The sequence below is a fragment of the Papilio machaon genome, chromosome W (assembly GCF_912999745.1).
Source record: "Papilio machaon chromosome W, ilPapMach1.1, whole genome shotgun sequence".
Lineage (NCBI taxonomy): Eukaryota > Metazoa > Arthropoda > Insecta > Lepidoptera > Papilionidae > Papilio > Papilio machaon.
The window spans coordinates 5,702,323-5,774,411 of NC_060015.1; the positions used below are offsets into that span (position 1 = coordinate 5,702,323).

The window sequence follows — 72,089 nt, forward strand, 5'->3', positions numbered from 1 at the left end:
GCCTCTAATTCCCGATTTTGTCCGCCAATTAACGATGTGATTAAGTCCATGATCTCATCCTTAAAGATATTTAACTGATTGGGAGAGGAAACTTCCCTGGTACGTTTGTTACGTTGTGTGATATTCATACTGGGTGTAAGGGTTCCTTCACCACTATTTACCGGGCGATTCAGTGATGAATCAGAATCAAATTGTGATAATTGAGCTAGATTTTTGTCTGCCCTCTGCGATTGGTAAGCAGTTGTTCTTTGTTGTGACATCTTAGTGTAGGCTTATTGAGTCAATGACTGGACGAAATCGTAGTTAATTGTGTATATATGTTTATTTACTCACTCCTAAGGTAAGCGGGGCAGACGCGACGACAGGCACAGGCGCAGCTAGTTATCTCTTGTGTGCGTATAGCACAGTCTCACTCAGCCTAGTGGGCGGGGCTAAGTACAGTGCGTGCAGCAGTAATGACGACAAGCGCAAGCGACGCTAATTGTCTTTATTCCTCACGTAGTTAGGTCTCATTCTGCCAAGGTGGGTGGGATCACTTAAGTAGCAGCTTGTTGGTTCTTATGTTCTCCTGGTATATTGATTTTATATGATCGATTTAAATTTGAATAAATAATTTTGAAAATTCAACACAGACACTGACAACACGACCGATTAGCACGGAATCCGGGGGGGAAGAGTAAGTAGTTTTTAAGATATGGTAACTTAGTCTGCTTACCCTGTAAACATATTTCACATAAACTTTTAGATGGATACCTACAAGAGTGACCCATTCTCCTATGCCACAGATCTGTAATACCAATACTGTTACTCACATTGACATTTGCACATTCAGATATAGCTGTCAATTTAATTACATACAAATTGCCAAATGTGTGACCTGATATAATTACCACACCATTTCTTATTATTTTTACAACTGACTTTTCAAAAGTTATCTGAAAACCTTTTTCCTCTAATTTTTTTAACAGACAATAAATTAAACAAAATATTTTCACAAATCAATACATCCTTAATAGTGACACTGTTCCCTACATCAGATAAACATTTCAAATTACCTCTCTCTTTGGCAGTCACAAAGTGACCCGCTTTAGCTACATTAATGTCTACATAAAGCGTCTATAATCACTTTTTACTATATGAGAACTTGCCCCGCTGTCTATAACAAACACTATATCATCACAGGACTGACCAGCACTCAAAGCAGTATTTTCACTTGTAATTAAGGTACAACCTGCAGAACTATTTTCCTCAGCAACAGCACCTGTTTCATTCTGTGATCTTGCCTTATACTTAAAGCAATCTGCCTTTTTATGACCAACTGATTTACAGAAGTAACACCTAAAAGGCTTTCTTGAATGTTGCTTGTTATTCTTCACATAAGCTGACCTTGCCGCTAATGCTCCTGGGAACTGAGACGAGTCTGAAACCACATCTCTCTTGACATGACGCTCCTCCTCAGCCAGTAAAGTGTTCTTTACATACTCCAGTGTAACCGCAGATTTATCTTTGTTACAAAGAATATCCATCGCAGAAACCACACTGTCATATTCAGAAGGCATTGCTACTAAAAGCTGACTAACCATTTCATCCTCTTCAATCTTCCCTCCGGCACCCATGACATCTGATGCCAATGACTCGAAGATATTTATAAAATCCTTAAGAGGTTTATCATTACGAAACTCCAATTTGCGCCAAGCTTTCTGAGCTGAATCCAATGACTTCATGCCCTTCTTCTCATAGGTAGCACTTAAGGTGTCAATTATTTCCCTGGCTGTCTTTTTATCTTTAATCATAGTCAATATACTATCAGCCAAACTTTGCACGATGAGATTCCTGGCTTTTACATCTCGTTTTTTAAATTGTGCCAACATTTCCGGATCTGTAGGCTGCACTTCGTCCAACACCGATAAAACTTCGTGTTGCTCCAGTACCAACCGGACTCTAAACAACCAGTTACTATAACTTACTGTGCCATCGAAAGGCTTTATCCCCATGAGAATTGATCTGCCTGCCAAATTCTCCATGGCTAAGCACGTTTCGATATTCAATCGCACAATACAAAATGTCTGCCAAGTTCACTCTTACTCACTGCGTCACAACTCGAAGTCGCTTCACGGTTATGGCTTCGGTCTTTTCTGGGCCCATAACCTATTAGAGCAGATAGTGGCAGCGAATAAAATAAGAGGAACTTATTATAATAACTGTTTTATTGTGCACCATTACTCGTTACAAAATCACACACTACAGTCCGCCATTATTCAGAGAAGGAAGAGGAATATAGATTAAAAATATATCAAAGATTGTCAATATTGTACATCAACATTTAATTAATGTTTCTAAAGAAAAAAATGGTTATTGTGAGAAAACTATAAAAGATAGATATATGCTATCGCGGACTTTTATTTAGCACATTTAAAGAGCTACAATTCGCCATACATCATTTTTATGTAGGTCTTATAGTTTAGCCTACGTAAGCGCTGAAAGCAAAAATGTCCCTAATTTTCGCAACAAATTTTGAAGTTATATTCAAAATCTACTAGTCTTCTAGTTATTTAAAAAAAAAAAATGGGACCCATCTGCAAGCACTACCTTTCGATTAAAATAATTTTTATCAAAATCGGACCACCAGGGGCGGAGATTCGCAGTAACACACATAAAAAAAAATAAAAAATTCAGTCGAATTGATAACCTCCTTCATTTTGAAGTCGGCTAAAAAATAGAAAACGGGGTAAAAATTATCCTATGTCCGTTTCCTGGTTCTAAGCTACCTGGCCACCAATTTTCAGTCAAATCGATTCAGCCATTCTTGAGTTATAAATAGTGTAACTAACACGACTTTCTTTTATATATATATATATGTATATATTAGGTCCTTACATACGAAATTGGCGTTTTGTATGGGAGGAACAAAAAGTCGAATATTTTTTAATATAATATATTTAATTAATCAAAGTATGAACCATTATTTTCTATGCACTTTTGCCATCTCATAGGTAGTTCATTGATCCCTTTACTAAAAAAACTAGTCGGACGGGAATCAATAAAATCTTTGAAGGCGATTTGGACTGCCCCATCGGAGTTGAATTTTTTCCCTTGCAAGAAGTTATCCAAATTTCGAAAAAAATGGTAATCTGTTGGAGCAAGGTCCGGGGAGTACGGAGGATGTCTTAGACTTTCCAATTGAAGCTCTTCTAATTTAGTAGCCGTCTGTTGCGCAGTGTGTGGTCTAGCGTTGTCGTGAAGCAGCAGTGGCGTGGAGCGATTGACCAGCCTAGGTTGTTTAGCCGCTAGCTTTTCCATCATGGTTTGCAATTGCTGACAATAGACATCAGCCGTAATAGTCTGGCCAGATTTGAGATAACTATAATGAACAATACCGGCACTAGTCCACCAAACGCTTACAAGTAACTTTTTTGGGGTTAATTTTCGCTTGGGGCAGGATTTGGCTGGCTGGCCAGGATCCAACCATTGCGCTGAGCACTTCCGATTATCGTAAAGAACCCATTTTTCATCACAGGTAATGATTCGGTTTAAAATACCTTCATTATTGTGCCGGTTTAGTAATGTAACGCAACAGTCGACGCGCGTTTGCCGGTTTGCTTCAGTCAATTCGTGAGGTACCCACCTTTCAAGCTTTTTAATCTTCCCAATTTGCTTCAAGTGAATTAAAACAGTTTTATCACTAACATCGCAGCCTGCAGCTAACTCGGACGTGGTTTGCGATGGATCCGCTTCCACAATAGCCTTCAACTCTTCATTATCAACTTGAGTCTCGGGGAGTCCACGGGGCTTGTTCTGCAGATCGAAATTTCCAGAAGGAAAACGTTGGAACCAAAAACGAACTGTGTTTTCTTTTGCAACACGACCGCCATACACATCATTCACCCTTCGAGTCGTTTCCGCAGCACTAGTGCCACGGCGGAACTCGTACTCGTAAATAATGCGATATTTTAAGTTTTCCATTTTGTAAAATGAGTGACGCAAACAGAAAAAAACAGAAGAAAAAAAACAAATGAATGACGGTCATCGAACCACAAATATTCTGAAAATTTGACGTCAAAATTTTATTTTCTAAAGGTCGCTCCGAATTTTTATAAATTTCCAAGTTAAATACTTTATATCTTTTTAAAAGAGAAATTTATAAAAATTCGGAGCGACCTTTAGAAAATAAAATTTTGACGTCAAATTTTCAGAATCTTTATATTATTTTACACTTAAAAAGATGACATGACGAGAAAAAAAAATTAGAACAAAAAAATCTGATTTTCGGCAATTTTGGAATTTTTCAAAAATTCTGAGCGACCTTTTAAGAATTTTTTTTTAACCTGTCCTTTGGTGGAGGTTCTTAAAACATAGTAAACTCACATATTTTCACACGAGAATCGAAAAAAACAAAAATTTTATTTTTTTGGGCCACCCTAATATATATAGATTAGACATGATGTTTTATTTTTAAATGTTTTTTTAATTTAGGATAAAAAATAAATAGACCAATGTTTTTTATAGAAATATTTATTTTCCTTAAACTTTTATTTAAATTACATCTAAATTATATTAATAAAAACAAGTTTTATTTAGAAATCAAAGCAAAGAATTAATAAAATTTAACAACAAACAAAACATAGACATTTCTCTGTTTTTTCTAAGAGATAACATATGACCATACAAATGTATAATAGTTTTCAGATATCTTGGCAGCTCTTAACATCGCGCAAGTCGCAGTAATGGAGCGCAATGAGTTTCGAAGCGCGCACATAACCTTGAGCTGCCAAAATATTTGAAAAGAACTATAAACTGACCAAAACCACAGTAAGGTAGAAGAATTAATAAGGAAATTGCCACAACATTAACACAAACAGTACTTACATAGTACTTCAATAAATTAAAAATAAATGCTGCCAAATTTAGAATGGTCAATAAAGGACTACTTGTTCATTGGTTTCTGAGACCAAAATCCGTGTATAAAACATATTATCTTTTTTATCAAAGGTATTTGAGAGGGATAACGATATGTTTTATTTAGGAATTTCGGTCTTAGAAACCAACTATAAGTGGTTAAAATTAGTATGTGAACTTTATTAAAATAATTGGAAACTTTAACCACAGTATTACGAGATATTAAGTCCGCTATACATCTTCAGTTAAAACTGTTTGTAGCTGGTTTAAAAAGTACATTTGTAATAAACCCATGCAATGAAAAAGAACCATTTGAAATTATAATTTTATCATTAAACCTTTTTTCCTATTTCCACGACGTAAATACCTTGTATTCTTATTTATGGGAATATTTTGCGGAATTGCCTTTTATAATTAATATATTTAAATAATTAAAATTAACTCTCACATAAGTAGAGTGTTATAAATAAAGAAAGAATAGAAAATGTTTCATATTAGCTTATAAAGTCAAACCTGGATAAGCGAGAGTCCGGATTCGAAGGACTACTTCCAAAAGCGAGAAACTATGGATGGAGAGAAACCTCTAAAAACGAAAAACTCTGGATAGAGAGAAACCTCTTAAAGCGAAAAACTCTGCATAGAGAGAAACCTCTTAAAGCGAAAAACTCTGGATAGGGAGAAACCTCTAAAAGCGAAAAACTCTGGATAGAGAGAAACCTCTAAAAGCGAAAAACTCTGGATAGAGAGAAACCTCGAAAAGCGAGAAAAATCACGCAAAATCGCGGTTCATTGGATTCTCACTTATCAGTTTTCGACTATAAGTATTATAACAATTGTAACATAACTTTTATATGTAACAATAACTTGCAAAGTAAAAAATTAAACTTTAATATATTAGATATATGTAAAGAGAAACCTGTCTCTTATATTAATAATATTTAAATCAACTAAAACAGATAATAAAAGTACAATTCCACTGCGGAAATACGTATCACATTTAAACAAGTTTTTCAACAATGGAAACCGACAGCATTGTTTTATTTGGCTCTCCTCGCGTTAAAGTCGACCACAGCCTGTACATCCTCTTTGAGAATTTTAACCATCGCTATATTTTGCTTTCTATCTTCTGTGATAACATCTCTCATTCTAGATATCATCTCTTCAAATATTTCATCAGACATATCTTGTAATCTACAATATCATTACTGGTCAAATAAATTAAACAAAAATGTCGACAAATTAAAATGATTTTTAAATTGCATAATAATTGTATTGTCATCAAAAGTGCAGTTTAACAAATTTTTAGTTTCATATTTTAAAAAAAAAATTAATTATAAAACACATTCATCCAAATAATTAGATACTAGACTTTGTGAAAATGTCATTTGACATTCAAAATGCAATTAGGTCGAAAATATGTCAAAGTAACATACATAATTGCAGCATTATAGCTCTTATGACATTTTTTGTAAGAGATTTAATACTAATTGGGAAGGGATTTAAATTCTCTGACTATACCTTTTGAATTTGTAATTGAGATCCCTCAGCGTCTCCTCGTACACCTCGTGGTGTACCCTCTTCAACTCACTGAACCTCTTCTGTGTCTCCACAAATGTCTTGATGAATCTAAAAAAATAAAATATTTAATGACTATTAGCGAATTTAGTTACACAATTTACTACCCTTCACATTTTGCTACCCCTTTACATTTTTAAATTCAAAATTATTTATTTTCGGACGAAAAAAATCTATATTGTGTCACTTATACCACTTCCAAGAAAATTTTACTAGCCCTGACCTTTTTACCATCCCTTTATTTTTTTACAGACAGACAAACATCAATACATTATTACCTTCTATCAGTGTTATGATGTATTTCTACGAGCGTTGTATCCAATTTCTCCAAAATACATCGAATATTCTCATCGTAGCTATGTCTTTCATCTGGGGTCATTTAAAAAGCAAAAAATAAAAAAACAAAAAAAAATTAGTCATTTTATATATAAATTCAAATGGTTCTTTATTTTTATTTTTTTAATTTTGTCATCATAAACAGTGTAGATATTATTTTCTTGGTTTATACGTGAAAGTTTGATTTGAGCAGTTACAGAAATTAATTTGAAATTTTCGTTTAATAAAAATGTTTAGAACCCCACATTTTGTGCCTCGATTCTTTGACAATGTACAAATGTTTTCAGACATCTTAGAGGCTCTTAAATTCTTGCGAATCGCACATGACCTTGAGCCGCCAAGATATTTGAAATGACTTATACACATATTTGTCTAAAATAATAGAAAACTTACCTCTACTAGTGCTGGGTATACATTGATCAAACCAATTATTCACAAAAGAAGAGGAGATATTCTCTGAGCTGTGTATTGGGGTATTAGATAATACACTTTCTATTATCCTTTTTTTATTAATTTCTGGTAATTCAGAAGATTTTCTTTTAACTAATTTATTCACTAAATCTCTTAAAGATTCTCGCTTTGATGAATTTATATCTGAATTACGTGTAACTGTCTTCATTGTACTAGATTTATTTGATAGTTTTGTTTTGTAAAACAAATTTCTAACTTGTTTAATATTATCCGAATCTATAGAACCGTTGCTTTGTGATTGATTATGATTCGGTGGTTCATCATGAAATAATATTATTGGAGATATTTGTGATTTCCGAGATATATTTCTATTTAAATTATCCGATATTCTAGAATTTATTTTAGATCTAGAAACAGACTTATTTGAGATGTAACTTCTAGGTTTATCTAGTAATTCATCGACACTATGATTCGAACTTGTATCAGAATTACGAAGAGATGGCAGATATTTAATAAAATCATCGGAAGGTATTTTTGTCATCTTTATCGGAGAATTTTTCTTCGTACTAACACTTTCGATATTATTTCGAAAACTTCTATTCGATGTTAGGTTTATTTGATCTTCTAGTCTTTCGTTTTGAAGTTGCAAATAAAGCTCTTTTATAGATTCGTTCTGTTCCTCGATTTCGAGATTTCTCGGTTCGATGGTTTTATTTAAAATAGCCTGATTTGGTGGTAAATCTTTATAGCACAGTTCGAAATCTCCGTGTGCGGTTATAGGACGTATACCAACTGTATTAATTGATATTTCTGAGTTGGAATCCGCTGATATATCTATGACATATCTTGTAGGATCAATCTCATTTCTTCTTTTATTCTTATTTTTATTTTTCTTAATGGATTTTATCAAATCATTTTTTTTACTGACAACAACCTTTTTAGTTGGCGTTTGTTTTTTCTGAGAACGCAATATTCTAGATGATTGTGAATTGTCCTGAGAATTTTGATGAATTTCAGCAAAATGTTCGATCTCTTGAACACCACATTCACTAGTTTGATCCAAATCCATGAGTAAATTTTGTGTTGTATTACAATTTTCGAATTTCTCAGGACTCTCTACGAACATTTCTCTAATCTTTTCCAATCTTTTAGGTGAAGCTGAAACATTAGCTACATTCTTATTAGGAATTGTTTCCACGGTCAATCCCGGCAAAGGACTTACTGTGGTATCAAAAGTTTCATTACATTTTATATAATTTGTAATTTTATTTAAATTTTTCTTTTTATTTTTCAAAGGAGATTTTTTCTTTTTCTCTAATTTAATATTAACTCTTTTGTTATTTGCTTTGTGTTTGGTTTTAACATCTTGTAAAACTTCCATTTCATGTTCTGTCTCAATATTTGGTATCGGTTCTTTAGCTATATTTCTTGGTGATCTTCTAAGTTCGAATGATGTATCCAGTGTTTCAGGAGGTGCTTCTCTCATTCTTTCATCTATAAGTGGCCTTTCTATCTTTATACTAAGTTTTGGTTTAGATTTGGAATTTTTTCTCGAATACGTCTTTTTCTTCTTATCCTGTTTAGATTTCTTTTCCAATGTACTTCTTTTAGGGGACAAATGTTTCACTGCAGATGTTTTAAAGTTGTCCTTACTGTCGCTAGAGAAATTGTAAACATCAAAATTCCCAAATGTGTTAGTTTTATTAACTAGTGTTACTTCTTGATTTGTATCAATATTGCTTTTAAGTGTATCAAATATATCATTCATCTTTTTAGTTTTTGGAGATATAAATATTTGTTTATTTTCTTTGGATTGCTTATTTCTTAGTTTCTTTCTGTATTCATTGTGCATCAAAATGTGCATCTAAACCAGTCAAGTGCATATCCACATTTGTCGTCATCTGCAGCCCTTCACAATCGAGCCACGCACGTCTTGGCGTTGATACCATCTGGTAGGCTTTATTTTACTACCTTTTATAATCAGTTAACCTTTGAATAGTTAGAGCAGACATTATCAAAACTGTTCTGTTAGTATTAAATTGCCTTTATATTTGTTTGTTTAGGTTCTTCTACAACCACGGACCTGCTCGGTTGTCCGAGTGGGCGGAGAGGTGAACTCCGACATGGCGCGTCCCCGGGTGGTGGATAGGGGAACGCCCCGGCCTTCTGCCGGGGTAGGACTTCGGCCCCGCGAACCAAACACTGGTAGGTTAGCTAGGTTAGTTAGGTTAAGTAGGTTAGTTAGATTAGGTTGCGGGCCCCTTGCGGGCCCGCAAAAGAGAGGGCGGCGCTCGCCACAAGGCGAGCGTCTATTAGGCTAGTTAGTTGTGTAAGTTAGATTAGGCTGCGGGCCCACTTGTGGGCTCGCAAAAGAGAGGGAGGTGACCCCGAGCTGAGTACCACAGGAAAAGGTGAGGGCGAACCTATAGGTTAGTTTAGAGTAGGCTAGGTTAAGTTAATTATGGTAGGTTAGGGTGCGGGCCCACTTGTGGGTCCGTACATGAGAGGGCGGCGAACCCGAGCTGAGTAACTGCCCTTTTCAGGGCGGCGAAAGGTGAGGGTAAGCCTTGAGCGTGGTGGGTGGCGCGGCCTACTAGGGTCGTGGCCGTCGGTCGGGACGTGGGAGCACGACCTCGGTAGCACTCTGCTTGCAGAGCTGTTATGCGATGGCGTGTGATCCTGCGTCCCATCGCGTAATCCCGGTGGCCATCACCGGGACCGCGGGCCCCTGTCTTGATCAAGACGGGGGCCAAGAGGCGGGGTCTCTATAAACCCTAGGCGGCATCAGCGGGGGAGGCGGGGATTCCGAACCTGCATTGCACGGTGTCGTCTTCAAGGAGCGCCTAAGGGTGCAGCGCCCCTTTGGGGGCGCAGAGAGGGCCCCTCCCGGGGCGGTCAGTGGGGCGTCGCGGCGGTCGCGGTTTAGTGGGTATGCTCCCATTCGGGAAGAGAATCTCACATAACTCGCGTGTCTTCCCCGAGGCACGGAGTATGCATTAAGCATTCCTCCTTGGAAAAAAAAAAAAAAAAGGTTCTTCTACAACAAGTCCTAGTACAACATATTCAATAAAAGATATTGATTGGCCCCTGTCCATTCCAAGAGCGATGAAAGACAAGACTAGGGAAAATTCTAGGTGAATTTTCTTTGACTTTCGACAATTCTTTGGACAGTGTACGAAGCAGGATTGCATCGAGATTGGTGGAAAAATCCTATAGAACATGAAGCAGTGGCAAAAATTGTATGTTGCCTTCAATATTTCTTTTATTATTCTTTCTTACTTAAACAACAATATAAATTTTGTTTTATTTTCAGATTATAAAACAAGAAACTTGCATTTGTCAAGTCAAGCAAAAATTATGCTTGTCAAGAAAAATTCAAAACAAGTAAAAACAACTCCTAAAAATATTTCTACAAGGTAATATAAATAATTTAACACCACTATGAAAGTTACTTTTAGATGTTTACAGAGATTAATATAAACAAAATCATTTAAATTACAGCGCTACTGAGCTTAAAAAACCAGGGCCTGAACCGAGTGGAGTGCCGGGGCATAGTGAACTGTCAGGACAGATTAAATTGTCTGGACCTAGTAAACTGTCTGGACCGAGTGAACTGAATGAAGAAGTCACAAAGATGTCACAAACGTAAGACATACTTTGTACTGGCTGCTGCACGTGTATTTAAAGAGATGTTTGGATGGAAATTTAATATCAAAATTTAAGTTATGTTAATTTTAATAACCAGTAATAAAGCCAAAAAGACATCAATAATTAACAATTCTATAATAAAGGAAAATAGAAAGAATGCATTTGATTTGATGAGACCAAGGTCAAGCTCAATTACTAATATTTTCCCTCCCCTTCGGAGTTATAGAGGAGGCACTTCGGTTCCACGAACTGCCCCTCTATCTCCGGAGGATTGTGGGACACTACCTGCGAGAGCGGGTAGTGTCCTACATGGGGAGGGGAGGAAGAGAGGAGCGGCGGATGGCCTCCGGTGTTCCTCAGGGGTCCGTCCTAGTACCCCTGCTATGGAACATCGGTTTCGACTGGGCCATCCGCGGGGAGGTGCTGCCCCGGATGGCTGTCATTTGCTACGCGGATGACACGATGATAGCCGTCCGGGACACCACCTGGAGGAAGGTCAAGAGGAGGGCGGAAGCCGGGGCCACCCTGTTGGTCCGGAGGATCGAGGCGCTCGGACTCCGCGTGGCACTCCACAAAACCGAGGCCCTCTGCTTCAAAGGGCCGAGGTGGAGAGTGCCCGCAGGAGCGACCCTCCGGATCAACGGGGACGAGGTCGAGGTTAAGGCCCGGATCAAATTTTTTTATTTTTTTATTTTGGAAAAGTTACACTTACACAGTTACACTTTCAATTATTACATGCCCCGCAAAACTGCTTACGCAGTTTGACTGCAGGTTACTCGCTTTACATAAACATAGCTATAAGTTACTAAATTAGGGTATATTAATACAATTAAATTACGTAAATGGTTACAACGTATTTAAATTTAGCAAGTGAAGGCTCACGTCTTATGTCCTCGGGTAAACTATTGAGTAAGTATGGAACTCGTTTTTTTAACGTTCTATCTCCATAGTAATTTTGTACCATGGGTACTTCAAATTTACCTTTGGACATAGACCTTGTGCCCGTTTTATGTTGCACCAAATTAGTGAAACGACCCTGTTTACTATGGTTATTTACAAGTAGAAGATATTTATGTTTCAGGCTAGCCGGTAAAATTTTACATATTTTATATAGTTTAGAATAATCTTCTTTACATTGATTCTTTGTCTTGTTATTTACGAGTAATTTTAAAAATCTTATTTGCAATGATTCTATTTTATCTATGTATGTTTTAAATGTTAATCCATAGCAATCAAGAGCGTAACTTATTATGGAATCTGTTGAGAAATGGCAAGCTGGTGCAACGACGTCACGACCGACGTCACGACCGGCGGCGCGTACGAGCGGACGGCGGTCGACGGCGACGACACTCGCCATCTTGGACTCCACCGGCAACGGACGACCTTTACGAACGATCGTTTATCAAGACGGCAGTAACCAGCCTTCATACAGTCCACTCTCTTAGGTCCTCAAACATTGGTCCTTTAGGATTCTCGCCGTCTTAATTTTCGAAATTATCGAAATAACGGTCTCCGCAACGTTCACGTCGAGTCTCTGCGCACTTCAAAACGCGGTCTTCAGCTATAGAAGATCTTCGGGAGCCTTCATCGTCGTCAAGATCATCATCCTGCCGAAGAAACTTCGCCCGGCAACCGCGCGCGCCCGAGAACAAAGTAGTCGACGGGGAGCGCCGGACTTCGGACTTACCCGCTGAATCTGCAAGTCATCGTCAAGAAAAGGAGAAGATTGCATCAGCAAGGATTCACTGGTGGACGGTTTGGTCACTCGTGAGTTCGTTCCAATTATTCCTTCTATCTTTTCCTTTCTTTTAATCTTAAATTCCCTAAAATAGTTTTTTTTTTTTTTTTTTTTTTTGAGTAGGTACACACATTTTTCGCATATACTTTGTCTTACTGGCAGCGTATTTCTTACTTTTATACAAGCTTAAACAATAATAAGCAATATTCTATGCCTTTAAAGCTTAACTTCGCTTGCATTTAGCAAAAAATATTGCTCCCGAATAACGGGATATTGTTTGTCGCACTCCAATCACTGCCGCGCCTGCCTACAAGCAGCGCGCCACAGCCGCGCCTGCCAACGAGCTGGTATCAAAAGACTCCATGCCATTGTTACAGACGAATTCCAGTGTTGAAGATGCTGGAAGAACGAGCCCGAGGACGGTCTCATGTCAGGAGAGGCCGTGTTAGGACTGTTGAGGGTAGCCACACAAAAGGTTTTATAAGGAAGCATGCGCTGCTGCTCGAAGCAGTCTCTTTCCATCCGTCATTGCGGAACGTTTGACATTTTTGTTTATTTACGTTCGGTTTGAGTTTATAATACAGCGAGGATTATTATGAAGTAGAGTTAAATTCATTATTTCGCTGTTAGTTTAATTCTTTTAAAATACTTTTGCATCAAATATCTTATAATATATTAATTGTGTGCTCATCGTTATTCAAAATATTTGAGAAGTGAGATTTTGTTTTATAAAATAGATATTATAGCTTTTACTTGTATGACCTGTAATTTATATATTACCAATAGAATTGTAATTGTAATTGTAAGTCGGACTCTCTTCAACCAACAATAATGGTGGTTGGTGGGAGACTCTTTCAGGAACGTCCTATGATGGACAAAGAGTCACTTATAAAATGGTGGTTGGTGGGAGACTCTTAAGAAACGTTCTAATATGGACAAAGAGTCAGATATATATAATGGTGCTTGGTGGGAGACTCTTAAGAAACGTCCTAAGGAGGACAAAGAGTCACATATATAATGGTGGTTGGTGGGAGACTCTTAAGAAACGTATTAATATGGACAAAGAGTCACATATTTAATGGTGATTGGTGGGAGACTCTTTCAGGAACGTCATATGATGGACAAAGAGTCACTTATAAAATGGTGGTTGGTGGGAGACTCTTAAGAAACGTTCTAATATGGACAAAGAGTCAGATATATATAACGGTGCTTGGTGGGAGACTCTTAAGAAACGTCCTAAGGAGGACAAAGAGTCACATATATAATGGTGGTTGGTGGGAGACTCTTTCAGGAACGTCCTATGATGGACAAAGAGTCACTTATAAAATGGTCGTTGGTGGGAGACTTTTAAGAAACTTCCTAATATGGACAAAGAGTCACATATATAATAGTGGTTGGTGGGAGACTCTTAAGGAACGTCCTAAGATGGACAAAGAGTCACTTATAAAATGGTGGTTGGTGGGAGACTCTTAAGAAACGTTCTAATATGGACAAATAGTCAGATATATATAATGGTGGTTGGTGGGAGACTCTTTCAGGAACGTCCTATGATGGACAAAGAGTCACTTATAAAATGGTCGTTGGTGGGAGACTCTTAAGGAACGTCCTAAGATGGACAAAGAGTCACAAATATAATGGTGGTTGGTGGGAGACTTTTTCAGGAACGTCCTATAATGGACAAAGAGTCACTTATAAAATGGTCGTTGGTGGGAGACTTTTAAGAAACTTCCTAATATGGACAAAGCACATATATAATAGTGGTTGGTGGGAGACTCTTAAGGAACGTCCTAAGATGGACAAAGAGACACAAATATAATGGTGGTTGGTGGGAGACTCTTAAGAAACGTCCTAAGATGGACAAAGAGTCAAATATATAATGGTCGTTGGTGGGAGACTCTTAAGAAACGTCCTAATATGGACAAAGAGTCACATATATAATAGTGGTGGGTGGGAGACTCTTAAGGAACGTCCTAAGATGGACAAAGAGTCACAAATATAATGGTGGTTGGTGGGAAACTCTTACAAAATGTAGTAAGATGGACAAAGAGTCAGATATATAATGGTGGTTGGTGGGAGACTCTTACGAAATGTCCTAAGATGGACAAAGAGTCAGATATATAATGGTGGTTGGTTATTATTGGTATGGTATTCTACGAGTATTATATGCAGCATTGTCATTAATGTAATGAAAATTAATTTCATGGCGATATGATAAATAGATTTTTTTTATAATGAACTAGCTGTGCCCGCGAATTCGTCCGCGTGAAATACTATTTGGGGTAGCATTTTTTTGAGCTAATTATTTTATTTAATCAACGTGCTATGCTTTGATGTATGTAGAAGAACATAGAGAGAGGTGTGCCAGGATCGCGCCAAATGTAGGTCCTGGGTCTCTGCCTACCCCTCTGGGTTACGGGTCGTGAATTACGAGTATGTTGTTGTTGTGGTTTTTACTTAAACTTATAAAAAATGCCAAAAAATATTAAACTTACAAAATATTCACATAAACATCTTCCCATACAAACTTTCATCATTACAACCTTGAGGGTAAAAATTTACAAATTTCAAATCAGCAGCCTAAAAAATAAGTTTAAAGCTTCTAACTGTAAAAATGACGATACTTCCATACAAATTTCCACCCCCACTTTCAGCCCCTTACAACCTTTTTTCCGTGTTAAAAAGTAGCCTTTGTCCTTCCTCAGGCTCTAGACTAAATATTGGTAAAGGTAACAGCAAAACATATTAAAGAAAACATTCACCAAAACCGAGCATATTGCCAATCAAAATTTCACCCCCTATCGTTATTTAGCACCCTTGGGGGCAAAATTTTTCAAAAATTTAATTTCATATTTATTTATATCAAATTAGCAGCCTTAAAAATAAGTTTCGAACTTCTAACTACAGTTAGAAGTTTGAAACTTATTTCTACAAGAATGACGATACTTCCATACAAATTTCCACCCTAACTTTGAACCCCTTACAAACCCTTTTTCGCGTTGTAAAGTAGTCTTTATCCTTTCTCGGGCTCTAAACTAAATATTTGTAACGGTAACAGCAAAACATATTGAACAAAACATTCACCAAAACCGAGCATATTGCCAATCAAAATTTCATCCCCTATTGTTATTTAGCACCCTTGGGGGTAAATTTTTTACAATACTAATTACTTTTATTTAGCACATTTAAAGAGCTACAATTCTTCCATACATCATTTTTATGTAGGTCCTATAGTTTAGTATTATTTTAAAAAAAAATGGGACCCATCTGCAAGCACTTCCTTTCGATTAAAATAATTTTTATCAAAATCGGACCACCAGGGGCGGAGTTTCGCGGAACCCACATAAAAAAACAGTCGAATTGATAACCTCCTTCTTTTTGAAGTCGGTAAGTCGACTAAAAACACCGGGAAACTTAAAAATTTAATTTCATATTTATCTATATCAAATTAGCAGCCTTAAAAATAAATTTCAAGCTTCTAACTGTAAAAATGACGATAACTCCATACAAACTTTCACCACTTTCAACCCCTTACAACCCTTTTTTCGCGTTAAAATGTAGCCTATGTCCTTTCTCAGGCTCTAGACTATCTGTGTACCAAATTTCATTTAAATCGGTTCAGTAGTTTTGGCGTGATAGCGAAACAGACAGACAGACAGAGTTACTTTCGCATTTATAATACTCGTATTAATATGTATATTAGTAAGGATTTTATTTTTCTTCGTCTTGCGTTTATTACTATTATCTACTTGTTCATTTGAATTGTTCTTCACACTTGTTTGTATTTGTTGAGGCGACAGTGCCATATTGCGTTTGTACGTTTGCAAATTTTCTTCTTGAAATTTTGTGTTTTGCCTAGTGTGTTATGTAGCCAAGGGCCATCTTTAAAAGATTGCAGTAACGCAATTGCAACCCTTCGGTTTGCGGTTGATCATGCGAAGGAGTTATTATTTAACACCATCTAAAAGAGCCCAACAAACAAAAGTTCGTTTTCAGTCTGAGATTATGCTTGAAGTTTTTCGATAGCCAATATTCATAGTAAGTATAACAAATAGAAGATAAGTAGGCTAAGTAGGATATATAAACTTAGAACTTACCTTTAAATTCACAAGCAAAATAACACTTTCTTTGCATGTTTGATGCTGTTAGTCATCTTTCAACAAAGCTAAACCGTTGAACAATCGGAAATCAAGTAGTCAGAGCGCCAAGGTCAATAATAATAAGCAAAGATCAGTCCAGAGTCAATAGCGGGGTCAATTCGTAAAGGCAAATATCAAATAGTCCAAACAGAGCACAAGTATTCCGAAAAAGCAAAAATTGATCAAACACAACAGCGCACCGTCAAGTTTTGAAAACTTGTGTTGATTTTTATAATGTAACTGTCACTTGTATTACCAGCCTGCCTAAAAATTATTACCATTTATAACTATTCAGTTTTAAATAGTGATGCAACGGAAGTGTCTTAGCGGAACCAGAAACGGAAACAGATGTCAAAAATACATTTTAGCAGAAACGGAAACGGAAACGGATGCGGAAACAGAAGTGTAAATAATATGAAAAAAAAACATATTTACAATTTTTTTTTTTTTTTGGTAAAAACAGTTTGTATTCGTTTTTAATTTATTAAGGCATTGAATATCGGTGTCCTTTAGCCTTCGAAAATTGATGCAATGAATGTTGAAAGTGTGACAAAAGAAGGTCAAACTCAAAATGATGCCAATAATTTATTGGTAATTGATACTGTGAAGAAAAAGCGGATTAGACCAAGAATATACAAGAACCTTGAAAAGTCTTCTACTCCAAAACAAAGAAATAATAAGACAAGAAAAAATAGGAGAAAACAACACAAATGCAGGGGATGCAAGAAGATATTCAAAAATCTTAATGCTTTCAATATTCATTATAGATTTAAACATGTAAGCGGAAATTACGAATGTGCTCATTGTTCTAAAAAGTACAAAACACAAACATTCTTCGGTAGGCATATTAAGTTGCATTGCAACATATGTTATGTACTACAGCAAAATGAACGTCAACTTTTAGAACATATAGCTGTATGTAGAAATAGCGAACTGTCAGGTATCCAGAAATAAGTATTCGGTTGATAAAAAATATTGTATATAGTGGGTAGATTATTAAATTGAGTCGATACGTAACTGTTGTTTGATTGAGACATCCCGTACTTAAAATAATATTTAACATGGCGCAGTCGGTAGGATACGAGAAATTTTAAGTTTAATTAGTGTGTAAACGTTTTCTTATTCTGAAAAAGTGAAAAACAAAAAGTTTTTATGAAGTGCAGTGTTATTATATTAGGTCCTTACATATGAAATTGGCGTTTTTCGTACTGGCCACTTTAATCACGAATTTCTCCTCTTTGGTAAGGAATTCCAAATTCAAATTTGTACAGCTATAGACTCATGTATTTGTGGTTCGATGACCGTCATTCATTTGTTTTTTTCTTCTGTTTTTTTCTGTTTGCGTCACTCATTTTACAAAATGGAAAACTTAAAATATCGCATTATTTACGAGTACGAGTTCCGCCGTGGCACTAGTGCTGCGGAAACGACTCGAAGGGTGAATGATGTGTATGGCGGTCGTGTTGCAAAAGAAAACACCGTTCGTTTTTGGTTCCAATGGTTTCGTTCTGGAAATTCCGATCTGCAGAACAAGCCCCGTGGACGGCCTGAGACTCAAGTTGATAATGAAGAGTTGAAGGCTATTGTGGAAGCGGATCCATCACAAACCACGTCCGAGTTAGCTGCAGGCTGCGATGTTAGTGATAAAACTGTTTTAATTCACTTGAAGAAAATTGGGAAGATTAAAAAGCTTGAAAGGTGGGTACCTCACGAATTGACTGAAGCAAACCGGCAAACGCGCGTCGACTGTTGCGTTACATTACTAAACCGGCACAATAATGAAGGTATTTTAAACCGAATCATTACCTGTGATGAAAAATGGGTTCTTTACGATAATCGGAAGCGCTCAGCGCAATGGTTGGATCCTGGCCAGCCAGCCAAATCCTGCCCCAAGCGAAAATTAACCCCAAAAAAGTTAATTGTAAGCGTTTGGTGGTCTAGTGCCGGTATTGTTTATTACAGTTTTCTCAAATCTGGCCAGACTATTACGGCTGATGTCTATTGTCAGCAATTGCAAACCATGATGGAAAAGCTAGCGGCTAAACAACCTAGACTGGTCAATTGCTCCACGCCACTGCTGCTTCACGACAACGCTAGACCACACACTGCGCAACAGACGGCTACTAAATTAGAAGAGCTTCAATTGTAAAGTCTAAGACATCCTCCGTACTCCCCGGACCTTGCTCCAACAGATTACCATTTTTTTCGAAATTTGGATAACTTCTTGCAAGGTAAAAAATTCAACTCCGATGGGGCAGTCCAAATCGCCTTCAAAGATTTTATTGATTCCCGTCCGACTGGTTTTTTTAGTAAAGGGATCAATGAACTACCTATGCAATGGCAAAAGTACATAGAAAATAATGGTTCATACTTTGATTAATTAAATTTATTGTATTAAAAAATATTCGCCTTTTTTTCCTCCCATACAAAACTCCAATTTCATATGTAAGGACCTAATATAAAAATGAATAACGCATTACAGCCGCCACCGCCATTTTGCTTCGACAATGATTTAGCAAACGTTACGACGGGTAATATCAGCCGAGAATGGAGCAGATGGAAAAATAGATTTTTAATATACATGAAGGCGATAAAGTTGGACAAGGAAACAGCGGATGTGCAAATAAATGTGCTGCTTCATGTCATCGGCGAAAAATGTCAAGAGATATTTGAACAATTTAACGAACAATTTAGTACGGCGGAGCGGTTACTGGCAAGGTTCGACAGTTACTTCAGCGGAAAAAAGAATTTAACTATTGAGAGACAAAAATTTTTTGGACGGAGTCAAGTTGATTGTGAATCAATAGAAAAATATATAAATGAGTTGAGTAAACTATCATTGTCCTGTGAGTTTCAAGGCTTGCGTGAAGATCTAGTAAAAGACAGACTAATATATGGTATCAAAGACGACGGCCTACGGGAACGGCTGTTGAGGGAGCAGGATCTCACTCTTAAGAAAACCGTGGAGATCTGAAAGTTAACAGAAATGTCGCGGGCCCAGGCTAGCTTTATAAAGCGGGACAATTCATTACGCGAGCAAGTGAACGCCGAAGAAAACGTTCATATAGTGCAGCGGGCCAGCCCTACGAGCGGCTATGTGTGTACGTGTGCGTGCGGCGGCAGCAGATCGGCGCGGCCGGCACACGGCGAGCGCGCCCCCGCGCCCGGCCGGCAGCGCGGCGGCGGCGGCGAGCGCGCGGTGACGTCATCGCGGCGGCCGGCGCGACCGGCGGCGCGACCGGCGGCGCGACCGGCGCAGTGGCAGCGCGGCGTGTGCAACCGCTGCGGCACTGCGCACTCAAAGTTCGAGTGCCCGGCGTATGGAAAGATATGTAGAAATTGTAATAGATTAAATCATTTTGAAAAAATGTGCCGGGCGGGTCGCGTTCATGCCGTGCAGGAGGACTCTTCGGACGGGTATGTCAAAATTCCTTATTTTTAAAAAATAGTGATTGGGTGGTGGAAGTATCGATAAATAATTACACTTTAAAAATAAAACTGGACACGGGAGCGGACGTGAATGTTTTGCCTAGCAAGTTTTTACGAAAAATAGGTATAAATAAACAAAATATTATTCCAACTTGTACTAAGTTATTAGGTTACTCGGGCACATCGATAGAAGTTCTAGGGAAATGCAGCTTAAAAGTGAAATATAAAAATAATGAATACATATTGAAGTTTATTGTCGCAAATGTAAACTCCGTGCCTATTTTAGGACGTCAGTCGTGTGAAGAGTTAAATGTAGTTCACCGTGTTTTAGCAGTTAATACACAGTTTAATGATAGCATTCTAGACGAGTTTGAGGATGTTTTTCAAGGAATGGGCTGTCTACCAGGAGAATATAGAATACATTTAAAAGATAATATTACTCCTGTTATACACGCGTAATGTTCCGAAGGTGAATTATGTATGCTTAGTATTTCTTGTGATTACTATTTTATTTTCTATGTGATTAGTATTTTTAAGACTGTATGTTTTTTTTTTTTTTTGTTCTTTGCATTGTATTAAATTTTTAATGGTGTGAAAATTTTCTTTTACGTTCTCATTATTATACTAAATTATTACAGTTTTCTTTCTCTATCATTAATATTATATAGCTTATATATCAAGTTAGGTAGAATGTTACAATATTTTAAGAAGGGGGATGGTTGGTTAATTGTAAGTGTTTCTTTTATTTTTATTTTTTTTGTATAAGTTTTTTTTATGTTACGCATACACATGTTTAAAAGAAGGGGGATGTCAGGTATCCAGAAATAAGTATTCGGTTGATAAAAATATTGTATATAGTGGGTAGATTATTAAATTGAGTCGATACGTAACTGTTGTTTGATTGAGACATCCCGTACTTAAAATAATATTTAACACGAACAAGTTGACAATCAAACTGTATTAACCAATAAATATACATGCGAACTTTTTACACATCAGTTTGATACAAATTGTGCCATAACATTTCACAAAGCATTGATACATTCGGATAATCCCCCATCTATCAAAGATTTGTACTACATGCGATTCTTTGGTTCCACTAAAGTTTATGTTTGTTATTTCTATAAAGAAACTTCAGTTAATAAAGATTACCTTGAATCACATGTCACTGTTCTTCGGAATATGAGTAAAATCAATGTAAATTATCCATGCGATCAATGTTTGGATAGTTTTTATGTGAAGGATGATCTCTTACAACACTGATTCTAATTTGGAGGCAGCACAGTACGAACATAAGAGATCTAGTTTAGATACAACAGATAGTAATCCTAGGGGGAACAGTAGGGGGAGTCCTAGGCTACACGGTAAGCCGGTGCTGGTGCGAGGGCCGGTCTAATCCTCCGCCTCTGAATATGTCGTCGTTATCAATGTCGTCATGTATGGGTATCATATTGAAATGGAATAAAATATAAACAGTTCTTTAATCCTATGTTACCACAAGATGAATATATTAATGATTTTAAAACAGAAACAAATACAGCGATTACAAATGTAGAAAAAACTATTAATGCAAATGTTGAAATATCAAGTAATGCAAGTAACGTGATTACGAATGCAGAAAAACCAAGTAATAAAAATAATGTGATTACAAATGAAGAAAAGTGTACAAATAATGTAAAAGAGAAATTTATAAAAATTCGGAGCGACCTTTAGAAAATAAAATTTTGACGTCAAATTTTCAGAATCTTTATATTATTTTACACTTAAAAAGATGACATGACGAGAAAAAAAAAATTAGAACAAAAAAAATCTGATTTTCGGCAATTTTGGAATTTTTCAAAAATTCTGAGCGACCTTTTAAGAATTTTTTTTTAACCTGTCCTTTGGTGGAGGTTCTTAAAACATAGTAAACTCACATATTTTCACACGAGAATCGAAAAAAACAAAAATTTTATTTTTTTGGGCCACCCTAGGGTGCATAAACTTGTATGATATTAAAGTTAACTGGCGTCGCTTTAATTTTGATGGTTATTATTCTGTCGCTAACAGGTTCATATCCTATTATGCAGTTACTAATACTTTTTCCCCTTTTCTAATTTTCTATTTTTAGTTTTATTTCCAAATTCCATACCAAAGTTCCTAACAGCATTTCCGATATAACTCCCATCCTTTTTTGTTCTCGTATTTGTATTTGTCTCCGGAACCAGGAGCAGCGCAGACGACGCAAACCATACATGGCTGCTCTCCGTAAGTGTTTGGTGGCATGGATCACCATGCCACCCCCCATTTATCGCCATTTCGTTTTTATGTCCCATGTTCACCGCGCTGTCCCTGGGCCGTCGATCTATCCAATGGCGGAGCTTAGAGTGTGTCCTGGCCAATACTCTTTCCTTTAAGGTCTGCCCATCGTTTACGATGGGCGAGACCTCATGCATGTTTGATCTTCCAATATTTACGCATGAGTTTATATAACCAGTCGGTCCGGATTCACCCTCCTTACCCCGTTTTCTTTCTTTCTCGTTCCATAATGTCCCCTCCGCTTGCCATGGGTGCCCGGGACAACCTTAGCAGTACGCAATTGCGGACCGCGCAATTGCGTCCCATCTCCTTCGCACCGGGCACTCCTCGTCGAAGACATTATGGTCCACTTTGTCCATTCTCTCTGTTTTACAATGGAAGCATTCCGGCTCTGCCCCTTTTATCCATTCTTCACAATTAATCTTTTTGTGGTCTATGCCCCCACAGTGGCTACACGTTTCCGTCTTCATAGAGCACAACCGCTTCGGATGACCATATTCTAGGCAGGTTGAGCATTGGACGAGGGGCGATTGGTCCTCGACCCTCACCCTCTGCAAATCCACCTGTACTTTGCTTAGGTCCGTCATTTTCCTCCACAGTTGTGGGGAAACTCTAAGAATAATGTGCCTCGTGTGGGGGTTTTTGGCCCTCTTCTTGTAAGCGATTTCCATCCTATTTTCGTCCTCGTAGATGAAAATATTTTTGTTATGGCTTTTTAATGCTGTAATCACTTCCTCGTCACTGTTATAATTGAAGACGTCTTTAAGGATAACCAGAGGGTCCTTATTTTTTATGTCTTCCACGTTTAGGTATTTCCCTGCTTTCTTCAGTCTTTCCTTTAACACGTTCCTCTCCTCCTCTGTTTTACATCCAATAATTATTTTTCTGTCTTTTGCCTTCCTTATTTTTTCTACCGATAAGCCACCGTCCTTCGCGTTTACGGCTACCTTTATTCTTTTCAGAACCTCTTCCCCTGTTTCAATTTCGTCTTTAGATGTTACCACCACAGAGTGTAATGTCGACTGTTTTTGTATTTTTGTCCCTTTTGTCACAGCATTGGCATAAGTGTAACTTTGTTTTTGTATTTCTTTTTCTTTTTCCAAAGTATTTTGTAATTCTTCAATTTTTGCGTTGCTTTTTTGCATCAATTCCGAATGTTCTTCCATTTTCTGGATCAGAATTTTTCCAATTTGTTCTATTTGTTCTATTTCCTGATCTTTTCCTTTTTCTTTTTCCGGTTCCCTCTCTTCTCTCTTCTTTCCCTTTTCATTCTCTCCCTTGTCCTGTATTTCTCCTTCTAATTCTTTAATTATCTTATATAAAATGTCAATTGCTAAGGAAACTTCGTTTTTAATCTCGGTTTTAATATTCCTTGACAGTGACAGGTGTATTTTCGCTTTAGTCACCCAAGCTTTGGCTTCTGTGGCTCTATTCCGATATTTCGGCGAGCTGTCGGATGTTTCTTTGTTTATGTTCAATTTAATATTTAGTTTTTTATGCGCTTCTTTAATTAAAGTTCCTTTTGTTCTTTCAGGGGGAGTGGATTTTTCTGCGGGGGCCATTTTTGAAGTCCCCGGCCTTTCCGTATCAGGGGAGGAAGCCCTGTCAACCCTCTTATCTGGCGTGCGGAAACCGAACATTGTCAGGGGGTCGTGTCAATTTATAAGATTAAAAGTATAATAAAATAAAATAAAATAAATAATCGTTAAAATCTTACAGACTAATAGGCAATAGACCTTGTCAAAAAACTTACACTAATATTGCGGGCAATAACCTCAACAATATGCTTACAACTATTATTTTCCTTAAATATAATATTCTGGGCAAAAGCGCCTGTCAGAAAACAATAGTTGGAACTTATAGCTAATATTGACGACAAAAGTCTAAGTCAATATGTATACTTAACAATAAGTTATTTTTAAAACTTTGTTTCCAACTCAAGTATTAAATTAAATATTAAGTTTTAAGTATCAATATTTATTCACAAAGTAGAATCTGTAACAAAGTTTTAAAATATTTCAATACTACTAGTTGATATTAGTGTGGATAAGATTCTCAATGGGGAATTTAAATTTAAGTTTTTGTATAAGTTAATGTTAAATTTTTTTTAATTAAGTTTATTAACTAAATAAGTAATAAATAATGATAAAATTAAATAGAATAGAAATTTTTTTTAAGTTTTACAAATTTTTGTTAAGAAATTTTTTAGTCTTATCCACAATATTATTACTTAATATGTTTAATAGAATTGTAAGTGCAATAATAAAAGTAAGAATAAAAAGTATGTAATTATAATTAATAAGTAAAATTTTAAAATAACAATTTAAAAATACTAGTTATTCAGGTCTTATCCTTACTGTCCAACTAATGACTTAACTGTGTTTAACGATACCCTAATACAATATTAGGGTGCCGGCCGCCGCATTCATTCCTTTGTTCTGCTAATGACTGCGAGCGAGCTCTCGAGACACACAATGGGCGTATGCAACAATGTATTGTAAGTTAAAAATGTAAGTTAAAACGTAAACAAATATTCTTGTTTACGTAATACAATTTCTTTTATTTATTTTTCAATTTCTTATATATATATGTAAGCTATTTTATATATTCTGTTATTCCATAACCTAAAACATTATTTTGTCTATTCTATAAATCAATAACACTTTTGTTTATTTTAAAATAACATCATTTATCATTGATTTGGGATCCACCATATTATTTAAATATTTGATTCACAAATTTGAAATTGAAATATTCTACTTATTTTGTTATTAATCGGACAGTAATTCGATATCGTAAATTAAATTAAGTATTGTAATGACTAGTCTGAAGGACAGCCAAGTTGGCAGCATTCGGGGAATCGTGCGACTGATGTAAGATTAGTAATTGTAAAAAGGTTGTTATTTACAATTCATCAAAGAAAATATACGAGGTAAAGAAGATTGTATTTTATTAAAAGTATTCTCCGGCTGTGACTCCCACAGCTTCAGAAGTGGGATGACACGAGAACAAGCATTGTTTTCGATCTACGTCTACAAAGTTCATGTGAGTAAACCTTGTTCAATCAAATTTAAACATAAACATATTTCTAAAAAGTGTGGATGTAGATAAACTGTAAGCAAATACAGAGAGAAAAATTTGTTTTGGGTTACAAAACCATAACGAAATGGCTTGGGGTTGTGCTGTGGTTCGTGTATGTGGTGAAAGTTAAATACCTACATGGATGCTTTTGGTTTCATCAAAATATCACTAGCACTCAAAAGTGTGTGCTATTTTTTTTAAACTCATTATTCCTTATTCTCAGTATGGATTCTTATTATCAGTTGCTTTTATATATTTTTTTTAAAACAGATTATTAAATTGTTATAATATTTTGTTATTTTTGGTTGTTATTTTGTCTAAATAAATACATAATTAAATAAATATATCAGAGATTGTGGATGTACATTGCTAAGTAAAGCAATCTTTCATTTAATGGAACAACATAAATGAAGGTGATTGTACATTTATGTTAAAAATGCTACATGTGAAAAGTACAAAATGTTATGTTGTTATTATTTAATTAATTTATTTTCTTAAATTTGGGTGTATAGTACAGATTTAAATACATTCTATGTGTACAAAAAGGGTAATTATACACATAAATTAACTTCTTAGAAGTTAAGTTTAGTAAATACTATATCACAAGTTACACATAGCCAAAGCAATTAATTCAAGATTTACATCCTTATACTTCTACTTTTATTACTTGAAAATCAATATGAATACAAATAAAAGTTAACTTTGATTAACAAAACAAGATGTTGGTGAATAAAATAAATCTAATATTTTTAAGATTAACTATACAAACTACATTTTAATTCTGCAGACAAATTATTTTATAAAGTTTTGTGGAACTTTACTCTAATCCTAAGATTAATTATGTGTTAAAATAAATATATAAAGTTTAAAAAAAAATATTGAAATTACAGAGCTTCTTTCTTTATATCTCATAATTTATAAATAACACTTGTTTTTTGGGTTTCCTGGTTTTACCTGTATGTGACTATGATACTAAGGTGAGTTAAAACTCCTGTATCCTATAGTGTGACTGGTATTTTGGGATTATTGATTCATTCCTTTACTATTCATTCCTTTCTTGCATATTACAGTACTTATATTGATGTTTACAATTGTAACGTCAAGAACTTACATGTGACACCCTGTAAGGGCATAGCAATATATGTGTAGGTACCAGAGTCTTGTACAATAATAATTAAATTCCATTAAACATTTTCGAGTTTACATGCATAATAAATTAAAAATCTATAAAGAAAAATGAACATGTCTGTTCATATAACCTATCAAAATTCTAATTTTTATGCTATTCCTATATTTTTCTTTGTTACGAACTAAGGAGATTATGTTGGAAGATTTTAGTGTTGTTATTGGTTACTACGCTGGTAATTGTCAGTTTCAGATGCCACAATGGGACGTGAGAACGATAATTAAGGAGATCCAGTTGTGCCCAGGTGCGAGGACCAGGGTGAAAATGAAGACTAGCATTGCGTGATGATAAGACTAGCGTGTATTCACGGCTGAGAAGCGAGATCGGCGACAATCCGGGTTTGAGACTAATGACTGAGACTGACGTGAGATCTGATATGAGATCGATTACAGATACCTATGAGTTCTCAGGTGTGAGAGCAGTGACAGACTGACGTGTGCTCAAGTTTGAGAGCTATAACAGAGACTGACGTGAGCTCAGGTGTGAGAGCTATAACAGAGACTGACGTGAGCGATGAATCAAGGTTGTGCTCTCAGGTGTGAGAGCGACGGCCGCGATTTGTATCCACTCAAGTATGAGAACGATGAATCAAGGTTGTGCTCTCAGGTGGGAGAGCGACGGCCGCGATTTGTATCCGCTCAGGTATGAGAGCGATGAATCAAGGTTGTGCTCTCAGGTGTGAGAGCGACGGCCGCGATTTGTATCCAACTCAAGTATGAGAACGATGAATCAAGGTTGTGCTCTCAGGTGTGAGAGCGACGGCCGCGATTTGTATCCGCTCAGGTATGAGAGCGATGAATCAAGTTTGTGCTCTCAGGTGTGAGAGCGACAGCCGAGATTTGCCAGGCTCATGGGCGTGAGCAATGGATCAAAACTGCGAATGCTTAGGAGCGAGAACTATGACAGACCCAAGAACTTACCCAGATGCAAGAGCGGAGTGAGACGGGAGAACCCGAGGTTTTTGAACTGGCCGAAACCTTTACGGTAGCAGCGTGTCGAGGCTAATCATTGCAGTGAGGAGGTGCACATGCTAGAAGTGGAAGTGTGCATTAATCGCCGCGAACCGAAGGAGCGACGTTGGAGAGGAAAGTCGAAACCGGAGCCTTCATTCTGCTGGAGATTGGCGTTATTTTCCAGGTGGCGATGTTCACCCGTCAAACGCTTCGCGATTTTAAAACACAAAAGGAACCCGGCAGCAGCAGTATGATGACTCGCGGCGCGGACAAGCTAGCTCTAGTAGCGCATCGACTGAACGAGACGGAGAAGTCGACACGAACACGTACACGAACGAAGACCACGTCGTGGGCCTGCTGTTTACAACCGCCTGCCAAACCACATCACAGTAGCTACCAGCCTCGCCTCATTTAAAAATAGATTAAAATCGTGGCGTATCCAGAAAGCTCGGTATAACTATGAATGTTTTTTTTTTGACTAAGAAAAATAATGTATAAGTATATTAATTGTGCTCTTTTTTTATCAAATAATTTAGTGTAAACAATTTCTTGGTTTACATTAAGATTCTGTTATTATAAGATAGATTTTATAACTTTTACTTTTATGACCTGTAATTTATATATTACCGTTAAAATTGTAATTGTAATTAATTTTGAAGCATTATTGCTACTTGAAGGTAGGTTTGTCGATCGGATGTTGGATATTTGTTCATCAGGCGACCGATTGCTTGTTGAAATGCTTATTGTATTGAAGATATGGCTGTAGAGACGGCTCGAGTAAATATTTTGACGCTGATCTCCGTAATGACAGTAGAAATGCAACTATTGCTTCAAAATCGAATGGTTCGGGATTGACTTGCTATAACCGACCAACTAGGACTTTGAGTTTGACTTTTGAGACTTTGAGTGTGCTCACGGAAAGTAAAGCATGTGAAGGATTGTAGCGCCTCTGTTTGTTGTTTCGAAAAGGTGCGCGCTCTGATAAGGACATTGAGAAGGTGCCGAACCGAAATGGAGACGATAAACGAGTTGCACAATTGCATTTGGACGGGGAGCGCTCGACTAAATATATATTCGACGTTGAAATTAATGACCATAATGTGTATTGCCGTTTGTATTTGGGAAGCTAATGACCCCTTGCCAGCTCGATGGTAGAAGGAGTCTGCACTCATGGATATGGAACATCATGACACCAGAAGACGGGCCTGCTCTTTTTTCATGGTTAATGGCCTAGGTGTATTGGAGGGCGTAACGAAGGTTTCGCTCGGAGTTAATTTAACCCAGATAAGCCTAAGTCCTAAGCCTAAGCCCTAAGTCCTATATTTAGGACAGTAGAAATAAAAAAAATATCAGAATACCCTCTTTATCTAAGATTATTTAGTCTTATGATTTGCAGTAAGAAACGTGTCAGCTTTATTAGAAAAAATAAAAAGACAGTTATTTTAACAGTTTTTACCTTATATTTTACCTTATAAGTGTGTAATAAAAGTGCGTTGCAGACATGGCAAATGACAGGTATGTATAAAAAGTTATATTTTACTCGTGAGTTGTTTTTTTCTGTGTTAATATCTAGTTGATAACCTTAACTTTTGTACTAAATAAATATTCTAGCAAAATAATATAAATAAATTACGTATAACTTGTTACAAATACTAGCGTACTATATATAGGACAGTAGGAATATACATGATTTTAGTACAATAATACAACTTTTTCTTTACAGACCGTTAGCTGCGCATGAAATTTTAGATGCTTTAGAAAATGTTTCTGATAATGAAGAAGATTATAGAGAACGACTGATATGTATTCTACCTCCTCCTGTTGATCCTGACTGTCTCACTGACGAAGATTCGGGTGAAGAAGATAATGTAACTTTGAATAATTTGCCACGAAACATTCTGCTTCAACCGGCTGAAGTAATGATTCAAGGGCAGATTATGGTGAGTGATACAGAAGAAGAACCTTCTGATTCTACAGGTCGAACTAAACGTAGGCGTACCTACGCATGGAGAAAACGGGACTTGGCAAAAAATCCCGTGAATTGGCCAGATGTTCAAGGCGCTTGCCAAGATAAGCGCCCAATTGAGTGGTTTGAAAACTTCTTAGATGAAGATGTTATTTCGTTGTTGGTGTCAGAGAGCAATAAATATGCTGTCAAAAAGAATTTGCCTGGAGACATAACCACTGAAGATATGAAATGTTTCATCGGCATATTGTTGGTTAGTGGTTAATGAATTGATCAGCTCAGCTATGATTAGGGATAGATTTGACTTTATTTTTCGCCACCTTCATGTCAATGATAATCTGGATTTGCAAGACAAATACACAAAAGTACGCCCCTTAGTTACACTTCTAAATAAAAAGTTCTTAGAGTTTTCTCCTCTTGAAGAGCATTACAGTGTAGATGAGGCCATGATCCCCTACTATGGTAGACATGGCTGCAAACAGCACATAAAAGGTAAACCTATTAGGTACGGGTTCAAAGCTTGGGTTGGTGCTGAACGGTTAGGGTATGTTTTATGGATGGAACCATACCAAGGTGCTACAACTATGTGCAATCCAATATATAAAGAATTGGGGCTGGGTGCAAGCGTTGTTCTCACTTTTTGCGATGTGCTGATTTCACGTGGCTTCGACCTTCCTTACCACGTAGTTTTTGATAATTTTTTTACTGGGACGCCCTTGCTGGAAGAGATAACAAAGAAAGGCCTTCGTTGCACTGGGACAGTTCGAGAAAACAGGACATCTAGTTGTCCTCTGATTACATCAAAGTTACTGAAAAAAAAGGAACGTGGTGCTGTCGATTACAGAACGACACATGACAACACGTTCATTATTGCTAAATGGCATGACAATAATATATTCAGTATTGCTTCTAATGCTGTAGGAATAAATCCTAAACAATCTGCCAAACGCTTCTCACAAAGTGAAAAGAGAAACATTGTCATAGAAGAACCGCATATGGTGTCCATCTATAACAAATATATGGGAGGAGTGGATCGGTCTGATGAAAATATTTCACATTACCGAATTGGTATACGAGGTAAGAAATGGTACATGCCGTTGCTCACACACATGATTGATCTTGCCGAACATAATGCATGGCAGTTATATAAAATAAATCATGGAAAACTGGATCATCTTGGCTTTCGCAGAAGGGTAGCAATTGCTTTGATTGAATCAAACAGAAAAAATGCCAAAAGAGGGCCTAGCCGACCCTCCCATCATGAATATGCTGATAGTCGTAAAGACCAAATGAATCATCTGGTTATTCCTCAATCGAAGCAAACACACTGTCGTCAATGTCACAAAAAATGTTTGACACGTTGCAAGAAATGTGATGTTGGAGTGTGTGTCAAGTGTTTTGAAACATATCATTCATAAATAGTGTTAATCTAGTAAATTACATATAACAATGGGTAATATAATCAATAGTTATCTAAATATAATCAATAGTTATCTAATAAACTACACTTTTTGATTACATTCTGTTTTGTCATAAATGGTCTTTTATTTCCTCTTATTATCCTACTGTCCTACATATAGGACGGCTGTTTCCCTGAAAGCCTTACACTTAATTTTTTTTTCATAATTTTTTTTATGTTGCATAAGATCTAATAAACTAAATAATGTAACTTTTTTCAAAATTTTCAGAAAATTTTAGTTTCAGGCTTATCTGGGTTAAGGAGAACTGCTAAGGCAGTGGCTATGTATGTGATGAGTGACGACTTTGTGAGTAACACTTATTTACAGTGATCCCTGATATTTTTATGACTGGTGCACTAAAAGTATTTGAGGTGATCCCCGGGCTAAAATATATTTTGAAGCTACTAGAGTCATTAGAATGTCTAAATCTACTCACGCGTAATTCATGTTGTTTCTTCTCCTTTTATTGATCCGAAAATTTATGTTAACTTTTTTTATTGGGGGTACAGCCGGATAGAAGTGTTGTTTATTTCTTGGTGAATACGAAACGAGGAGTATATTTAGCGCATTATAGACTTGTAATTTATCGGATGGCTCTTACAAGACATTTTACATTTTTAAGCGAATTCCTTGGTTTTTGGACGTTTCATTCACTAACTTTGGAAATGTTTTGAAATGGATTTAAGCTATAAGTAATAGACTGGTCTTTAGTATTGAGCTTAAACAGAAGCTAGATTTCCAAAAGCTGAATAAGATGCTGTAGAGTGATTAATTTGCTACAACTGGTTTTGAACGCCGAGGCAGTTTTGGTTCCTCTGACTCCTAACTATTTATGCATGAAAGAAATAAAAATAATATCTGACGTGTTTCGGTTGAGTTTTAGCACTTACTTACTCATATACGATGAGGATGAAGTGGAAATGTAAACTAATTATTGCGTAAAAAGTCTTCATTTGGTTATTTAGGTTTAAATATAAAGTAATAACAAGAAAGAAATATGCATCGAAATATGGCTGTGTTCTTACGAGTCTTATAGAACTATTATTTATAGGGATTCTTATATCAAACGAACATTGAATCGTTGTTAGAGGCCTCTGGTTTGTTAGATGACAGTGACCTTTTTCCAGCTCTTCGAAATTCAAAGGCCCGTTTCTTTATCATGTCAATACTGGTTGAACACAGCGGTGTGATGATCGGTCTATTTTGGTCTTTTTTGTTTCTAGCCGGTGATGCCGATATCTTGAGATCTCGTTCGACATCATCCAAACATCTTTATTTCGGTTTTCCATGAAATCTACGTCCCTCTCGTTGACTCTCTATTAGACGCTTGGACTCTCCGCAGTTACTCATTGCCGCTAATTGTCCTGGTTGGCGTAACTGGCCAATGTTGGTGGCCTTGATGACATTTTATCATTAAAGACATTATAGACAGTTTTATTTAGGAATAATAGTTAAACTAAAGGATATAATAATGTATGTCTACTATTCTTCTTTTGGTTCTGACTTATATTAGAACCGTTATCCTCTATAATATGGCTGAATTGCAGTCTTATACTGATGAATAATTTAAGCATTGAAGAATAAGATAGTTGAAAAGAAGAGTTGCTTATCAGTTGAACTTCACGAACTAGGTTCCACAAGTTTAGTAGAGGTGGTTGTCCAGGTTCCGGTTCGTTTTTGCTGAGGAATATGGGTTAGTTCTGGTTTAAATGAACTGTCGTGATTTAAATTACAGGGCCAAGAAGGGGTGCTGTACACTCATCCGAATTGAAAACCTATTGGACTGATTTCGGGCATCAAGGTTTTTACTCGCTGAATCTAACTCTTGTTTTTGTTAGGTACTAATAGCCGAGGAGTCACGCTATAAAGCTGCCTAGCTGAGGAGCTACAGCGTTTGGTAGTTTTAGAGCTGCTTAGTCTTGCCATTTTTCTTTGACACCATTGATTTTCTTGACTATGAAGTGAGTGCAAGTGGAGTTGGTCCTGGCTACCATGGAACTGAGGCTGTATCTGGGTTTTTCGATCCAGCGCGAACTAGGTGGATTTCTGAGACCTTCTGGATATTTTGGGAAAATTCATAAAAATTACCCTTCATATGGCACACAGATAACTGATCTTTTAAAAAGTGACAAAAGAATATTCTTGGCGTGGCAGTGGGCCCTGCTTCTCAAACGTTGAAGGAATATTTTCTGAGTGACCGCGGAAACATAGTTCATTTCCACATTGAGCCATGACCCGGTTGAGATGGTTGAGCTAGAATTTATTAACTATATTTATGTATTGGCTGTTGAGGATGGAGAACAGGACTGGATCACCACAGGCTAGTCATCCGATGAAAAGATGAAGGCGTTAAAGGCGGAATAATATAACTTTTAGATACAGATTCGAAACAGACCTTGGATGCAACAACAATTATAAAGAAACTAAAAGATAACAAATCAAATTTATCGAATTGTTGAAGATGATAATAGGGAAGAGGAGAGAAATTAATAAAGATCTAAACTACTAGTTTTATATGTCAGCTTAGTGCAGAGCGGTTATTTTATTTTGTAAAATTACTGTTTGATTAATAATTTGATAATTAATTGATAAGCGTGGTTTAGTTAAAGGTATGAAGTAGTTTATTTTATTTGTTCTTAAAGTTAATGTTTAAAATAACTAATGATTTTGGGCCGACTACTATGTATCCTATATATAAATTCGATAAATTTTTAATAACTTCAAGCGAAGGGACTCGCTTTTAGCAGGAAGGCCGAGCTGTAAGCTATTTTATATATTCTGTAATTTCATAACCTAAAACATTATTTTGTCTATTCTATAAATCAATAACACTTTTGTTTATTTTAAAATAACATCATTTATCATTGATTTGGGATCCACCATATTATTTAAATATTTGATTCACAAATTTGAAATAGAAATATTTTACTTATTTTGTTATTAATCGGACAGTAATTCGATATCGTAAATTAAAAGTATTGTAATGACTAGTCTGAAGGACAGCCAAGTTGGCAGCATTCGGGGAATCGTGAGACTGATGTAAGATTAGTAATTGTAAAAAGGTTGTTATTTACAATTCATCAAAGAAAATATACGAGGTAAAGAAGATTGTATTTTATTAAAAGTATTCTCCGGCTGTGACTCCCACATATATATATATATATATTTGTAATTCTAACTAAATATTAAAGCGGAAACGCCTGTCAAAATAATTTAATAATAAAATAAAAAAATTTAAAATGTAATTTTTTTTAAATGTAATTAATTAGACAATGTTTAAAGTTTTAAATTTTTGTTAAATATGAATTTAAATAAATATGCTATGACTAATTTGTTTAAGTTGTTTCCTTATTTTTCCCAATAACTATTTTAACCTACAATACAAATTGGTTATTTTTACTTTCTAATATTTATACCTTTAAGCGCCTGTCAAATTTTTATTTAAAAAACTTATAACTAATATTGCTGGCAAAAGCCGCAGTCAATATGTTAACATGGACAATCTGGATCTTGACTAATTACAACTTTTGTTTTTTTTTTAAAAATTGAATTTTAAAAACAGTTTTAAAGGAAGTCAATGTAGTAAGATTAAAGATAGGATTTATAATTAGTTGAATTTAAAATTTTACAAAATAAGTTTTTCAATTTAATTTAAAATTAAAATTTACAAAAAATAATATTTAAATCCACCGAACTATTGCAAAATACAAAAAGTGACAATAGTTGTAGAATGAAATTAAACAGATAATAACAAATAACAAAATTTAGATACAATTTCTTTGGATTTTTTATAAGAAATTTAAAATAAAATTTTTAAAAGTTACAAAAAATTTTTCCAATAAAGAACCTATTTTAATCTTAACAACTAAGAATATTATCACCTTTAAAATACAGTCCAATATAATTAATTAATGAAAATAACTAGTAATTTAGTTATTTGTCCAAATGTCCAACTTATAAACTAACTGCAACACCACCGTATTGTACCGAGTCACGCCCACCTCGTTCCTTTGTATGGCTAATGACGTACGCGGGGTTCTCAAGGTGTCAAAACGGGGTTCTCAAGTTGAAGGAAATGTAAACAAACATTTAATATTTTTAAAAACTATGTATAAACTATGTTTTTTGCACTTTTTTCGACAGTTATCTATTTAGGCACTTTCACTAGTATATTGTCTATGTCCTAAAACCTTATCCTGTGTCCCTTTGTCCTTTTTTCCCTTGATTTTATTAAATCTTTGTCTAATGTTTTCTTATTTTGTAAAATTGTCAATATTTCCTTCAATTTTGATCGGAAAAATCCGGTCAAGGTATCAAATTATAGCTCTTGAGTTGACGTTTATGATAGAATAAAAATATATATATGTCCTCGATCTTGTTTCCGAATTATGATTTTTTGAAAATGGCGTTATTTTTTCCCAATTTTCTAAATTCAATATCTTCGTAAATATTTGTCCGATTTTAATTTTGAAAATATGTGTTTAATCAGTCTCTCAAGGGCTATCTAACAAACTATGCCACGTACCTCCAGCACTCCTGGATCCTGATCTCCTGGTCCACGCGGTTTTGGTTTTCCTAGATTTTCTCAAGGATTTCCCACCTGGAAAAATCAGGAACCTGGCTGGGGACCTAGGTCTTGATGAGAGCTATCGTTTGGTGTAATAAAAACGATAGGTCGTCGCTTTAGTTTTGGCAGCGTGATTTTTTGAATGTTTATAAGTGATGAAATTTTGCCGTTTTCACGTATAACTTTCACCACTTTCACTTGATGTAAATAATATTTACACCGCCTAATTCACCAAATTTTTGCGCTTCTTTTGATGTATAGCACTCACTATTTCGCGAAACTTTTCCCGCAACATAGAATTTTCGTAACTTTTAGGTGTGCGGAGCGACTTTTCTCAACTTTGCGCGTGTGTACTCGCCAGGGCGGGCGGCGCGTGACTGCTTGAGTGTAGGGAATAGGGATGTTAAAATAATAATCGATTATGAAAAAATCGATTATTATAAGATTTTTTACGATTTTTATGGAACGATTATTTTTTTTACAAAAATCGATTTTTTAAAAATCGATTATATAATTTATTCGATTTTTCTAAAAGCGCTATCGATGAGATATTTCACGCCCTGCGACATATGATACGATAAACAAGTTCATTGCAAATTGTTGTAAATGAACAAGTCAGTTTAATATATTTTTATATTCTAATACTTATGCCTTCTAATATTAAATTAAATAAGAAAACAACTCTGTCTGTCTCGCTTTTATGCTAAAACTACTGAACCGATTTAAATTAAATTTGGTACAAAGATAGTCTAGATCTAGAGCCTGAAGAAAGGACATGGGCTACTTATTAAATAGAAATAGAATAGAATTCAATGAAATAATAAAAAAAGGATTTTCATGTGATTGAAAGAGGGGGATATGGAAGTATGATCAATTTTATAGTTAGAAGCTTGAAACTTATTTTTAGTCTGTTAATTTGATATAAATAAATATGACATTTTAAATTTGTAAAAGTTACCCTCTAGGGAGCAAAATAACAATAGGGAATAGGACTTGAAAGTTTGTATGGAAAAATATAAGGTTTATGAGAATGTTTTGTATGTTTAATATGTTTTGATGTAATTTTTATAATGTTAAGTAAAATAATTAGCCTAAATAATTAAAATGCTACCCGAAAAAAGTATTTCACGCGGAAGAAGTCATTAGCACAGCTAGTTTATCTTATTTGTGATTATTAATATTTTTTTAGTGTTTAAATGAATGTTTAAGAAATTATTTGTTTCATATTTTCGTTTTTAAAATCATAAGTTTGTTGTTTTGTTTTACTACATTTACTTAATTTTTATTTTATTTTATAAAATGTTTTATTGCAATAAGTGCCAAGGAAATAATATATTGTATTTCTATATTTTCCCTGTATTTTAAATTTTTTTATAAAAATCGACTAAAATCGATTATTTTTTATTTAAAAATCGATTAATCGACAAATCGATTTTTATCATCCACTGTAAAAATCGATTTTCGAAAAATCGATTTTTAACTCAATGTTAACATCCCTACTTGAGTGTTGTTGATACGCCGGCTTCATAATACGTCATGGCGTCGGCCGGAATATAATTATTAGTTTAATGTCAGTCACTGGTCAACGTCAAGGATCAGTTTAGGTCGCTGATCAACGTCATGGATCAGCTTAGGGTACTGATCAACGTCAAGGATCAGTTTAGGTCGCTGGTCAACGTCATGGATCAGCTTAGGGTACTGATCAACGTCAAGGATCAGTTTAGGTCGCTGATCAACGTCATGGATCAGCTTAGGGTACTGATCAACGTCAAGGATCAGTTTAGGTCGCTGGTCAACGTCATGGATCAGCTTAGGGTACTGATCAACGTCAAGGATCAGTTTAGGTCGCTGGTCAACGTCATGGATCAGCTTAGGGTACTGATCAACGTCAAGGATCAGTTTAGGTCGCTGGTCAACGTCATGGATCAGCTTAGGGTATTGATCAACGTCAAGGATCAGTTAGGCCACTGATCAGTGTCATGGATCAGTTAGGATTGGCTTATCATTGTCACGAATAAAGCCTAATCGAATGTTGAAGATTGCTTACGATAAGTAGATTGGAAATAAGATACGAGTATTACGAATCAAATGAATTAGAGAAAATGTGGTACCTATTTGATTAAATAAATACCTATGTAGTAGTAATGTATAAAATAAAATAAACACAATTATGGCTCATGTATCTACATTGTAGCACATTATCCTAATCAAAAGCCAACTTCTAATTTAGTTATTAGCAAAAGCAAAGTTGCCCCTGTACGCACAGTCAGCTTACCAAAACTAGAACTTTCTAGCGCTACACTACTCTCAAAATTAATGAAAAAGGTCAAACTTGCCTTAGAAGTAGCTATTAAAATACATTCTGTATACTATTTCACAGATTCAAGTATAGTTTTAAATTGGATAAACTCACCCTACAAAAAATGGGAAGTTTATGTATCAAATAGAATCTCACAAATATTACAAAACTCAGATTCTAATTTGTGGCATCATACTAGAACTTATGACAATGCTGCAGACTTACTCATGGCGTACATGCTAAAGATTTAAATAATTTATCACTATGGTGGCACGGTCCGACATACTTGCTCTCACCACCTAGTGACTGGCCATGCGGTAGTGCTCAGATAAAAATAGAAGTAGAAACCTATCTCATTAAAGTAGTAAGCCCTAATAAAAATCAAACTGTCTTAGAATATTATAATGATGATGACTTAGAATACTTTATGAACATATTTGAAAGATTTTCAATTCAATTTCTTTTTTAATGGCGGTCCTTTTTGATTTCGCCAAAATCCAGTTCATAGAGCTTGGTCTGTGGTTTTGACTGAATCCAGGTGTCTTTAGGTGTGGGCTCTTGTTTATTTGGTGGGTTTCGTGATTGCACAAGGTCACATCAATTTTGATTATTATTATTTGACAAAGTAATCGACTGTTGAATTACTTACCTAAAACAAGACAAACAATATATATAACAAAACAGATTGTTAGAAGGTTAGTAAAGACAAACAACTTATAGTCTAATGTTATTCTGGTTAACATATTCACATAAAATATTTACAAAAGGAGTATGTACGAGGCCTAACAAAGATTTGAAATTCGTCGGTCTGGGGATAGTGTAAAGATTTTCAAGTTTTCAAAGATTATTAAACACAATTGCTCAGTGTCACAGATTTTGTCATAACCTCAAACACAATCATAGAATCACAGGTCCTCTCACACCTGAAGAATTAAAAGTTAGCCATAACTTCATAATCAAGGTTGTACAAGCATCTCACTTTAAAAGAGAAATATTAGAATTAAAGTCAGGTAAAACTAATTATACCTATTCAAATAGTCCACTCAAAAGACTATCCCCATTTATAGACAGTCGAGACTCTCTATTAAGAGTAGGTGGTAGAATTAAACATGCAAACATTCAATATAATCAGAAATATCCTATAATATTACCCAAGTGCCATGTCACATCTCTCATCATACAACTCTTTCACTCAGGCATTCAGAACACAGTCTCAAACTTAAGACTTACATATTGGCCTATCCATGCTAGAGTTGAAGTAAAGAAAATTGTCTACAAGTGCACAGTATGTACCAGATATCGCGGTCAGACCTGTAGGCAAATGATGGCTAACCTACCATCTCATAGAGTCTATTTAGAACGACCATTCTTACACATAGCAATAGACTATGGAGGTCCAATATACATTAAAAGTTCAAATCTACACAATGCTAAATTTATAAAGAGCTACATATTAATACTAGTCTGTCTATCAACTAGATGCATACATATTGAATTATCAACTGATCTTACAACACCATCATTTATCTCATGCCTAAAAAGATTTGTTGCTCGTAGAGGTATCCGCAGCAGCATTTTATCAGACAATGCTTTATATTTCAAAGGTGCAGATCATGAACTACATGACCTGTATAATATGTTCAAAAATGAGACATCTTACAGTCAGATTATGGATTATACTAACAATCTAAATATAAAGTGGAATTTCACCACACCTCTCGCTAGTCATATGGGAGGAATCTATGAGTCTTGCAATAAACAAACTAAATATTTACTCAAAAGAAAATTAGGTAATTGTAGAATGACCTCTGAACAATTATCTACCATACTTTGTCAAATCGAACCAATATTAAATTCAAGACCATTATTTGCAACTACTGATAATATAGATTCAATTAATTATATAAGTCCAAGTCATTTTCTTATTGGCACAACAATGTTAGATATACCAGAGCCCAGTCTAGCTAAAATTTCAGACAATAGACTTAATATTTGGCAAAAGATTACATCAATTAAACAGCAATTCTGGAAAGAATTTTACAAAACATATTTGTCTGAACTTCAAACTAGACAAAAGTGGTTTACGGACTCTCCTAATTTACAAGTAGGAAATATAGTTCTTATTAAAGATGAAAACACTCCGCCAATGTGTTGGCCCATGGGGAGAATTATCGAGATTTATAGTTCAAAAGATGACCACCTAACCCGGTCAGTCTTGGTCAAAACTGCTAAGGGACAGTACAAGCGCCCTATACATAAACTTGTCTTATTACCATCTCAGTAATTCTGCTTATATTTTCTTTATTCAAACAAATGTTAAAATCTAACTTTAAATTTTTACTTCAACTATGTAATTTAGCTCCTAGATGTAATATCCTATACCCTAGACTTATACTTAAGATAGATCTAAGATTGTAATAGAAATAATACTACAATTTATTGTAATGTAACTTTAATTTTAATTAGCGAACAGAGAATGACTTAAAATAAATACTGCAACTTTTCATTTCATATTTATCAAATAGCACAACACAGTCACGTAAACTTGTAAATTCACATCACTTTAAAGTTATTTTCTGTTTGAATTATTACTTTATCTAGCATTAATTTAGCAATTGTAATTAAAACATTTATTTATTTTCTTCTTCTTCTTCTTCTTCTTTTAATTAATAGTGGACCCCATCGTTTTTATTTCGATGATTTCGCCAACGTCAAGGTTGAAGATAAATGAAAGTGTAAAGTGCGTGTGATCAAAATATTAAATAGCAAGAGACAATCAAGGTAACGAGGTTCGGTATGCTCCGACAAATGACCGGTAGCTGATAATGACAGTTGAGACACTGAAAAAGGACAACACAATTGTTAGTGGGTTAATAAAAATTAAGATATCAAGTATACGGTTATTTATAGTTTAATATTATTAGTATTTAAGAATTTAAATAAAACCTTAACCAGTGGTGTGTGAACCAGGGTTAGCAGGAATGGGATGTTAATGGGTCTGGGGATTCGAGGAGGAAGTATGTCATACAATTGAATTTTAAGTTTCGGACAATTAAAAAAAATATGTTCTAAGGATCCCTTGCCCATACCACACTCACATAAGGAATGGTCACGAATACGAATTTTGGCCAGGAAGACTGGTGTAGCAACAAAGCCCAGTCGTAATCGGGTTATTACTGATATTGTATATTTGTTAATATTCCCATGTTTAAGATACCATGGTTTGGAGGGAATAAAAGGTTGAATCGACCCAAAGAATTTACCTTTTAATTGACTAGATCTTTGCCAGATATTATTCCAAGTGTTTAGTAAAGACGACTTAGCAGAGATACGCAAGTCTCGGGGGAGGCAAGATCTGTAAGTGTCGCAGCCAGATTGAACGGCGGCCTTTGCACATGAGTCCACTGTCTCATTACCACTGATACCCGAGTGGCTGGGGATCCAAGCCAAGACAATTTCAATACCGGAGCAGTGGCATTTGTATAGAAGTTGTTTAATTTTAAGTGTGATGCTACAATTGTCACGAGCACGGAAAGGACTTTTTAAAATGTCTCTAAGGCAGCTTAGTGAGTCCGAAAAAATTATAGTTTTGTTTAGTTTGTGCGATTCGACAAAAGAAATGGCTTCTAACAATGCTATTGCTTCTGCCGTAAAAATGGAGGTTGATGGGGGACATTTAAAGCTTAAAACAATTTTGAATTTGGGAAACCAAACAGCTGCCCCTACAGCACTATCAGGAGATGATTTTGAAGCATCAGTAAATATTGTATGCCATTGGGGCCAGTCCCTATCCAAAATACAATTGAATTTATGAATTTATGAATATTATATTTATTTATAATAATATTTACTTTCTTTAGAGTTTAGAGGGTTTTTGAAAGAGAGAAGAAAGAAAGAAAGAAGTTTTCATGTCATTATTTTGTTTCTTTTTAGTGAATTTTGTTTGAGATTGTTTTTTATGGTACTTTTGAATGCATTTTGTTTGAAATTGTTTTTTATGGTACTTTTGAATGCATTTTGTTTGAAATTGTTTTTTTATGTTACTTTTGAGTGCATTTTGTTTGAGATTGTTTTTTTTGAAGTCGGCTATTTTTTTTTCTTAAAATTTTTGTTTTATTTCACAATTTTTAGTGAATTTGAAGTTCAATTACAAATTTCCTTAATACGCATGAGGAAAGAAATAAGACAAATAAAGAAAAGGACTTTCCTTTTTAATATGTGTGTACTCAAAAACTAATAGACAATGCAGCAGATAACCACTATTCCTTTAAACAATGAACTAATTATCAAAATCGGTATACAAATTGAAAATTAACGAACTAATACATCGTAGCTTGCCTATAATTTTGTCCAGCCGCGCGCCGCACTAGCATTTTTCGAATGCGCGTAGTTTTTAATCATTTAATATCTTCCAAACTATTGATCAGAATTACATAGTTTAAAGGCTAATGTAATCTGCATTTAATACTCTAGCCATCAAACATATTTATTTGGATAAGGATTCATATCGAATATAATATAATAGCGCCGTAAGTTTACGACGCTGTTTTTCGTGTGCATTTTAATCGAAGTTTGTTCACAATAACATGGTTTTTGTGAGACATCCATCGATGATAGATATATGCCACCTGAGACTTTTATTTAGCAAATTTAAGGATCTATAATTACTCCATACATCATTTTAATGTAGGTCATACAGTTTGACCTACGTAAGCCCAGAAAGCAAATTTGTGCTATTCATTGTAACGCGATGTAGCATTTTTCGTTTCCGCGTAATTTTATTCTTACGATATCTCCTAAACTATTAGACAGAATGAAATAGTTTCAATTGCAAATATAATCTACATTAAATTCTCTTGATAATGAACATATTTATTTACATAAGGGTTAATACTGAACTTGAATAATAGCGTCGGAAATAGGGCATGAATTTAATTAATGTTTCGTAAAGAAAAAAATGGTTATTGTGAGAAAACTATAAAAGATAGATATATGCTATCGCGGACTTTTATTTAGCACATTTAAAGAGCTACAATTCGCCATACATCATTTTGATGTAGGTCTTATAGTTTAGCCTACGTAAGCGCTGAAAGCAAAAATGTCCCTAATTTCCGCAACAAATTTTGAAGCTATATTCAAATTCTACTATTCTTCTAGTTATTTAAAAAAAAAACAAAAAAATGGGACCCACCTGCAAGCACTTCCTTTCGTTTAAAATAATTTTTATCAAAATCGGACCACCAGGGGCGGAGATTCGCGGTAACACACATAAAAAAAAAAAAAAAAAAAAATTCAGTCGAATTGATAACCTCCTTCTTTTTGAAGTCGGCTAAAAAGAAATTTTGTTGCCACTATAACAAAAAATGTAACACAAATTATAACAAATACTTAAAAAATAATAAATTTGATTTAACGCAGTTTGATAGAATTTGGTTAGGAATTACACACTGTAAATTACTTAAATAATGTTTATTATTAAACTAATAAATTGATTGAACAACAACGTAAAATAATAAAATTAAAATTCTATCTCGTGCACATATTTTCTCTACTGTTTTAAATATATCTTCCTTAGAGAATCAACCTAATAGTGCAACAACCTCTTTCGATCCTCAAGAAGATCCCATTCACAACACTCCACCTCAATTTAAGACTGCACTAAATTTCTAAAGCAAGAATACCAATCTTTTAACAGACATATCGATGTAATAAATAAACGGCACACCAAATATATTGATTTTATTTCATTAAAAATTACAGTGACAATGTCAACGTAACAATTTCTAAATATAAAAATTATGAAAAATGCAAAGGTTGAAATAACACCACATCACCACCTCTAGGATCGCCGAAGAGAAGTAGCTTCATCGTTTCACACAACTTCATTACCTCCTGCAGGTTCTGAATTTTCCCGAGAAGAGTGCTCCGTCTACTGTTCTACGAGGATGTTTAAAGAATCTTTCATGCGGAATAGCATTAATAATGGTGCATAATAATGATCTGATGGAACTGCTGGTAAAACATCCTCCCAATGACCTACGTCACGATTCCACAGACGAACCAAACACACAAGGATTCGACACTTCTTTAGACGACAGTTTCTAATATATGATGAGCTTAATGTAGAGAAATAACCACTGAACTCCAGTTGAAAGACATCTGAGAGTTTGAGAAAATTGTACGACCTTATCGGTCTCCACGTCGAGGGAGGACGTTGATGTTACTGGCGAGAGACGTGAGACAATGAATGACAATGACAAAAGAAAGGAAGAAAATCATATTGAAAAAATTAAATAAAATTACTATGACGACTTGGTTGTTTATTTTGATTATTGTTAAAAGGAACATGTTGTAAAAGTTTAAAATAAAGTTTTCGTTTGCATTATCGAAGATTATAGTGTACCCAAGCAGTCCGACTTTGAGTGAAGACGATGCTTTATCGCGGCAACAGCAACTCGAATTTAGCATTAGAATTTTAGTACACATCTTATGTGAATACCGTCAGGGGAAATGCAGCAAAGGAATTAATCGACGAGTAAACTAAACAATCGGCAGTGTATATGCGCCAATTGCAGCTATGCACATGAAGAAGTCTCGATAGTTTAATGTTTATATGGTTTAAAATCAAAAGTTAAGCATAATTCAATTTTTTGGTCGACCGATAGTAAGTCGCTGTAGTGTGCTTACTTCAATACATGCTTATTCACATTATGTGCCGATTAGACTATTGTGCGAATAAGTCTCTTTTCTGCGGAGGCTTTTAGATTCACTTAACGATAATCAAATATTTCTTTTTTGTTCTGATGGAATTTTTAAAAACTTTATACTGTTTGTGTGGCAACACTATTTTCAAACCCAACCGCCAATCTAACCGCGGTCTGTCATTTCGTTTCTAAAGTACTTGGCTGGATTATCCACACTCGTGCTTTTTAACAATTTTATTACTCTAAGCTATTCAAAAACTGCCGATTGGCTGAAATATACATTATTGACGGTCGAGTTGGCGATTGTAGCTTTTATGGCGAACACAATTATATCTAAGGACTTACTATCCAAAGTTTAAAGTTGCGGAGACTGGTAGTTTTTAATAAATAAAATCGTATTTTAGGTTAGATTTCCACTACTTTTGACGTAACTTTGACAGTTTTATTAAAAAAATGGGCAAAGGCTTTTATTTTATACAGCCATAAGTCATGTATGCTGCTTAAATAAATTAAAAAAATACTCTATTTAATTCAATTAAAGTTTTTTAAACCAAACGTATTATTTATTTTAATTTTTATTGCGAAATGTTATCTTAAATTGATTAAAAATAGTAAAAATCTGACATTTATATTGTTTAATTATTTCATAATTTTGAAGACACGGAACGCAAAACTACGAAGTAGCAAAGAGCATGTAACCATTTCATAGTGTACTAGCGAAATGTTTACAAACTCTTTGGCATTATCTATTAACGGTTTTTCAGTAGCGTGGCGTCATTGTGGTATTAAATTCTTTGTAAATTTGTATTGTAAGTTTGGATATGAGTCACTAGAGTGTTTATGAAAAGCCGGAGGCGCGGAGGGGGAGCAGCCCCCGCCCGCTGTAACAGGCACCCGCGCCTTGTTACGCTAGGGCGGAGGGGCTACTCATCCCATAGCGCCGGAGACGTTGCAAATTTCTTTTGTTAGGGAATCAAATTCTGCCTATTTCATATGTTTTTTTTTGTTATTTTTTTTAATTTATTTTAGTAGCATACATGACTTATGGCTGTATAAAATAAAAACCTTTGACCACTTATAAAATAAAACTGTCAAAGTTACGTCAAAAGTAGTGAAAATAACTAACCTAAGTACGATTTTATTTATTAAAAACTACCAGTCTCCGCAACTTTTAACTTTGGATAGTAAGTCCTTAGATATAATTGTGTTCGCCATAAAAGCTACAATCGCCAACTCGACCGTCAATAATGTATATTTCAACCGAAGAGACGATAATTATAGTAAACAAACTAATAAATATAATATGAGGTTTACTTACGAAGTTTATTATCCAAACGAACGTCGAGAAAAAAGTGCAGACTCAAAGTGAGCTTGGAACCTTCTCACAAATTATTTATCGCGACAGCGAAGTATGTGAAAAGCACTTGAAAACATGATTATGGAAACACTTGAAGAACAAACTTTACAAAACTTTTTCAAATATTTGGTACAAAAATCCTAAATGACGTTTGTCAACATCGTGAATATGTGTACAATTTTAGTTGTCGTACATTGTTACCAATTTTTTTTTTTTTTTTTGTTGACGCGGGAATTACGCGGGCATTTACGCACTTCGCCGTCCGTGCTGCGGGGGCAGCAGGGACGGTTTCGTGTGGGACTCGCCGGCCGCGGAAGGCGACCGGAATACCCACTAAACCCCGCGGTGTTCTCCTTCGCCTGACCGGGCCGTGGCATCTACGTTAGTTTATCCACGACCCGGCTAGGGGAGCCCCTTGGTAGGGGCTCGACACGTGTAGGGAGGGGCTGTTTTTAACACCCCCTCCCATCACCCTATGATGCCCTCCCTCGGAACACAGGAGAGAGGGCATCCGCCACATTCGGCGCAGCAGGCCCCCCGGCCTGCCGCGCGTGGCCACCTCAAATTGGTTGAAGGGCCGCGGCGTACCTCGTACGCCGGCGGCCCCTCGCTGGGGCCCTGCGGGGCGGCAGCGTTTCGCTGGCGCGTTCCCGTTCCCGCAGGGCTTCTCTCTTGGCCGCCATCACCTCGCGTGCAAACGAGGCGATGGCGGCCCAGCTCTGCTCGCTGTCGGCCATCGATCTAACAACGGCCGGCAGCGACAGATCGCGTCCTATTGCGCCAATGAGTGTGGCGCGTTGAGCGTCCCAGGCCGTGCAAACGGCGAGCGTATGCTCGGCCGTGTCCACGGCGCCGGTCGCGCAATGTCGGCAACCGGGATCCGACTCAATTCCCACAACTTCATACAGGTAACGGCCAAAACAGCCGTGCCCTGTGAGAAGCTGCGTCAGGAAGTAAGTCGGCTCCCGGTGCTTCGCCTCCACCCACTGGCGCAGGACGGGGCGGACAGCCTCGACGAGTCGCCTGCTCACCGAGGTGTCCGCCAACCTCTTTTCCCATCGCCGGAAGAGATCGTCACGTCCTTCCTTCCTCCAGCGTACGATCTCTTCCGGGAGGGGTTCTTCACCTCTATGCCGCATCAGGGCCCTTCTCCGGTAAACCTCCGCCAGGACCCCGGCTTCGAGGTCCCAAGGGAGGCTCCCGGAGATGAGGCACGCCGCCTCGTACGAGACGGTGCGATACGCTCTGGAGGCCCGCTGAGCCATGGTCCGTTGCGCACGTCGCAACAGGACCATGTTATCCTTGCTCAGGGGCCTCGACGCCCAAATGGGCGCTCCGTAGAGCGCCTTAGAGCGCACCACACCGTCGTATAGGCGGCGGCATACACCGCCCGCCCCCACACAGTTGGGGAGCAGCCTGGTGAGCATTCCCGCATACTTCACCAGCTTTGGTGCAAGTATCCGGAAATGCTCACCGAACCCCCATCGGCTGTCGAGGACGAGACCAAGATATTTCATAGTCCCCCCGACAGCAATGGGGGTGCCACTCACAACGATGGAATAGCCGCGGGGGGGCTTAGTCCGAGGCCCATGGAAGAACATGGCCTCGGACTTCTCGAGGGCCACGTTGAGGCCCAGGGCCCTGATGCGGCGCACCACGTGGGCCGTGCCCGCAGTTGCGAGCACGCCCGCGTCCCGGAAAGTTGGGCCCCGCGCGGTGACCAGGGTGTCGTCGGCATAACAAAGAACTTCGACACCCCGGAGATTGGCACCGCGCAGAACCCAATCGTATCCGATGTTCCACAGGAGCGGCCCGAGGACCGACCCCTGTGGAACACCGCACGTCATGTCCCTGCGGACTACCTGGTCTCGGGCCGGATAAAATATGGCCCGGTCGACGAAGTAGTCCGCAAGGACTCGCCTGAGGTACCCCGGGACGCGGTGGTACCTCAGCGCCTCCGCGATTGTCGGCCAGGGGATCGTGTTGAAGGCGTTCGCGATGTCCAGCGACACCGCCAACAACACTCCCCCGTGGCCGACAACCTCCTCGACCCTGTCCCTGAGTCGGGTGATGGCGTCAATGGTGGACCGCCCGCGACGGAAGCCGAACTGGCCGCCGCTCAAATTGGGCCCAACCGCCTCCATGTGCGCGACGAGACGCGCAGCGAGCACTCGCTCGAACAGCTTGCACGCCTCGTCGAGCAACACGATGGGGCGGTAGGCCGACGGCGAGTCGGCCGGGCGCCCGGGCTTCCGGAGAAGCACGAGCTTACCCATCTTCCACCGCCGCGGGACTCTTCCGGACGCCAAGCACTCCGACAACAGGGACAGCGTCTCCTCCTGAAGGACCGGCACGACTTGGGCGAGGGCGCGCCCAGGGACGCCGTCTGGGCCCGGAGCGCGGTTCTTCAGCCTTAGCTTCAGAACCGCGGCCCCGAGCTCGGCCTCAGATACGGGCGGGATTTCCTCGCCCGATACGGCCGGTCCCTCAGGATCCGGCGCCGCCATCCTCGGCGGCACCCACTCCTCCCTTGCCGGGAAGAGGGAGCTGACCACCTGCTCTGTGAGGAGCGGATCGAGAGACCTGGTTAGCGGGGGGCCCATGGTCGGAGCTTTTGGCTCACGATCTTATATGGGCGCCCCCACGGATCACGGTTCAGGCTCTCGAGCCACTCCTTCCAGGCTTCCTCCTTGGCGGCCTTTATGGCCGAGGTCAGCGCCGAACGAGCGGCCCGGTACGCGGCGAGCAGCAGCGTCTCTTGGTCCATGTCCCTCCTGCTTCTTCTGCGGCTGCGGGTGTACGTGCGGCGTGCCACCTGACAAGCCGTACGAAGACCGGCCAGGTGAGGTCTCCACCAGTACACCCGCGTTCGCGGGAGGGCCGGTACATTGTTACCAATGTTAAGCTGAAATCGGGCTCTTAAAATAGGTCGGTTAACATCGTCAGTGATAAGGTTCTTTAGAGTGTCTCTGTAGATTTAATCGAAAATAAATTTAGTACGTAAATGTTTATATTTGGTACATGAAAATTATAAAAAATGCATGGTAAACTACAAGTTAAATGTATAAATTGAAAATAAAGCCAATTAATTTTATTTTTTTTAAGATAATACGAAAACCGGAATTTGCCGCAAATGACACATAAAAAGACCATCACAATGTCGTTCACGAAGATCGTTCACGAAAATTGTCTCTGGATCCGAACATCGTGTGCGTGTCCGAAAATGTTATAGAGTAAGGTCCATTGCGAAATTTCGTTTCAAATTCGTTCGTTAACGAAGTTTCGTTTCGTCGAATTAGAGTAGACCTACTGGAATGTAGTTTTGAGGATAGACGGGCGCGGGCACTCTGGAGGGTCCCGGGGGCTGCTCCGCCGGCTCGGAGCTGGACACCATAACGATGTCGGAGTCCGTGCTCGCTTCCGACTCGGAACTCGATATGACCTCATTGACCATAGTAGATATCCTCGTGTCGGTGGTGTATTGAACGTTGCGGTCGTAGCCGGTCATGTCGTAGGGTGTGGAGGCGAAACAGTACAGTTCGTGCAGAAAATGGTCGGTCCTGTCGCCGAAGTACCGGAGCATCGCCTCCCTGAACTCCGGAGAGTTAATGTGGTACTGAGGTAGGAGCTCCAAGATCCTCGTTATCACATAAGATATATGCCCCACATTCTCATTAATTAAATAATGAAGTTCCCGAGTGAGCCATGGCACTAATCGATGCATTTGTGAGTCATTATACCTTTAACATAAAAAATTTAATAAATTCACAACATTTTTTATGTGAAACATCTATAGGATCACTTGTAAACCGAATTGTTGGCGTGGCGACGCTTGCCGTGGCGACGGGTCGCCACGCTATACTGAGGTATACATATAATTTTCTTTAAAATTTATTTTATTTAAATTTTTATTGTTTAATTGATCTGTGGGATAGTAGCTATTCTTTAATCAGTATTTAGTCTGTACTAATATTAAAAAAGAACTGTCAACCTGTTAATGTCAAGAAGTTTAAAAAAGCATTGTGTGAATTAAAAGTTGATATTTTTTTCCATGTTAATTAAATAAGGATTAGGATTTAAAATAGTAGCATTAAATGTCGTTTCTTTCTTTCAAACAAAAGAAACTCAGTTTTGTTTTATTTTATCCTAATTCTGAAGAAAACAAAAACGTCTTAAAAAACTAAAAAACACGAAAATGGACAAATTGAGATTTACATTTCAAGTAAAATCGACGGCAGATGGAAAATCAAACTTTATCGCAATAACATCCATCGCAACTGTGGATAAAGTTTTCATAATTCCGGAAGAATATCAATCATTACAATATCACAAACACATTCAAAACTGTAAAGCTTTTGCTACAGTGAAAAAAAACGTTAAAGAAAAGACATCAAAGTAGAAGTGTATGGATAAAAATGACAGAAGCTATCGACGGCAGAAAGCGGAAATGTCGTATCTCGAAAATTGGCCCAAATAAGTTAACATCAATTGCTGTAACTAGTAAAAATAATCAATGGATTAGTAACTTTAGGACATACCAATTAACGGTATCAAATAACGCTTAGATTGATAGAAATACGTTCCAAAGTTCAACTTCCTATCTTAATTAATTTAGGAGTTGTGATTTTTTTGAAATAGCTTTTTGGCTCTGGTGTAAAACTAGATATTTTGAGAAACGACATTTCCGCTTTCTGCTGTCGATATATTACAAACATATTGTGATGAAGAAGAAAATATGATTTTCCAGAACCAATTTCTTGAGGAAGTTACCCAAGAACAGTCAGCTATTGTTGGAAAAAGGGATTTAGAAGATCCCTTGGTAAAGATTTTAGAAAAAATTATTGAGAAATAACAGCTGTCAAACTTCATAATTTAATAAACTCAAATGATAAGTTCACTGAAGACAACTTAAAAATCTCAATAAATCACCTAGACTATCAACAACAGGCAGTAATTGATGATTTAATAATGAACAATAAATCTGTATTTGCTAAAGACAAGTTTGACATCGGAACGGTAAGAGATTATGAAGCACACATTGATCTGTCAACAGAAAAATATTGCAGTATGAGGCCATATCGCTGCACAGAAGAAGATAAAAAAGATATTGAAAACCAAATCAGACAATTATTGGAGAAAAAAATAATAGAAGAATCTTATAGTCCATTTGCTGCACCTGTTACTTTAGCATAAAGAGAGGAAAATAAAAAATCAAGACTTTGCATAGATTTTAGAGACTTAAATAAAATTGTCATCCCGCAGTCACAACCATTCCCACTTATTGAAGACCTAATAATAAAAACAAGAGATTGCAATTTTTTTTCGACACTGGACTTGAATTCAGCATTTTGGTCAATACCTCTGCGTATCACAGACAGATATAAAACTGCGTTTGTTACCCAAGAGGGACACTTTCAATGGACATGCCTACCTTACGGACTGAAGACCTCGCCGGCTATATTTCAAAGAATAATGTGTAATATAATAAGAAAACACAAACTTGGAGATTTCACAGTATGTTATATTGATGACATTTTAATATTCTCAAAATCATTCTCAGATCATATCAAACACTTGGAAAAGATATTTCAAGCGATCAAAATTGAAGGTTTCAGACTAAAATTTTCAAAATGCTTGTTTGCAGCAGACTCAGTTAAGTATTTGGGTCACATTATACAGAAAAATTCAGTAAGGCCTCTGAAAGACAACTTAGTATCAATAAAAAAATTTCCTACTCCAACCACAAAGAAAAATGTTAGACAATTTCTAGGAAAAATAAACTTTTATCATAAGTATGTTCCAAACATAGCGATAAAATTAGAACCATTACATAATCTTTTAAGAAAGGAACAAACTTTTAACTGGACTAAGGAATGCCAAAAGTCATTTGAAGTAATGAAACAAATATTGTGTTCTCAGCCAGTATTAACCATTTTTAATCCAAATTTGCCAATCCACATTTATACAGATGCAAGTATTTTAGGAATAGGAGCAGTCCTAAAACAGCCACAAGAAAATAATGAAGAGAAACCAGTGGCATACTTCTCAAAAAAAATAAATGAAGTTCAAAAAAGGAAGAAAGCTATCTATCTAGAATGCCTAGCAATTAAAGAATGTTTGAAGTATTGGCAGCATCTGTTGATAGGTAGGCAATTAACTGTCTATTCAGATCACAAACCCTTGGAGAATTTGAACATAAAGTCAAGAACAGATGAAGAATTAGGAGACCTTACCTACTATTTATCCCAATATGATTTCCAAATCAAATATTCTCCAGGTAAGTATAACATTGAAGCTGATTGCTTAAGCAGAAACCCAGTTATAGAAGCAAATGAAAACCTGGATGAACAATTAAAAATAGTCAACATAATATCTCTAAAGGATATCCTAGAAGACCAAAATAAAAATGAAATATTACAATGCAGAAAAGACAAATTAATTACAAAAAAAAATGTTTATTACAAGAAAGTGAAAAAAAAAAAGAAAAAATTATCCTTTCTGAGAAATTCAGTATAAAATTAATCAAAAATGTACATGCAAGCCTAGGTCACATAGGGATTAAACAAATGCAAAGAATGATCAGCACATGGTACACAGCTGAAAACATGACAAAAAACATAAAAAAGTATGTGAGGATTGTATAGTATGTATGAAAAATAAATCAAGAGGAAAAGACAAGTATGGATTAATGTCCCATCTGGGTCCGGCAACAGAACCTTTCGAAATATGTTCTATAGATACCATTGGAGGCTTTGGTGGTTCCAGGTCAACAAAGAGATATTTGCACTTGCTATTAGATCACTTTACTAGATACGTATATATTTTGACGTCCAGTACACAAACTACAAATGATTTCATAAAACTAGTAAGAAACTGTGCAGAAAATAAAAATATTGGCATGATTCTCTCAGACCAATACCCTGGCATCAATTCTAGAGAATTTAAAACATTTTTAGACGAAAAAATATTCCAATAATTTTTACTGCTGTGGACTCGCCCTTTTCAAACGGTTTAAATGAAAGACTTAATCAAATGTTAGTCAATAAAATTAGATGCAAGGTGTAATATTTACAATGAAACACGAGTGAGCAGTCCAAGATGTTTATTGCCAACTGGCGTACAAATTATCTTATTAATTATAAGGTACTTTACACACAGTTGTTCTCTAGCTACCTACATTACACTCCTCTACACTAATTAAGAACTATCTTAAAACTATCTTACAACAATAATGACAACATACTTAAAGCCTAAGAAAATACTAACTAAGAATTACAAAACATAACATAACAAGAGTCTTAACTTAAATAAAATAAAATACAACAGTCTTAATTACTTAGGCTTAACTAATCGGCACTGCCTAATAGGGCGAACTCTAAGTGCGGCAGCCGCGGACACATGTCCTGCCGCGCCCGGTGAAGCCGGAGCGGGCTGCGGCTGCGACGCCGGCGGCTCGGCCACGCGCGGCGCCCTCTCTCCCGTCGGCCCCTCCGATTCGTCCTCCTCCTCCGACCCCGCGCCCCCGGGGTCTGATCCTTGAGCGTTCGCACTGTCTACCTGTTCACCCAACACAGACGGGGCAGACGCGAGCGATTGCCTGCTCTCGCTCGGTCTCCTACGCAACTGATCGATATGTCTGTGCACCACCCCACCGTCGGATCCTCTTACCTTAAAGTTACTGCTTCCAAGAACCTCTACTACCTGCCCCGGAATCCATTTCTCCCCTTTAAGGTACTGCCTGTACCAAACCGTATCAGACTTGTCGAATGTCCGGTTGGCCCCGCCGGCCGCCTCCTGCTGACGTTGTTGTGCGCAACGCACTTTGCCCTCCCGATCCGGTCTAATTACATCGAGGCGGGTACGTATCGGTCTGCCGAGTAAAAGCATCGCCGGGCTCTCGCCAGTTGTAAAATGTTCCACGTTACGGTAGTAAAGTAAAAATGACCACAGAGCCCTGTTTATGTCCCGCTTCTCTTGCAGCGCCTTTTTAATTATCCTCTTAAGCGTTTTAACCGCGTTTTCGGCTAACCCGTTCGACGATGGGTGATAAGGTGGAGTGAAAATGTGTTGTATGCCGTAATACTGGTTAAAATATTCGAACTCCTTCGAAGCGAACTGCGTACCGTTATCAGTGACGATGTGCTTCGGTATACCGAACCGGCTGAATAATTCATTTAACCGATCAATTAAATAGCTCGCCGAAACCCCCGTCATGTGGAAAACTTCGAACCACTTCGACATCGCGTCCACTACCACCAAAAATGTTTTCCCCCCGATTGGGCCCAAGAAATCTAAATGGAGGCAGGTCCAGGGGCGCGATGGCCAGGGCCACATGCGCGGTGTCTGCCGTGGCGGCGCGTCCGCCTGCGCCGCGCACGCCTCGCACTCCCGGCACGCGCGCTCCACCGCTTCGTCGATGCCCGCCCACCATACATAGCTGCGGGCGAGCGCCTTGGACTTTACTATGCCCATGTGGGGTTCGTGAATAATTTTTAAAATTTTACTTTTACATTGTTCAGGCACCACTAACCGGTGCCCCCACATAACGCATCCTAACTCCTCGTACAACTCATTTCGCCTATTCCAGTACGGTTTCAGATTTGTTAACTCACAATGTGCAGGCCAACCGTCCCGTATGTATAGCAATACTTTAGCTAGTATTGGATCCCGTATCGTCTCGTTTTTTATTTCATTGTAGTCTAAACATAAAGAATCTTGAATACAATGTAAGTACGTTTGCTCAGGCGGTGTCGGCTCGCTTTGTTTACAGTCGATCGGCAAACGTGACAGACCGTCCGCGCTATTTTCATCAGTTCGCACATACTCAATGTCGAACGAGTAACGGTACGTTCACACGGCGTCGAGTGTTTCTCTACCGAATCGGTTTTTTGCAGGATTCGGTTTAGTGGCATAAGTATTTCAATGAAGGAGTTCACACATGCATTCGGTTTCAAGACACGACAAAAAAGCCGAATCTTGCTGAAGTTGACATCCGATTTTGCGACTACAAACCGATCCGGCGATACTGCAAAATGCAGATCCGATACAGTGGTATAGGGCATTCAATACATGCGTTCATACGATACACGCAGGGGTAGATTCGGTTTTTTGTCGGATCTTGAAACCGAACGGTACGTTCATACGGAGACACGATTTGCCGAATCTTATTTTCATCGGATCTGGAAAAACCGAATGTTGTATTCACACAGCACATCTTGCTTGGCCGTATCCGACGGCCTCGTAGTTATATATTCTTTTGTTTCTATCCAAATGGTTTCCGCCGTAAGGTCTCATCAAATGTTGATGCAAGCCAAAACCTTCATCGCCTATTACTACAAACGGAATCGATAAATCGGAATCGTTTGTCAGTGGACATGCTGCCGGTAATTGCAAATCACCATCTATTAGTTTTTTCCAAAAAGTACACTCCTTGAATATTGTCGAATCGCATTCTTTTCCATACGAGCCCACACAGATGTATGTAAATTTATAATATGAATCAACCACTGCTAATAATACGATGGAAAAGAAATCTTTGTAATTCATAAACATGGAACCACTGTTGTTTGGCTTTTTTATCCTAATATGTTTACCGTCCACTGCACCAATGCAATGGGGAAAGTTTGCTCTAGTATTAAATCCATTGGCGATATATTCCCAGTCAGATATTGTGTTGGGTAATGTCATAAACTCCCCATGCAAATTGTTCCAAATAGCATTCGTTACTTCCTTAATAATGTTACTGATCGTAGACACTCCGACTCGGTAGGCGTAATGTAAATCCTTGTATGAACACCCAGAAGCCATATATCTGCAAGTAAATTTAATTATATTTTTCAGCTAAATCGATCGTAAAGAAGTGGACTAATATTAGAGACAGCTGGATGAGGAGTATTAATGAGAAAAAGAAATCAAAAAAATCAGGATCGTCTGCGACATGTCCGAGAGCCTACGTTTATCATCGTCAAATGTTGTTCTTAAAAAAAATTGTGTCGCCAGCTGACACACATGATAGTGCAACTATTGTTACACCAAACCCAGCAGACGATAGTACAGCCGCTACAGTTACATCAGATGTTACCCATGACAGTGCGATGGCTCTGGACAATTTATTCGGTGAAGATGTCGCAAATAATCAAGATGCTACAGATGAAAGTCAACAAGAAAGTAATAATGAAAATTTAGTAGGTGGTTCGAAAAGAAAAAAAAGCAGACCATCGAGGCAGAATTTAAACGTGTTTGATAAGAAAATGAGTGAGTTTATAGATTATCAAATGGAATGCAAGAAGAAAGAAGAAATGAAAGAAGACCGTAATTTGTTTTTCTTTAAAAGTCTACTTCCATCATTGGCAACGCTAAACGATAATCAAACATTAGAATTTCAATCAGGCGTCTTAAATTTATTGCAAAATATAAAGAACCGAAATGAATGGTCTCCTGCACACTCATCAACATACAACTATCAACCAAATGTGGCACAATCACAAGGCTATTTTACATCGCAGTACCAAGCATCACCAGAGTCTCAAAGTATTCAATCGAATGCTTCTGATTTACCAGACTTTCATAATATGTAGTTGGGAAACTTCAAACTGTGTACCTACCAAGCGATTGTCTATAATATCTTAATCATATTTTTAATAAATAATTTAATTATAATAAAATACAGTATTTCAATCTTACCTTATACATATCGCTAATTTTTCTTCTGGTCTAATGCTTTTCCTCATATTTGTATCACGCTTTTTCAAATCTTTTTCCACTTTTTTCAAAAGATTATCAAATGTAGGTATAGTCATTCTAAAGTAGTTAAAAAATTTTTGTGGATCATTTCTTAACTGCTGCATTAGAGTTGTAAAGGCACCAACTGTTGATCTTCTTTGTACTATTGGGTTTAACCACAATCTTTTTCTACGACGCTGACGGCGATAATACCAGTATAGTATAGCAAGACTGTTCACGTCCATCGCTTCCAAATCAACGTGAGGAACTGTGCGCGCTCTTGCTAATAAAAGCCGGATGGTGAGTTCACACGAGATCCCGATACGAGGCCGTCGGATACGGCCAAGCAAGATGTGCTGTGTGAATACAACATTCGGTTTTTCCAGATCCGATGAAAATAAGATTCGGCAAATCGTGTCTCCGTGTGAACGTACCGTAAGCCGATAGAATAATCGCCCAGCGCTGCATACGACTGGCTACCATAGCAGGGATACCCGTGTTCGGACCGAAAATAGATACCAAGGGCTTGTGGTCTGTCCGCAGCGTGAAATGTCGACCGTATAAATATTGATGAAATTTATTTACGCAAAAAATTATAGCCAACGCCTCGCGATGTATCTGTGAATAGTTCTTTTCGGCATCGGTCAGCGTCCGTGACGCATACGCTACCGGGCGCTCGCCACCGCTGCCGGCGTCGATCTGCGTCAGCACGCCGCCGATGCCACGCCCACTCGCGTCGCACGTTACTACTAATGGCTTCTTAGAATCATAATGGGCTAGGGTGTCCACGCTACTTAGTATTTTTTTTATTTTAATAAACGCATTTTCACATTCTGCTGACCAATGCCACTCTTTATCTTTCTTTAACAACTCATATAACGGAACCAACCTGCCACTCATGTTCTTTATAAATTTCCCATAAAAATTCAAAATTCCTAAAAATGACCTAAGTTCCGAAACATTACTTGGCCTAGGTAGCTTTGCAATAGCCTCGATTTTAGATGGGTCCGTTTTGATCCCGTCTTTACTGATTACGTAACCCAAGTATCGAATTTCGTTGACTAGGAAAACACATTTGCTAGATTTTAACTTGAGACCCGAATTATGTAGTCTGCTAAAGACTTCCTGTAATGCCTCCAAATGCTCGCTTATTGTTTTACCGCCTATGATGACGTCGTCTAAAAATATCTCCACATTTGAAATTCCCCTTAACAGATTGCACATAATACGCTGAAAAATTCCCGGACTGGACGCCAAGCCGTAAACGAGCCTGTTATACCTATATAGCCCCCTGTGCGTATTGATAACGGTGTATTTTTTTGTGTCGTCTAGTTCAATCTGATTGTAAGCCTGCGACAAATCGATCTTGGAAAAGAAGCAAGCCCCGCTTAACCTAACCATTAAATCCTCGATCCGCGGCAAGGGGTACCGATCGATCTGCAAAACCGGATTTAACGTTGCCTTGTAGTCAGCGCAAACCCTCAAGGATCCGTCCGCTTTATTTACCGGTACTAGAGGAGAGGCCCAGTCGGAGCAGTCGACGGGCTCGATGACGCCGTCGCGCAGCATGCGATCCAACTCGGCGTCGACGCGCTCGCGCAGCGCGTACGGCAGTGGCCGCGCGCGGTGGAACACCGGCGTTGCCCCCTCCCGCACGCGCAGCGTCGCCTGGCCACCCGTAAAGCGACCGAGGCCGCCACTGAATAATTCCTTATACCTAGAACATAGTTTATTTAACTCAGTAGACCATGTTATTTTCCCATTATTAACGTCTACCTTATGACAACCACTCAACATTGGAACTCTTATATTAGGTCCTTACATATGAAATTGGCGTTTTGTATGGGAGGAACAAAAAGTCGAATATTTTTTTATACAATATATTTAATTAATCAAAGTATGAACCATTATTTTCTATGCACTTTTGCCCTCTCATAGGTAGTTCATTGATCCCTTTACTAAAAAAAACAGTCGGACGGGAATCAATAAAATCTTTGAAGGCGATTTGGACTGCCCCATCGGAGTTGAATTTTTTCCCTTGCAAGAAGTTATCCAAATTTCGAAAAAAATGGTAATCTGTTGGAGCAAGGTCCGGGGAGTACGGAGGATGTCTTAGACTTTCCAATTGAAGCTCTTCTAATTTAGTAGCCGTCTGTTGCGCAGTGTGTGGTCTAGCGTTGTCGTGAAGCAGCAGTGGCGTGGAGCGATTGACCAGCCTAGGTTGTTTAGCCGCTAGCTTTTCCATCATGGTTTGCAATTGCTGACAATAGACATCAGCCGTAATAGTCTGGCCAGATTTGAGAAAACTGTAATGAACAATACCGGCACTAGTCCACCAAACGCTTACAAGTAACTTTTTTGGGGTTAATTTTCGCTTGGGGCAGGATTTGGCTGGCTGGCCAGGATCCAACCATTGCGCTGAGCGCTTCCGATTATCGTAAAGAACCCATTTTTCATCACAGGTAATGATTCGGTTTAAAATACCTTCATTATTGTGCCGGTTTAGTAATGTAACGCAACAGTCGACGCGCGTTTGCCGGTTTGCTTCAGTCAATTCGTGAGGTACCCACCTTTCAAGCTTTTTAATCTTCCCAATTTGCTTCAAGTGAATTAAAACAGTTTTATCACTAACATCGCAGCCTGCAGCTAACTCGAACGTGGTTTGCGATGGATCCGCTTCCACAATAGCCTTCAACTCTTCATTATCAACTTGAGTCTCAGGCCGTCCACGGGGCTTGTTCTGCAGATCGAAATTTCCAGAACGAAAACGTTGGAACCAAAAACGAACTGTGTTTTCTTTTGCAACACGACCGCCATACACATCATTCACCCTTCGAGTCGTTTCCGCAGCACTAGTGCCACGGCGGAACTCGTACTCGTAAATAATGCGATATTTTAAGTTTTCCATTTTGTAAAATGAGTGACGCAAACAGAAAAAAACAGAAGAAAAAAAACAACTGAATGACGGTCATCGAACCACAAATACATGAGTCTATAGCTGTACAAATTTGAATTTGGAATTCCTTACCAAAGAGGAGAAATTCGTGATTAAAGTGGCCAGTACGAAAAACGCCAATTTCATATGTAAGGACCTAATATTTAACTCAGTGAGCCACTGTCGACCGAGTAATGATGTATTACCACCAGTGATAATAAATAATTCCAACCTTTTTTTGTGGTCACCATATCGGACCATTGGTTTGATTAAACCTAACGGCTTTATTTTTGAACCGTCATAAAAATTTAAAATTAATGCACTACTTTGTATACGATGGTGCTTAAAGTATAGGTTGTATGTGTCAGCACTTATACACGATACGGCCGAGCCAGTATCCACTTCCATATTGATAGTAACCGCGTCAAATACGACGGGGAGACTCACCGGTCTGTAGTCGTTGAGGCAGAGGTGGTGGAAGTTCTCCTCCAGGCTCTCCTCGCCGAGGTCTTCTGCTCCCGCGTAATTCAGCTCGGCACGGTCGCCGGCCCGCCGTCCGCCGGAGCCACGTCCGCCGCGCTCGGGACACGCGCGCCGTAAATGACCCTTCCGCCTGCACCAGCTGCACATATAATTACGGAACCGACATACTGCATACCGGTGATCCGACCACCCGCAGCCTGTACAAACTGCATACCGGCCTCCGTCCCTCTCGCCTGCGGCCGCACCGCCACGCCACCTCTCCGCACCTACTGACCCGCTCTGTCCGCCACGCAAACCAGGTGCGCCGTCCCGCGCTCCCTTGCCTCTTATTACCCTGGGAAGAACACCACGCTCACCGCCATGACTTATCGCATTCACTGCTTGTATTGCTTGACTGCCACCGTCCAGAGGCTTCTCAACTGCCGCCGCATCCCGCTCTGCCGCTTCCAACGTGCTTGCTATTTTAACTGCTTTCGTATAGGTCAAAGAGTCGTCTTCGGCGAATAGGCGCTGCCGAATGACATCACTGCGGAGGCCACACACAAATTGATCGCGCAGATTCTCGTTGAGGTTGCTTCCAAACACACAGTACCGCGATAATTTCTTGAGTTCCGCTACGTATTCCGATACATTTTCCTCGGTGGTCTGTCTGCGCTGCCTGAACTTATATCGTTCGGCCAGCACGGAAGGCGTCGGTTCCAAGTGTTGTTGCATTAAATCCACCGCCTCCTTGAACTTGAGCTCAGAAGGTTTCCTGGGGCTGGCCAAATTTACTAAGAGCTCATAGGCTTCCTCTCCCATAACTGCGATCAATGTCGGCAGCTGAACCTCCGGCTTGATTCCGTTGGCAACGAAGTACATCTCGAGCCGGTCCACGTAAGACGCCCACGCAGCACTTCGCATTTCAAAAGCGCCTATTAGTCCCACCGACATTTCGAACGTAAACAAGTGTAAACACCGTGCAACACCCTAAACGACTGTACACCGCACAAAATATCACACCCGCACGTCTTTCGTTTTATCCTCGTCGCCACTGTAATATTTACAATGAAACACGAGTGAGCAGTCCAAGATGTTTATTGCCAACTGGCGTACAAATTATCTTATTAATTATAAGGTACTTTACACACAGTTGTTCTCTAGCTACCTACATTACACAAGGTAAACGAAAATAACTCTAAAGTAGCATGGACGACAATAGCACAAAATTGTGTAAAAAGTTATAACGAAACGGAGCACACTGTTACTGGATTTGCTCCAAAATATCTTCTGGACGGTACAGATGTCACGATTCTGCCCAATCAGTTAAGACCTAAAAAAACCGAGTACGACTTGATCCAAGACAGGAAAAAAGCTCTCGAAAATACAATTAAATCACATAATTATAACAAGACAATTTATGATAAAAATAGAAAACATGCCGACTTCAAAGTTGGTGATACAGTTTTTGTGGATAATGGAAACAAACTGAATCGGAAAAAGCTCGACGAATTGAGAATCGGACCTTACATAAATCATAGAAAAAACATCAAACTCAATTTATAAGATAAATACAAACCGTAGGAAGTCAGAATCAAGTTTTTTCCATATTTCGAAACTGATTCCAGCGCCTGTTTTTGAAGATGATGACAAAGAAGATATGTGATTCAGTATATTCTTGTATCTTTTATGGGTGGGGGAGATGTAAAGAAAAATATAATTTTCTTTAAAATTTATTTTATTTAATAATAATAATAATAATAATAAACTTCTTTATTGTCATCATAATGAATACAATATTTATGGCATTAATAACAACACAAGAATATGACAACAATGGGCTGCAGGCTCAGCGTAGACCGCAAGGCATAGCCTTGTGGAGCTGGTTTTCAGCCTGTGCCGGTGGGCCATGCGCCCGTTCAGAGGTGCCCATCTGCTGGTTTACAACATAAGGAATTTAGTAATACAAACAAAAAAATACATCCTAATATAGAGAATTTAAAAAAAAAATTGGTTACTTTAAAAAAAAAAAATAAAAAAAAAAAAAAGAGCACATTAGCTTTATATTCAAAAAATAGATTAATTATAAGTTTAATTATAAGTTTATTTGTCTACACAATAATTTTTGCTTAATTTTTTTTTTTAAAGTCTGTACAGATACAGGACCGCGCAAGGGTGGGGGCAAGTCGTTCCATATTTTTGTGGAAGCAAACTTGAAACTTCCTCTGTAGCTTGTACTCCTATGTTTGGGAATTTTAAGAAAATTCTCCATTCTTCTCCGTGTTTTTCTGTCAGTTCTGTCTTGGAACCAGTCGAATTTTGCATATAAATATGATGGCTTTTTAGATTTTATAACTTTATGTATACAACAAGCTAAGTGTAATTCCCTTCTCGCTGCCATGTTTAAGATTTCGCGCGCGTTTATGTACGGAGTAATATGGGAACGTTTTGGTATATTATAACAAAATCTGATACATGCATTTTGCACGCGCTGAATGCTCCTTTTTGTCTTTTCTGTAATTCTAGGTCCATAAATAATGTCACAGTAATTGAAAAGGGAAAGTACTAGTGCTTCGGTAATTGTTTTTCTGATATCCTCGGTTAAATATTTACGGAGTTGGTATAGGTGTTTCAGTCTATAAAGAGCATTTTTTATCTTGCTGTTTACGTGTCCTTCAAAGCGTAAATCCCCGTCCATCAATAACCCCAAATTTTTCGCGTATTCTACTCTATCAATTTCTTGACCCGATATCATGATTCTAGGAGACTGCCTGACAATAGCTTCACGTTGGTGTCTATTTCCGAAAACTATATATTTAGATTTGCAGGGATTTATCTTAAGAGAATTTCTCAAACTCCAATTAGATAAATTGTCTAGGTCCTGATTAATCTTTGCCTCCGCTTGTTTTAAATCCTCGGGACGGCATGACAAGTATAACTGCGTGTCGTCTGCATATAAATGATACTTACAGTGTGCGATCGATGTTGTGATATCAGCTGTATAAAGACTAAAGATAATTGGGCTTATTATGGAGCCTTGGGGGGTGCCGCTATTGATGTCTTTAACTTGTGATCTGACATTTACACCTTCAACATTCTCGATTTCAACAAATTGCTTACGACCGGAGAGAAAAGACCTGAACCATTGGCAAGCTTTGTTAGATATACCGTAATAGCTTAATTTCTTAATTAGAAGCTCTATATTTATAGTATCAAAAGCTTTGGAGAAGTCTAGTAGTACTAGAAGAGTTCCTTCCCCCACATCACGTGCTGCGAGGATATCGTCGCTTACTTTAGCCAGTGCCGTAGCTGTCCCGTAACCACTCCGGAAACCTGATTGTAGTGAGGGTAATAGGTCTTCAGATTCCAAATAGCACGTTAACTGTTTGCATACGATCTTTTCTGTAACCTTAGAGAGTGTCGGCAGAATACTTATTGGCCTAAAGTCTTTCAATTCTTCTACGTGAGGTTGTTTAGGAATTGGCTTGATTTTTGAAAGTTTCCATTGCTCAGGGTAAGTGCCTGATTGTATAGATTCATTAATTATATGTTTTATTACACTACAAGTAGATCCAAGAGTCATCCTAATCATGTCAATTGTTATTCCGTCATGACCCATCGCTTTTGTGTTGATCGATTTTATAATTGTTTCTATTTCATTCTCTGTGCAGTTTTCAAATTGAAATCTACTATCGGTGCAGATATTATTATCGAAAAAGCTTAAGGTATTAACGTCCGTTGCAGTGCTAAGCGAATTCAAGAAAAAGTCATTTATTTTGTCTGGATCACTCAAATGAGGTGCAATTATTGGTGTACCTGGATCACCAAGCACTGCAGCTCTTTTCATATAATTCCACATATGATAGGGCCTATATTTGTTTTTGTTAACATAAAAGTTAAAGTAAGCTGCCTTTTCCCTATCAATGGCCTTGGTGGTATAGTTTCGTAGTGATTTGTAGTATTCATAGTGACATGTACTTTTTGTAGCCCGAGCCTTTTTAAAAGCGTTGTCGCGAAGCTTCATCATTAATTTTATATTTTCGGTGATCCAGGGATGAGACTTATTATTTATACGAGTACGCTGTAAAGGGGCATGTTTATCAAATAAAACATTGATGAGAGCATTTAGGCATTCTACTTTGTCATCAATTGTATTGCACTTTAGTACTAATTCCCATGATAAGCTTTCTAAGTCTTTTTTAAATATGTCTAAATTAATTCTATCAATATATCGTTTAAAAACAAAGCGTGTAACATCTCTAGGTTTTTTTATTTTTAATTCAGCAATTACCATAGCGTGGTCACTGAGCGTGGGATTATGAAATACGTTAACGTCTTTGCATAGGTTTGGTGAATCAGTTATTATTAAATCCAACAATGTAGCTGTTTCGTCTGTTACTCTGGTCGGTTGATGAACAACTTGCTCTAGATTGTAATTTGAGAGAAACGAAATAAGATCTGACGCTGGTTTCTTATCTGGGTGCATTAAATTGATGTTAAGATCGCCTAATAGGAAAATGTGCTTACAATATCCAAAAACTGCAATCATGTTACTAAGTTCCTCGATGGCCGTATCAACTTTAACAGATTCTGGCCTATAAGCAGTACCAATAGCCAAGCAACCGAGTCCTGGTAATTTTAATTCCAGCCACATTTGTTCCATAATAGATACCGGTTTCGCTATAACCTTAGTTTTTAAATTGCGACGTATATAAAATCCGACACCGCCACCCTTTATACCATGAGGTCTAGGCTTATGCTTTAAAATATACCCAGGAATTGCTGGCGCGTATTTTTCATTGCCAGCTTTTATCCAGGTTTCATTAAGTGCAAGTATATCAGGTTTATGTCTTTCCAAGTACACAAACAGTTCATCTCTGCCAGTATTCAAAGAACGAACATTTAAAAGTCCTAACTTTAAATTAAATGATTTTTTAACCATGACACATATTTATAAAAAACATGAATGTATTTCTATAATTATGACACATTTAATATCCTAAGATTTTGTAATAACATACTTTAAGCCAGGACTTAAAGTAACACAGTTATCTAACAATAAATATACAAGAAGGCTATCGATGCGATCTATGATAATGTCTGTAGTTGTTCTAAGTTTCGAATATGTAAATATTCTGACGATTCTGTTTTTCTCATATATACCCGACCGCTTTTTACCCACACAAATTTGTAGTTTAATTCCCTGCCACGTTGCCTCGCAGCAAAGTGAAGGGCCCTATTAGACGGTGATAGATTCTCGACGACAAAGATACGCCGCGGCGGATCCGCGGCTATACCGAGGTGGTGAGTGTCCAGCTTGCAGCTACCGTTGGCTCTGTTGAATTTTGCCGCGCAGTGAAGAAATTGGTCACGATTCGTCTGATTTTTGAATTTAACAAGAATTGATCTCGGCCTCGATGACTGTGGATTCGCCTTGGAAATTCTTTGAGAATGAGTTATATCTTCTTCCTTCATTTCGCAACCAATCGTTTTACTCAATTGAAGGACGGTAGTTGTTAAGTTTTCAGACTTGCTCTCTGGCACGCAGTGGATTTCTAAATTTTGAGCTCGTAATTGTTGTTCAAGACTGTCTACTTGCAATTTTAAGTCGATGTGATTTTTCTTCATTCTCTCAGCCTCGTCTTCTAATTTTTTAATCGTAGTGTTTTTCTCGGATATTTCAAATTTAAATTTTTCGTACTGGTCATTAAAAAATGAAATCGAGTTCTGAAAATCGGTGACCAGCTCCCTGATAGATTTCATTTGTTCATTGATAATTTCTTTAACGGTTTCTTTTATAACTGTATTGACTTCTTCACGTATAATTTCGCGTATATTTGCCATCAGATCGAGCTTGTCATCAGGATTTAACATAGGCTGAGATGATTTTGTCCGTTTTTCCATTCTTCTCACGGTTACGTTGGAGTTGTCACTATCGGGGGAAAGATCTGGCCTTGCTGCACGTACAGGGGTATCAGTATTATCACCTTTGCGTTCTTTGTTACGGCATTCTTGACATTTCCACGATTCCTTCCGATCTTTACTCATAGTGTTATGGAATCTTTTTTCGGATACGTTTGCACATACTAAATCGTACAGTTTGTGACAAAAACAGCACACTAAGTACTCTTTGTTTGCGATATTCTTCAAACATCCACTACAAGTAAGAGATTTAATTGTTTTATCCATGTTGAGAGACAATAAAAAAAAAATCACTGATACTCGACGGTAGTTTAGATATTGTTGCTGTTTACATTTAGTTGCACACAAGTTTATTTACTGTTTTACACAAATTAGTGTTTTGTTTCTTCATATAAAAACACACACTAACACTAGTTAAATGTCCAAATATGATGATAATATTTTTACGTCCGTAATAACTTTTTACACATTGATTTGTCTTAAGAATCGCGGAGCAACAAAATACGCGTGCGCACCTCTGAGCGACGCGCGAACTTATTTTTTATTGTTTAATTGATCTGTGGGATAGTAGCTATTCTTTAATCAGTATTTAGTCTGTACTAATATTAAAAAAGAACTGTCAACCTGTTAATGTCAAGAAGTTTAAAAAAGCATTGTGTGAATTAAAAGTTGATATTTTTTTCCATGTTACTTAAATAAGGATTAGGATTTAAAACAGTAACATTAAATGTCGTTTCTTTCTTTCAAACAAAAGAAACTCAGTTTTGTTTTATTTTATCCTAATTCTGAAGAAAACAAAAACGTTATATATACGTGTTATATAAACGTTATATATATATATATATATATATATATATGGGTGTTTTTCACAAAAAATGACCCTAGCAAAATCGGACTGTCCCACAACTTTAACCATTTTTATTTTTACTTTCTTATATAGGACATGTAAAAGTGAAATTTCATATGACCTAGGTAAATGTTTTAAAATAGAATTAAATTATAAAGGGTCATAAAAAGCGGATATTTATTTTTATATTAAAAAAAAGCAAAATAGGAGGTGAAGATTTCGTGTGTCCCACAGTACTCTCGGAGACTTCAAATACATCTCATTTGTAGAATATTGGTCTTTGAGTATGTTTAAGTGTTTGAACATAGTCTCTGTATGTCTTAAATTGTCTTTTCAAGTTTATATGTGATAAACTTATGGTTATTTTAAAAATATAACTATTTTAATACTGTCCTACGAAAACCTTAGTACCGGAAAATCCCGCTTCGTCACGGTGAATTTGATATTTTACATAAGACTAAATCTACTAATTTGTGTATTTTCTTCCTTCCTGGCAAAATTGTGATCGTTTTTGATACCGCCATTGTTGTTTTTAACGTCAGTTGGATCAAAAACTGTGACAAAAGTGTTGGTGTCTTCGGCGTCCAGAAAAAGTTTTCTGGATAGTGACAGTATTTAGAAGGTAAATAAACTCGTATTCTTTACTTTATCATATTGCTTATAAAACATAAACTAACCTTTATTAGATTAATAAAGCTAAAAACAAGTTAATTTAACAAAATATTAGTTATTTTTAATTTTAAAACTTTCGTGGGATGTAAACGTCCTGTGCGTCACGTGACATACTATCGGAACAAAATCGTGACGAACTTGAATTGTAAAGCTTAGTGTACCGTGAAATATTTTAAAATTTTAATTTAATTATTAATTAAATTTTTTAGTTTTATTTCAATTAAAATACAGAAATTACATAGGATGTTAGAAACTAGTCGCAAACGATATTACCGCGAAAAACTTCAGCATGAAAGGAAGAATCGCGAAATAGAGAAAGAGAGGTTTATTGCATCTATTGATTAAAGTAATTGTGATAATTATCTCGTAAGTAAAAATTTAAAATAATCACCTGAATAATATAAGTTATATGTTATCTCAAATTGACAATTCTATGTCTTTTAATACTTTTATGTGTAATAAAAAAGTTTTGATGCAGTTAAAACTTTTTATTAATAATTTTAAGTTAATAAAGCGTTAACTTCTTTGTGATTGTGTTTTTAAACGCGGTGGTGTGGACACTGCTCAAATTATTCCTATTCGTAACGCACTTGTCGTAATAGTCACTGTCCTATATTCTGAATAGTACAAAAATGGTTTTTTAAATATCTATTTTTCATTTTATAGTGTTTATTTAGTAATTATCAGTATTATATTATAGCCAAAAATTCCTCAATTTGCTCAATTTTTAAATTTGTTACACGTATCATTAGTAAAGACAACATTTCAAGTGCCATTTGTCAAAGAAGTGACGAACATGAAACTATTTCCCTGATTGTTTATTAATGTGATAGAAATATGCTACCTTATTGATGTTTATGGAAAGATTTTAAGTATATCTATAAGGTAATATACGTTGATTTTCTTTCAATGCCTGGTCGTTTTATATCTGATTCATTATATTTTGTGACGCACAGGAATACTTTGCATCATATGCTGAGAGAAAAACTTGAATATTTCTTATATTTATGGTTTTATATTAATTTAAATAGCATATTTAGCTAGTTAATAATGTATTGTTTCATACCAGGGACAATATGAACAATTTCATGTACAACCAAAATTATTTTTCCTGATCGTCACAGGGTCATTTTTTCTGAAAAACACCCATATATATATATATATTATTTTAATAATATTTAATATTATTTATTATTATTTATTTATTTAATTATAATGTTTAATATTTTATGCATATTACTTGGACACACACGATGTTTCACATTTGCCAGGCGTCCCATGACGGCTCCAATTTTTTTATACATATAATTTATATAATATGGTATGTTTGCTTGTTTTGTGTATGAATTGAACATCTAAGCGGAGAAATTCAGGCTGCGAGATAATCCTTACTAATATTATAAATGCGAAAGTAACTCTGTCTGTCTGTCTGTCTCGCTTTCACGCAAAAACTACTGAACCGATTTAAATGAAATTTTGTACACAGATAGTCTAGAGCCTGAGGATGGACATAGGCTACATTTTAACGCGAAAAAGGGGTTGTAAGGGGTTGAAAGTGGGGGTGAAAGTTTGTATGGAATTATCGTCATTTTTACAGGTAGAAGGTTGAAACTTATTTTCAAGGCTAATTTGATAAAGATAAATATGAACTTAAGTTTTTGGAAAAAATTTACCCCCAAGGGTGCTAAATAACAATAGGGGATGAAATTTTGTTTGGCAATATATTCGGTTTTGGTGAATGTTTTGTTTAATATGCTTTGCTGTAACCCTTACTAATATTTAGTCTAGAGCCTGAGGAAAGACGTAGGCTACATTTTAACGCGAAAAAGGGTTTGCAAGGGGTTGAACGTGGGGGTGTAAGTTTGTATGGAATTATCGTCATTTTTACAGTTTTTTTTTTTATTTATTAATCAACAAAATTTACAGTTTTTTGCTCAGTTGTGTGACTTAGTGCCATTAAACATGGAATGTTTATCCCAGCACTGCGCAGTTCACCATATGTTTACATATCTAATATACATAACAACTTAAAGTGTACCAATTATACAATATAAAATCTTATCATAGAACTAACTAAATTAACAAATCATTTCGAGGGTAGGTGTTTTTGGTATTCTTTCACAATGTTAGGTTGCGAACACACTGGCGTATTAATTATATTTTTAGTTTTACCTATAGATATATTTAGTTTACCTATTAGTTAAATTTTTTTGTGTATTTTCTTTAATTGTTACATTCTATTATGTATTTTTATATATATATGATAAAATAATATATTTTTTATTATTATAAAATATATATATTTTTTACTTGCGTTTTAATAAGTGTTTTCAGTTATTTTTATATTATTATTGTAAAAAGTGTTCTTTAAGTTTACTTTTAATGTTTCTATTATTAAGTAGTTTTCGTATTTCTAAGGGTATGTCGTTAAGTGTTTTAGTTAAAATATATTTACTCATCCTACTCCCGTAGTAGTTATTTACTTTAGGTAATCGATATTTTTCCTGTGTCTTGTATCTAGTATTATATGTATAATGTTCTTGCAACGGTTCTAATTCTGAGAAACGCTCCGATAATAGCAAGAGTTTGACTTTTTCGTGTACCGGAATAACGTTGCAGATTTTGAAAAGTTTTGAGTAATCTTCTTTGCATTTTTCTTTAAGGTGACGAGGAACAATACATTTTAAGAGTCTAATTTGTAGGTTATATATCCTATCCAGATATGTGCGAAATGTCCTGCCATAGCTGGTTAACCCATATGAGATGATCGACTCCCCTAGAGCATGGTATAGGCTTAGACGTACTTTGTAAGGTATTTTATGCCTGATTATATTTATTTTAGCTAACGTGGCTCTTAACTTTTCACATACGTTATCAACATGGGTTTTCCAGTTCATACTTTCATCTATAGTTAGGCCAAGGTATTTGTGACTTTTAACTACAGATATGGGATCGCATGTACACTTGTTTTGCTGATGTAGACACGCGTGACTGTGGGCTAGTATCTGTATAGGCTTTTCGTACTTAATATGACTGGAATGTATATGTATTATTTTTGTCTTTTTGGCGTTAATGACTAGTCCGAGATCGTGAGCCCACATTTGTATGTTTCTAAAGTCTTCGTTTAAATGATTAACGGCATCTTCAATATCCCGTTCTGCGGAGATGAGACACGTATCATCAGCGTATTGGTATAGATCACATTTGCCGACTATTTTATCGAGCTCGTTTACATAGGTCAAATAATGGAGTGGACCCATTACTGAACCCTGTGCTGTTCCAGTTGTTACTTTTGTTTTTTTGCTCAGTGATTGTTGAACTTTGACCTGGAAGAATCTGTTACTGATATAATCTGTACACCATTTAAGGGTGGGCCCTCTAAATCCGGTATTTTCGAGTTTTTGTAATAGAAATTTGTGATTTAAGGTGTCAAAAGCCTTGCTGAAGTCTATAAATACGACCAGAACATGTTTTTTTTCGTTGAGATGCCTATTTACTTCGTCGGTGAATTTTGATAGGAGTTGTGTGGTTGATTTTTTAGGCTGAAATCCGTACTGATATTGTGATATAACATTGTTTTTTTGCAAAAATGTATGGAATTGATCACATGCGAATTTTTCCATGACTTTATTGATACATGGTAGAATTGTGATGGGTCTATAATTTGAGTATTCATCGTGGCGCCCGCTTTTGTAGATTGGTCGTATTAGGCCTATTTTAAGTTCTGTCGGATAGGTATCAGTATCGAAACTGGTATTTATTAGTTTTACAATAACTTTGGTAATTTTATCTGAGATAACTTTAAGGTCGACCGGGCGTATGCCGTCGACCCCTGGTGCCTTTTTATTGTTTAAATTATTTATTAATTTTAAAACTTGTTTATTGTTAGCTTTTTGCATCCTAAAAGTCACATTTTGATTCTTTGAATACGATTTGTATGACAATAGGTTAGTGCTACATTTCGGTATTATGTTTTGTACACCTTTGTCAAATTCGTTCGCAAAATTATTAGCTATGGAATCCGTATTTACGTGTCTAAAGCAGAATGCTTTGTCTAGCGTTTCATCTACACTTTCACAAATTTTACCACATAATTTATTTATTATACTCCATGTAATCCTTGGATTGGACATGCTTTCTTTAATTTTCTGATGGTAATAGTTATTCCTAGTCTTATTAATGAATTTATTAGTTTTATTCCTATATTTTTTGTATTCCTGACTAAGAATTGTATTATTAACGTCTTTTTTCCACTTAATATATAGCTTATCCCTCTTTTTACACATATTTATTACGTCTTTATTAATCCACTCTTTATTATCGCGTTTATTGATGTTCTGTTTTGTTTTTATTAATTTAGATTTCTCATAGCATTCGTTAAATTTCATTTTGATAAAGGAATATATTTTGTTAGGACATTTCATTTTATCTACTGGAGACCAATTTATCTCATTTAGCATATTATTAAGTTTTTTCCTATCATAATAAA

At 37.0% G+C, this 72,089-nt stretch overlaps 6 protein-coding genes across 7 annotated transcripts; 3 read left to right on the forward strand and 3 right to left on the reverse strand.

Annotated features, from left to right (window-relative positions):
• Positions 1-5,933: 5,933 nt before the first annotated feature.
• LOC106714741 lies at positions 5,934-7,426 on the reverse strand. Its single transcript, XM_014507849.2, has 4 exons — positions 7,201-7,426; positions 6,750-6,840; positions 6,415-6,522; positions 5,934-6,087 (listed from the first exon to the last, which is right to left on the reverse strand). The coding sequence occupies exons 1-4, from the start codon at positions 7,424-7,426 to the stop codon at positions 5,934-5,936; spliced, it is 579 nt and encodes a 192-aa protein (XP_014363335.2).
• A 21,625-nt stretch (positions 7,427-29,051) lies between these two features.
• On the forward strand, positions 29,052-31,121 carry LOC123723285 (piggyBac transposable element-derived protein 3-like). Of its 2 annotated transcripts, none has more exons than XM_045685862.1 (2): positions 29,052-29,202; positions 29,411-31,121. In XM_045685862.1, the coding sequence occupies exon 2, from the start codon at positions 29,938-29,940 to the stop codon at positions 31,069-31,071; it is 1,134 nt and encodes a 377-aa protein (XP_045541818.1). In that variant the 5' UTR covers positions 29,052-29,202; positions 29,411-29,937; the 3' UTR covers positions 31,072-31,121. Both variants share the same exon structure in this region, with proteins under 2 accessions (XP_045541818.1, XP_045541819.1).
• Positions 31,122-37,300: 6,179 nt separating this feature from the next.
• LOC123722993 lies at positions 37,301-37,651 on the forward strand. The gene has a single exon (XM_045685536.1). The coding sequence runs from the start codon at positions 37,301-37,303 to the stop codon at positions 37,649-37,651; it is 351 nt and encodes a 116-aa protein (XP_045541492.1).
• Positions 37,652-53,372: 15,721 nt separating this feature from the next.
• LOC123722994 (uncharacterized protein K02A2.6-like) lies at positions 53,373-54,584 on the reverse strand. The gene has a single exon (XM_045685537.1). The coding sequence runs from the start codon at positions 54,582-54,584 to the stop codon at positions 53,373-53,375; it is 1,212 nt and encodes a 403-aa protein (XP_045541493.1).
• Positions 54,585-55,241: 657 nt separating this feature from the next.
• On the reverse strand, positions 55,242-57,205 carry LOC106711558 (protein ALP1-like). Its single transcript, XM_045685538.1, has 2 exons — positions 56,724-57,205; positions 55,242-55,851 (listed from the first exon to the last, which is right to left on the reverse strand). Exons 1-2 carry the CDS (start codon positions 57,005-57,007, stop codon positions 55,242-55,244), a joined length of 894 nt encoding a protein of 297 aa, XP_045541494.1. The 5' UTR covers positions 57,008-57,205.
• On the forward strand, positions 55,845-56,658 carry LOC123723177. The gene has a single exon (XM_045685739.1). The coding sequence runs from the start codon at positions 55,925-55,927 to the stop codon at positions 56,615-56,617; it is 693 nt and encodes a 230-aa protein (XP_045541695.1). The 5' UTR covers positions 55,845-55,924; the 3' UTR covers positions 56,618-56,658.
• Positions 57,206-72,089: the final 14,884 nt, after the last annotated feature.

What these genes read in the sequence shown, in the direction of transcription:
- LOC106714741 (XM_014507849.2), bottom strand. Translation starts at nt 7,426, where the DNA reads ATGAAGACAGTTACACGTAATTCAGATATAAATTCATCAAAGCGAGAA. An exon ending in CATCATAACACTGATAGAAG is followed by an intron (nt 6,523 to 6,749) that starts GTAATAATGTAT and finishes TTATTTTTTTAG; the next exon opens with ATTCATCAAGACATTTGTGG. An exon ending in CTCAATTACAAATTCAAAAG is followed by an intron (nt 6,088 to 6,414) that starts GTATAGTCAGAG and finishes ATGATATTGTAG; the next exon opens with ATTACAAGATATGTCTGATG.
- LOC123723285 (XM_045685862.1), top strand. Translation starts at nt 29,938, where the DNA reads ATGATTAGGGATAGATTTGACTTTATTTTTCGCCACCTTCATGTCAAT.
- LOC123722993 (XM_045685536.1), top strand. Translation starts at nt 37,301, where the DNA reads ATGGATCAGCTTAGGGTACTGATCAACGTCAAGGATCAGTTTAGGTCG.
- LOC123722994 (XM_045685537.1), bottom strand. Translation starts at nt 54,584, where the DNA reads ATGTGGGGGCACCGGTTAGTGGTGCCTGAACAATGTAAAAGTAAAATT.
- LOC123723177 (XM_045685739.1), top strand. Translation starts at nt 55,925, where the DNA reads ATGAGGAGTATTAATGAGAAAAAGAAATCAAAAAAATCAGGATCGTCT.
- LOC106711558 (XM_045685538.1), bottom strand. Translation starts at nt 57,007, where the DNA reads ATGGACGTGAACAGTCTTGCTATACTATACTGGTATTATCGCCGTCAG. An exon ending in AAATTAGCGATATGTATAAG is followed by an intron (nt 55,852 to 56,723) that starts GTAAGATTGAAA and finishes ATTTACTTGCAG; the next exon opens with ATATATGGCTTCTGGGTGTT.